Source organism: Macadamia integrifolia, chromosome 11 (assembly GCF_013358625.1).
Source record: "Macadamia integrifolia cultivar HAES 741 chromosome 11, SCU_Mint_v3, whole genome shotgun sequence".
Classification (NCBI taxonomy): Eukaryota; Viridiplantae; Streptophyta; class Magnoliopsida; order Proteales; family Proteaceae; genus Macadamia; species Macadamia integrifolia.
This window is the reverse complement of record NC_056567.1, coordinates 27,683,303-27,753,352: the sequence shown is the minus strand read 5'-3', so window position 1 is coordinate 27,753,352 and position 70,050 is coordinate 27,683,303. Positions and strand designations below refer to the sequence as shown.

Below are 70,050 nucleotides of genomic sequence, written 5' to 3'. Positions count from 1 at the left end.
GGACACCTAGAGAAAAGCTTCTTTCATGTTCTAGGATGTGTGGAAATTTTTAGCAACCCCACGACAGTCATGAGCATGGAGGGGGTTCGGGTTTTCTATTTAAGTTAGGAAAATCTAGTTATAGTAAATGGTAAGAGAAATACCATAAAACACAAGAATACAATATTTCACACTCCAAGGAGGTAACAATAATACAATATTTCATATTCCAAGGACGCAACAATCAATGATCAAAGTAATCAGAGTGGCAACAAACCCCAACCAATTCTCCTTCCTTACTGGGATTGCTAGCTTCATACAACCACCCAAATTGTAACCATATCAAATGTTCCAAAGAGGAAAAGAGGCGTTACTATCAATTTTGGAATGATACCTATATTCCCATTTCCAGATTAAAGATAAACCCTTTCTCTCCTCAACAATGGAGATGTCTCCTCAAATTCCCATGTAAGTGATGAAAACATATTTCTAAAAATAGATGCAATTTCCATAATCTCAAATAATAATATTTTAGTAAGGATTCCCTGAAGTTCTATGATACATAATGACAATAGCACAATCTGAAACAAAGTACCCAGACATGAAGACCTTGAAGGATTAGTAGAAATGGATTGCTATGTCCTACTATTTTTGCTCAACGCATTAGTTACATGCATCAAATGAGAAACTTGGCTCCCTTGCAAACTGATCATTCCCCATGGTCCACCGAATACAGCAGACCATAGCAATAGTGAGACAAAAGAAAAAGGCATAAAAGGAAGCACCGGCCCAAAAAAGTACAAAGTGCTAACCTATTAGTTGATGGAAACTCTTTAAAGGGTTGAATACAGCATCTCAAAAGAACAGGAATCAGATCGATTCGAATCAGAAGAATCGGCTGAGCCTAATCATGATTCCTTCTGATCCAAATCGGATGATTCATAATGAATGTCTAGGGTTCAGGTCCATTCCAGCCAATATCTAACCCAAAATCAGAATCAGCTTCAGCTGATCTTGTCGCCAATTTCACTTGAGAATCTTGGTCATTAGTTGCAGGTTGATCTCCTTCAAAATCCACTTCCATAATATATATTTGAAACTTCTCAACATTACTTTTCTTTCTCTTTTTCAATTAAATAACCAGAATGTGAAAATATGAATGCCAAATTAATCTCATTAAAAAAAAAAAAAAATTAATGTCATTTAACAGTTCAGAGAGAAGAGGTACAATGTATTCGTCTTCTGCATGAAATTCAATCTTTAAGCACCTCAAAAGCATACCCAACAGATCAAGGATTTTTGCCGGGAAAATGTCAAAGTTCCAAGGAATAATATATATATTTTGAGAAAATGGAAACAAAGGTATAAGGAATATGCAAAGAAAAGGAAAAAAGAAAGGGAAACAGCATCGTTCAAAAAAGGAAGACAGAGGCTCGAAGAGGAGGCAATACACGAGGAACATACCTGAGAATCGAGTGGTCGAAACCCCTACGAAATGGCCTTCAAAGAGCTAGGAAAAAAAGTCGTAAACCCTAGAAATCACCAAGGATAGGAGGAATATTCAGGAAGCTCCAACAATAAATTGCTTCAAACTTCTTGATTCCTCCTTGGGATCTGCAATCATAATAACAAAGGCAAAGTGGGTAAAAATTCTGAAGAGAACCCTGTAAGCCAAGAAGACATACAAGAACGACCCAAGACACAAATCCAGTTAATACCAATGAAGCTCAACGGAAAGCGGCTTTTTAGCGTTCGAAGAGTAAATTTAGCCCTTTTTTGTTTGAATGTAGAGAGCCTGCACGTTGGTTAGGAAACAATGGCAGAAGAGTTGCAGAAAGGACGAAATGGGAGAGAAAGAGACAGAGATGGGTTCCTGAGGAGGACTGGTTTTGAAAGTTTAAAATTGGGTTCGGGGGAATTTTATATGAATGCAAAGGCTGGAAGAGAGAGAAACTGATAAGGGATGAGCCAGGTCAGGATTTCACACCGTTCCAAAAACAAACTTGTCGATTTGGGACGACAACGCCAGACAAGACACACAGAGATACAGAGAGAAAGAGAGGGAACAGATGTATAATGGCGTTGAGCGACTCAAATAATCTCTCTCTTCTCTTTCTCTCTCTGGAGTCTGGATTCAAAACGAAACAAACAACCTCTCTCTCTCTCTCTCTCTAATCTCCAAACATTTTGAAACTTTGGTTGGCGTTTTGTACGGAAAGACAGGAAAGGACAACCAGACATATTCTCTTGAAATTATACAAATACCCTCAAACCGAGAAGGGAAGAGGCCAATAGGGAGGAGGGATTTTTTTTTTTTCACAGTTATCTCTCTGTAAATTGGATAAGATACAATGCTGGTTTCCCATGGAGGTAGAGTTGGCAATGGGGGCAGCTAAACTCAAGACCCATGTTGACCCAGTCCTCAAATGATCAGGATTTAATCTAATTGATAAAAAAGATGTACCCGGTACACGAGACTCTCGCATGTGTCAAGGAAGAAATACTAGAAAGGAATACTTAGTTTTAAGTATTGACATCGAATCGGGTAAAATATATTGTTCTTTAAATTTGCAGTCCATTCAGACCGATATTATCCGATATATATCAGTATCAGCCATCACCAATACCAGATCTGATAAACTATGAGAGAGAGAGAGAAATAGAGAGAGAGAATGGACACATATTACCTCACCTTCTGCGCCTGTCCTGTTTGATAGGGGCATGAAAGAGGTTGGGGGGGGTCATCTAATGAAACCATTCTGTTTCTTGCAATGCATGCTTATTGCTTAGACAAGATACTGATTTGGGTTTGTGAAGAGAAAAATGCTTGGCTGAGAGTGAGTGTGGGCTCACTGTTCAATCAAATACAGTATCTAATTTGGGTAGCTCTGATAAGAAAATTTTGTCAAATGTAGATCAGATGTGATCCAAATTTTATGTATAGGTAGATATGAAGATCCCTTGCTCATATTTAAAATTTTATTTTAAAACGGAATTTGCCAAGTGAAAAATAGGGTTTGAAAATTTATAGCTTTTGAGAATGGACCACTTTGATAGGTTTATCAAATAAATAGGTTTATAATACCTTAGGATTCCTGGAGATCGAAAAATCATTTTTGCACTTTTTTGGATCATGCCTAATTCAAATAATTCCAAAAAATGTGAGGCCTACCATTATCCCTTTAAATCCTCGTATCGTCATAGATTTATATTTTGTCAAGAGTATGTGCTTAGATTTATATTTTAAAAGGCAACGAAATGACTCAGTGCATGAGGCTCTCGCCACTGCATGGTTTGGGGAGGGTCATAATGACCACAATCTTACCCCGCTTTGCTGAGATGTTATTTCTTGATTCGAATCCATGACCAAGTGAAACTTTAATGTTGCACCAAGGTCAACTTTCTCTCCACTCCTTATTTGATGACATGAACCTTTTGTATACAAATCAACATCAATTGATCCTCTCCTTTCTACACATGTATGATGCCAATACGAGGCAGCATATGGATCCCTCTATCTCTTAAGTAATTTATCTTTCTTCATGTAGGATTTAAAACAATTTGGTTTACCGTTTACAAAATTACCAATTCAGTGTATGACATATTTACTACGGTATATTGGTAATTTTTTGGGTACTTGTAGTATTTGTTTTGTATTAAAAATTGACTTAAAATATATCATGTACCACCACAATCCATCCGTTTTTGCTGTTATGGCAAGTTGTGATAGATATCAATAGTTAAAAATTGATGAGGGAAAGAATGCCACCAAACAACATTGCGTTCACCCTGAAACATGGGGAAGTGTAATCAAGATTATGGGCATCTTTTTACAACCTGATTCTACTTCCCATGTGTCATGTACACAACTATTCCATAGCATTATTTTCCCCAAATTAATGTTACATCTATTTGATCCAAATAAAAAGGTGCTAATTTTAGATAAAATATTAGCAAGCACTAGAAAACTTGTGACGGCAACATAATGTCAGAAAGTTTCTTTTCAATCGGGGTGAAAGAGAATCAAGGGTCTAACCCCCTCCCCCCAACCCCCAAACAAAATCCCGAAAGAGACGAGGAATCTCTTTACCATGGGTGAAAATAACTCGATCCAAAATTGCGTTGCATCCAAATGCAAACGGGAGAGGAGAGAGATGGAGAGGTGGAAACAAGCTTCGTGAGGGTAGGACTTGATCGCAAGAGCTGAGTAGAACAGCTCTACATCCTTACCAGCTGCAACAGTTGGGCACCTTACATATTCCGATAAGAAATAATAATGGTCAGTCATTCCTCCAAGTAACTAGTTCTGTAAATCTACCTTTATTTACTAACCAAAGAGGTTGCATATTGTCAAATGTTATCTCACATTGAAATGGAGTTTATCCGATACAGAAAATGGATAGAAATTGTGAAATCATCAACCAAAATTTGAAGAAACAAAATAAAACAAAACTTTTCTAATTCGATGAGCCTAATATAGGGAAGCAGAACTGCCACTACATGATTAGCCAGATGCTGATGTTTACCAAGAGGTGGAACAATTTAATGCAGGTGAATTAAGAATCTCTCCCTGGACATGCATGCTAAAATCACATTGCCATAGCATAATTAATTGCTCTGCTGTCTTTCCATCCCAAATGTACCTCCCTGGAATTGAATTACCAAGCCAATGTCATACTGCCACGCATTCTCCACAGACTTGCATTCCACCAACCCATGCTTCATATGCTAGATTTTCATTGAGTGACCCCTTCAGATTTTTATTGAGCTTTATTTTTCCTAGCTTTCCTCCTCTTCTCTTCTCTGCAAGGGGTTCAAAAGATACAAATTCAAAAATGACTTGCAACAAAACAATAAAAAGATACCATTACAATGTCCCCTTTATCCATCAATGACGCCTAGCGTGATAATCAAACTACCGCACCAACACACTTCAACCTAAATAAGCAAGGGTCTGAATATATACAATAGCTAGCACACTAGAACAAGCAAGCAAGGGATGAGCCCAATGGAGAGTCAGGCGTGCACCAAATCCAAGCAATGATAAGTACAATAGAGAGTAGGCTGATCGTAAACATGCAACACGTTTGGTTAACAAGTCCTGTTTAGTATTTATTTTTACCCTCCCAAAACCAAATGATGAGATACTTGCTACCAGTAATATCATAGTTTACAGGGTATATGTGATGTAGATAAGTCACCTAAAGGCTTATTTTATTGGAAATAAGCATTGGATTGTGTTATGTAGGTGTTGGGCCTATGATCCCATATATTTTCTTTGTATTGGGCTACAATATGGGTAGAAAGTAGGAAAACGGGATTTACTTTATTAGTTTAATCAGTCCTTTTTTGAGTCAGTTTCTTATATTATTTAGTTTCTTAAATCAGTTTATGTTACCATATTAGTTAAGGATTGGGTTAAGACCTTTCCTTCTTAGTGTTTGAGTCTGTTTTCAAGTCTTTTATATAGCTTTGTAAGGGGCTACACCTTTGTACATGAATTTGATTGATGAGAATTTTGCTGTTGCCTTTTGCAGCTGTGAGACACAGTGAGAAGTGAGAAGCTCTGGGATTGGAGACATTCCAACCAAACACCTTGTGGTGAGAAGCCCAGGTACCTACTCTCTATTCTCTCTTCTTAAGGTACTATTCTGTTACTTTGGTTTCTGCAATTCTGCCAATGTTGCTGCCTGCAATTTGACAACCCTATCACTACAAGTATTGCTGAGCTGAAGGTGAATCTCTGTTCCAATTCAAGTTCTGATTTCAGATTCATCTTCTCCATACTGTCGACTGTAAACTATTTTTTAATTTAACTTCTGATTCTGTTGACTAAATAGAGAAAACCTATTCATGCTATGATTATTTGATTTGGGGAATTCTATATTGCTGATCTCCAATCTGTTCACAGAACTGTCCAATCGATTCTGTCAGGATTCAGAATCTGCTTCCAGAATTGAGATCTACCGGCTGGCTAATGAAGTCCTATCTCAAGTACGATTACCCTTGAAGCCCTAACCCCCTGAGCTCAATCCCTGTTAATATCTATTCTGTTGGCTCTGATATTAACATTAGTCAATAATTTTCTTGTTGGGTTAATTGAGTGTACAATCTGTTCTTTAGTGAGTTTAATCTGAGCTCATAATTGACTGGTTTGCCCTTCTCGAAGTCCAACTAGGATTCCTAATTATATTCAGATCTAACCACTGGATCTTGCTGAAACATCCAGCAAATATTTCCTTCACTAATAGAACTCGACCTGAATTACCGGTCCATCTGATTACTGGATCTCTATTATATTTCGTTAAAAAACTACTTAAGTATTCCTCTGTTTGGTACTATTTTAGTCCTTTAAATCAAAACTAAATCAATATGATGCAGTTGTCGACATAAATAAAACAAGGTACGAGTGAATGCAAAGGCTGCTTACCTAGATCTTGAGATTTCTTCTCTAGAGGGGAACTTCCTTTTTTTATATTGTTTGGGCCTACCACGTGGTTCTTGATTCCCATTGGTTGATAAACCTTTTCTGAAGCCACCATAGCCTTTTGCCTTCTTAAGATCAGCAACTTGGGGCCGTCGAGGTTCTCCTTCTGTGTTGTTCTTTTCATTGATTTGGGAATTATTGGGCCCACCATTGCCTTCTGCCTTCTTAAGATCAGCAACTTGGGGCCGTTGAGGTTCTCCTTCTGTGTTGTTCTTTTCATTGATTTGGGCATTATCGGGCCCAGGTGCCTGTTCTACAGTTCCCGATTCCTCAGATCGATTCAGTGTTGGCTTGGAATTGCTCAATTTCTTCAACTGCAAAAGCAACAGAATAACATAAGTAAATTCCATTTGTGCAGAACATTGAAATGCTACATGCTAAAATAGGAACGTAGCATTATTTTAGATCTAGATCACGAACTAAGAACCTATAAACATAGTCCAAATGTTGCCCAATAAAGTTGCTCAAAACAAGATTTGAGCCGAGCACCCCAATCACACACAATTAAAAATAAAAAAGGAGGAATCAAGGCGTGACTTAGGCTGCGTTTGGTAACGTTCCAAAAAAACATTTCTAGAGTTTTTTCATTCTATAGGAACAAAAAAACCGGAATAAAGTGTTTGGTGCATTTATGGTGTGTTTCGTTTTTTTTTTTTACAAGAAAAAGTGGGGGGGAGGAAGGCTAGAAACAAGAATGACGGACGACAACGGTCGTTCCAGTTGTTCCAAAAAAAAAAAAAAGGCATTTTGATACAGAAACTGAAATTTCCGTTTTTGACACAAACCTTGTTTCTAGAAACCGTCAATTCTCTTTTCTAGCATTTTTATTTTTTTTCACTTTTTATTAAAAAAAAAAAAAAAAATACGAAACACACCATAAATGCACCAAACGCTTTATTCCGCTTTTTCGTTCCTATAGAACAAAAAAACTCCAGAAATGGTTTTTAGGAACGTTACCAAACGCAGCCTTAGTTTCGTGGAGTAAAACCAAAGTTGAGGCAAAAATCTTCTTCCACAGCCATTTAAGAACACACTAAGTTTTGCCACAGAAGAGCGGCATCTAAGGAATGATCTGAAGATGGCACATGTCATTTCATACTTAAATTCAATCATATACCCTCCAAATAATGGCGTACTAATGCAATACTATTCTCGAACAGTAGCAATTGTGACAGGATCATAGTTGTCACAGTGTCTAGGTGACCTAAGGCATTGGAGGGGGCCTGGACGCAAGGCAACATCAATAAGGCACCTAGGCTCCCACCTGGACACCTAGGCCACCAGTTCGCGACAGGATTGCAGGAAAAAGGACGGACCAAATTTCCAAGAAAAAACCAATAAAAAGTAGGGACAATTGTGCTTCCTCGTCTAGGGAATGGTCTGAAGATGGGACATGCTATTTCATACTCAAATTCAATCATATACCCTCCCATATAATGGCAGACTAACGCAGTGCTATTCTCAAACATTGAGATCCAGTGAGAGATTGCAACCGGATCATAGAGAGAAGATACAGAGCAACCTTAACCACACAAGCCTTATAGTTCAAAATTTTAAATTAAGACAGATGAAACTATGTTAGAGAAACAAGAAAAAAAACATGTCAAAATATAGCTTTTCTTGTGAGAAATACAATTTTAAGTGAACTGATACCTTTGCCACAAAAAACCCATCCATGTTTTGAACATGGGGGTAAAACCGCCTAGTCTTTTCAAGCGTGGGGTGAAACCGGTGCTCTCTAAAGCGTGTAAACCTGAGGAAAATACAATGATCAGAGGAGCAAAAAATTTACAGGATTCAATTAAGGAAGCTAATATGAGAAACTATAGTTACCCTGGACGGCCAAAGTCTAGCCCACATGGGACCAACTGCACATTCCTTTTTTTCAGCGCATAGTCTATAACTGCTTCATTCTGAAATCGCAAGTTTGATGTTTAGAAAAATAGACTGGCAGTGCTGGTTCTGCAAAGAGGCATACTCATATACAAACCTCAGGAATCATTATTGAGCAAGTGGAGTAGACAATGTATCCCCCAGATTTGGAATTAGCATCCACCATGTCAATTGCTGCAAGTATCAATTGCTGCAGACGAAACATCGAAGCCCTTCAAATAAGTTCTAAACTGAAGATTGATTAACCATATGACAGAACTAACCACCTTTCATATAGTTAGAAAACTGCTTAATGAATCAAAACAAAAACTATATGCCTTCAGAAAAGCAGACCATCCAGAGAGGTGGCAACCAAGGTAAAAACATCTTTGAAATTTCTTTTGAGGAAAACATGAGTAAAGAAGATATTTAAATGGACATTTTTATCATAAGAAAATTCAAGATCTCAAAGATATGGTAACAGCATCCATGTAAACCCCACATCTGAGATCTAACCAACCAACTTCCCCTCCAGAGAGAGAAAACAAGCATACCTTCTGCAGAAAAGCACAATTTTGTACATCTTCAGAACTTTTAGAGGCTTTAACAGACTCATCCTTAGATATAACCTGCAAATCAACAACGTTTTAATAATTTTCTATCTAACATCCAATGATGACAATAAAATCTTCCAGGACAGCAAGTAAGTAATGAGATCAATCCTCAAAAAACTTACTCCAGTTCCACTACAGGGGGCATCCAACAACACTCGATCAACAGTGTTTAGTCCCAAAACCTTTGGCAGCTGTATATTCAAAACAATTTCCTTAGACCACTCGTCTAAAATTCACTAGATCGTAAGTGAAGGCTAACCACAGGAGGAAAATAGCATACATGCATTACTTATGTCATTAATAAAAATAAAAAATAAAATAAAAAACTCTTACAAGAAAGAATATGAACTGAATAAGGGTATAATAAAATATCACCGCAAATGGCATTCTAGAATAAAAAATTAATGCACTTTGCATGCTTTGCCACCATTATGGTACGGATATGCATCTATTATATATGACTAGTCACATATTTGTAAATGGGAGATTTCCACCCAACTGACCTGAAACTGGGTGAAATCTGACAACTGAGAATGTAAACTACATTCACGATGAGGGTGTTCTTGAAGTGTTTGACATGGACACGATCTCTCTAAGTCAAAAATAGCGCAGGTTTGTAAAATCCAATATTTTATGAAAACTCTCACTCTATAACCAACTAGAAAGGCACTTGGTTTGGTTAGTTTCCTTCAGCAGCCGTGAACTTCTGTCAGAGATGATTAGTCTCCTTTCTTAAGATATCTAAATGAAGGATTTATCAATTGGAGCCTTTCATTTCAAAATCTCATGTGATCAAAGGTGCTTCTGTTATGGAGATGAATTACTGGGCTATAAGGCATGAACCAATAGATACTGCTCATGCAAGTTATTGCTCATTTCAAGTGCTAGTGTTGAGTGACTTAAGAAGCCAAGCACACCAAAGAACCAGAGTTATTGAGAACATATTTGGCTAACCCTCTCGAGGTTGCTTCTGCAGACATGGGGACCATTTCTAAAATCTCACATTCTGGTGGAAAGTATTCAAGAGGCAGCTTCTCATCAGAATGTATTTTTGGAGCTCCTCATCAGAAAAAGCTGGATTCTCAGAAACTGAGAAGCATAAATCTGAAAAGCTTAGCTAAACATGCACAAGTCCAATGAGTAAGATTTTTTAAGCTTCTCATCTGAAGGGTTCTTTCGGTACAACATAGATGACAGGACTAACAATTGTATGAGCAACAAGGTGTCATACTTTCTAGTTCCACATGAACCTGGTGGGATGATGTCTTGAGCAGTTACATATACAGGACCCTTGATGCAAATAGATATGTTGCGAGTTCCATACAAATTACTTCTCAACACAATTTCTTTCGAATTCATTAAAATTTAATGTATTGGTTTTTTACTACCTAGTTCAAATGAGGATCTCAAGTTCATCCTTGCCAGTAGAATGGCAAACCTTTCTTATATTTTACCCAAAGTACCACTATACATATTTCCATTAGCATAACAACCATGTTAGCAACGAGAAAAAAAGGTTCAATTTTCTCCAACACAAAGTAACATTAATAAAGTAGAAAATTTTCTCGAAACCATATAATTGGCAAGTACTTCACCAGGTGCACAAAAGTGATAAAAGTGAAAACTAACCTCCTTCCCATCATAATTACAAACTATGGTGTTTGTTACACCCATACGGTGCAAGTTTGCAGTGAGTGACTTGAGTCTAGGCTCCTTCATCTCATTTGCATAAATTATTCCTGAAGAAGATTGTATTAATGAACTATAGAAGATGGAATTGAACAGAGAATTAATGCTAAATGAAAGGAAATATAAGTACTAAATGCTTCATCAGAAGATTTTGAAAATGAATGCCAACTATGATTCATCAGAAAGATATTAGTATTATAGTAGGGGGGTAATATGATGAGTTCACTGCAAAGTAACTTAAAGTTGCAACATTATTATTGTATTTCACTGCCTTCATTTTCTCTATAAGCAACCAACATCGAGGAACAAATGAATCTCCAAAAATTATACATGGAAAGAAAGATGGAAAAGTTTAATAATAATAATAATAATAATAATAATGCAATGTTTCATGAATAACACTTCAACTTAATAATGGGCAGAAAGAATAGAATAGTGTAAGAGCTAGCCGAAAATCAGAAAATAAAAAGAAAATAAAGATGATGATAACATGCAGTTACTGGACATGGCATGCTCTTTACTTGGAAGAAATGAGATATTGCTTTTAAATTTTTCTAAACAATTAAAAAGGAAGATAAAAAATGAATAATCGCTTCCCCCACACCCCCCCCCCTAAAACAAGGAAAAAGCTAGATTTATGCATATAAATTTGCTAGACCAATTTATCCAAAAAAAAAAATTGCTGGACCGTAACATTTGTGCTTTCTCAAAATTTTCATGTGGTTAAAACTTTGTCCACAGGCAACAGCCACAATACTACAATCCAAACTAGTCTTACAACAAAATTATTTTAATTTTCTTTCCCTACATCATTTCCAAACTTAATATTAAAATAGAGGGGAGGGGAGGAAGAATTAGGAACAAAAAGACTTAAAATAATTAATTGATGCTAACAATGTGCATACCAGTGTTCTTCATAAGAGCTGCAATATAAGTTGTTTTACCACCAGGAGCCGCCCTGTGACAAGTATAGACCAATATCAGGAAAGACAACAAAAATGCTTAAATGAAGCAGTGAAAGTTACCATATGCAAATGTTAGAAAATGGTTACTTTGCCAAAACACTTTTGAAATATTTTTCCTTCTAAAAGAGAGAGAGAGAGAGAGAGAGAGGAAAAATAAACTTCCCCATTAAGATGATCAAAATATAATGGGTGGGGATTTTCCTTCTAAAAGAGAGAGAGAGAGAGAGAGAGAGAGAGAGAGAGAAAAATAAACTTCCCCATTAAGATGATCAAAATATAATGGGTGGGGAAGCACACTCATCTTTTGATTTTTTCCAGTGGAAAAAAGTATCAGATAGATAAAGGTTCGCATTTGAATTAATATATATATATATATATAGTTTAAGAGTTCTTCTACAGTCACAGACCCTGGCCTATTCAAATAATATAACCAAGGTTCAATACAGTTATACAGGGCAAAGCTTGATGTTCAGCATGAAATGAGTACAAGCCTGGCCTAGAACTGGAATTCCATTGAAATTTCAAGATTGCTGTTGACAATGCAAAAGGGAAGGAACTTAAATGAGAAAATCACAAATTCTTTGTTATCTTTTTTTTCTTTTGATTGAAAAAAATCCTAGGCTTTTAATTGTATCTGGATTCCTTCTAATTGTATCCGGATTTCTCTTCTTTTTCTTTTGTACCTCTTTCAAGTTAATATGCTTTGTTCTTGAATATTTACATTTGAACTCAAATTTTATCTTATTCTACTGAAAGATAGAATAAGATGCCTAAAAGTTCAGGGATTTCAACCAAACTCCCAACCATGAAAACCCACTTCATCCCCAGTTGGCTTCAATCTGATGACTCAGAAATGTTAAGGTTTGCAGCCCGGGGTATTCGTGCTTATTTTGCTGTGGTCTTTTTTCTGGTGCTTGATTTTAGATGAAAAATGCACTTTAACAGTTGCCAAATAAGCCAATACATTAAAGATTCAAAACTTGCAATTAGTCTTGTTAAACTGATAGAAACATGACACTTAGCATGAGCTAGTTTCAAACAAGGTTCAATAGCCTTACGCCATATCTACAATCCGCTCCCTCTCTTGAGGAGCAAGGGCCATTACGGGCAAAAATGAGCTTGCACTTTGTAGCTGTGAGCCAGAAAAGTACAAAAAAAATAAGGCCCAAGCAAAACAAGTGATAATAAAGCAAAAAACAGAGCATTGAGATATCATCAACGAGGACTAGAAAACAAGATCTACCATGTAGTAGCCAGCCATATATTCAGGAGTTGCACCAATTGGTACTTGAGAATCATACACAACCAGTCCAACCTGCCAAGATATTGTTGACATGGATTTTCAGATATCAGAACATTAAATGTAAACCTGGGTGAAATGATGGAAATCTTTACCTTCGACCACTTGCTTAAGGGATCCAGGTTTACCCCTCTATTTATCAACACATCAGCCAAATCCCGTCTCCGTGTCTGTATATAACAAAAAACTAATTTCATAAAGACGCAGCTGTTATTTAAATAAAAGTGAAAATTGGCGATAAGTTAGTGAAATACTACATAGATGATTAAAACCTAAAGAGCAATGAACTCATCAACCCACAACCCCCCACCCCCTCCACAGAGACACAGAGAGAGAGAAAGAGAGAGAGAGAGAACAGTGAATTTTACCTTTAAAGTATTAGTTCGTAGACAAATGGGTCTAGGCTTTTCAAAAGCTTCAATAAGTTCTATAAGCTCAACAACTGGAAACATCTGCAAACGCAAGAAAAGAAATCGAAATTTTGACATGGAAATTGGATGTCACAGTGGCAAAGCGCCAAAAGGATGTTGCCTTGGAAGTCGGAATAAACCTCGACCAAGACACCAATCAGGAAGTCATTGTAACCATAGTAAGAACCCAAATCCCCTTTAAGCTGCTCAACGTAATCCTTCCGCGTCACTCCTTCTTGCCTTAAAGACTTAAAATTTGAAAGCACTCGAACAACTGGTAGCATAGAACCAAAGCAGTGAACAGTTAACTAAATAGGTGGGAGAAAGAAAAAAGAATAAGCATCTGCAGTTCTGAAGGACCTGAAACTCACTCTCTTTCATCCTACGCTGAAGATTCGGAAGATCAGGGGGGCGATGTGCCTCTTCTTCAAGCTCCTAAATTTATTCAGTAAAAACACACCCATTCTTAGAACTCAAAAACGAGAACTGCAATTCACATAAACCGCAAGCGTACCCATATATACATAAAATTTAGACAACAGGTGGGGAGGGCGGAATAAGATAGTAAACCTCTTCGGTAGGCAAGCGGAACTCATCCGATACTTCTTTAATGTTGAGCTGCAATTCCTCCTCTGCTTCTTTTTCTTCCCTGGCCCTCTCTTCATCAATAGCTCTGGACTTATCTTCTATATCTGACTCTTCTGAATCAGAATCAGAAGCAGAATCCGAATCGGAGCCCTTCTCTTTAGCACAAAAAAACAACCAACACTCAGTAGTCAGTACAGTATTCAATATCCCAAAAGCACGAATACAAAAATAAACAAAGTTCTAAAAGAAATTAATTTGAGAATCAAAGAACCTCCTTCATCGCTCCCTTGAAGAAAATCATCGGCGAAGACATCGTCCCCGTCAGAAGAAATATCAGAAGCAGAGTCATCTCCTCCTACTTCATCTACTTCTGGTTCTTCAGTAGGGCTATCAGAATCCTCGAGAAGATCGAGCTTTTTCGGCGGTTTTTCGGAGAAGGAATCCGTCTTCTGCTTCTTCTTAGAAGGAAGTTTTTTCGCCTTCAGGCCCTTCTTCTTGTTAATGACGGCCGTCCCCATAGAAGCAGCTGGGATCTCAGCTGATGGTGCTTCAGAGTTAAGATGTTAGGGTCGATGAGATGGACGGCAGGAGCAAGTAAGTAAGCTTAAACAGAAGCAGAGTCAGAAACGAGAGAGTTCTCACCTCCAAAACCTCTCACCGTGCAAGTTTTTAACGATAGTCGAACAAAACCCTATAGGCGCCACACGGCCCACACCTCGATGGATATCCCACCTCGATAAAACAACCGGTCTGATCTGGACTGGTCTGGTCTATTACGAGTCGCTAAGGACCGTTATGTTAACGGACTAGGCACTGGACCAGGACCGGAAGTTCCAACTATTGTACCCATTATAAGATTTTACCAAGTAATGTCATAGAAAGTATATTATGTTTGCCTCAATTAGATAAACTAATCTTTATCAATCAAAAATCCAGCCACATGGTATGTGATATGATTCAAAACTGTGTGGAGCTAGACCTCTTGGTTCCCTGCTCACTTGTTAAATTTTAAACTTTGATGATATAGCATTATTCTGCTGACCAATGACATTTGTGGTCGGTACTTAATATATCGAGCACGTTTACGTCACATCTAAGGACAATCAACCCAAGCCTCAACCTATCTCAAGAAGGGACATCTCTAACCAGGTATGGTAATCCTTCATGGAACAGACCAGAAACTAGGGATCTTTGCCACCTCATTTATTAAACGATGGTCTCTGCCGACCAGATGCCCTATCCTGTAACTGGTATCCACTATCCACATATCACCCAGAGCTACTACCTAATCATGAGATAATGACACCCCCGCTTCATCGGAAATTCCCTCTGCCCTTACTGCACTCCAACTTGGTAGTTTCCACCGCCTATCATGGGTTGAGCCCTAGGATTTTACGGTGGACTTGAAAAGCCACCTATAGACGTTTTACACCATTGTTTCCAAACTCAACCAATGCTAACAAACCTGACCATGTTTAGGCTAGACGCTTATCCAACCTAAGGGTGACCAAAGTTGAGTTAATCGTTGTAGTCAAGTTAACCGTTATGAGATCTACCACCTCAACTTGGATGGTGATTGGCGCACCAATAGTTCACTAATCTACATTAGCAAGGAAAGCAACCCTACAGACCAATGAGAGGAACCATCGACCACTATATAAAGAGGACTTAGCGAAATTAAGGGTAAGATACGCATAACACACAGAACTCTGTCTGTTCTCCTTCCCACTTATACTGAAATACTAACTTAGGCACCAAAGCCTCCTTCCCAGGGTCACCCTCGGGTCAGTTTTCTAATTTGTGGTATGCAAATCCTGGCTGACCGGGAAATTGTAGCAACATTTGAAAATCCAAGGCTACAACAAGAGTGCACAATAGTGGGAGGATTGCTGTATGCATGCATACACACGCTTGGGGTTGGGGACATAAATGGAAATGTATGTGAATATATGGTAGAATTTGAGTTTAAAAATTGATGAGTAATCCATCAAGACCATCAAGCATCTATTCAGCACTTAGAATTTCCTCAACATTTTGTCATGGGACATAATTTATGGATGGATCATCAAGGAGAGCTTTATCTTGATGAGGACGTGAAGTAGCATTTTTACTATTATAAAATTAAAAAGTAATTAATTTATAGCAAAAAAATATAATCTCTCACCAATAGAGAAGGAATAATTATTCTTTCACCATAGGTGATGCGTGTGTACTTATGACTGGACTTCGGATTCATCATTAACTCTCACGCCTTATTATTCATAATCACAAATACTCTTTGTAAAACGATCATAGGGTTTAGATGCATATAGGGAAGGGACTCCATGAAGAAGAAGAAAAAAAATTAAACCTTGATGGCTTGAGTCAAGGGTTCTTAGTACAACATTGCTGTTGTAAAAAAATGTTTACTAAAAAAATATATATATATATTTGTGAGGAAAATCCGATGCGAAGTTATCTCCAAAAACTAAATACAACGGAAGACTTGTTACCTCGTAATTCACAAGCACAAACTCTTTTGGATTATTAGTTCTTCACTAAGGAATCGTCCCACTTTCATTGCTGCTAATTGACTACTTTTTCACACTCTTGACTGTGTGTCTTCACGAAACCCTCTTACACTCTATCACACTCTAAAGTGTGCATTTTCACAAAACCCCTCCCTCTCTCTCTCTCTCTCTCTCTCTCTCTCTCTCTCTCTCTCATATTTTTTCACAGGATTGAGTTTCATGTCCGATTTGCATAGTGTACACTAGCGCCAACGTGTGTCTTCCACTCTTCCTCCTATGTCTCCATAATAGGGGCATATATTTCATAGGAACAAGTACGCGTTATCGCTCAAGCTAAACATGTCTGAGGCTTTGAAGACCTCTTCTACTGCTGGATCAAAAGCCGGCATTTTGTTTTCCTCTCTATGCTATTAGCTTCTTCAAACTTAACGGTAAAGGAGGAGGAGGAAGAGGAGGAAGAGGAGGAGAAAGGCTTATCTACTTCGATTTAGAGGAAAGAGGGCGAAGGAGTCTCCCGGCCGTCCACATTGTGGAATGCTACCTAGGCAGTAAGTGTCTCTCATCTTTGTTCACGACGGGAGTTTTGTGCCGACACAACTACCCATTTTGGGTATTCGTTCGATTGTGTTATACAGTTGCAAGATTTTCGATTATCTGTAGATGATAAAAGGAAGCCATTACTTTATTCTCGTCCTCAACTCTCCATCGATATAAAGCTTCGAATTTTTTGGTTTAGTTCTCAAATCTTACTATAAGGTTCTTGTAATTCGATATGGATGTCGAATTGGTTGGACATGTGTATCCATTAAACCCAATCTATTAATAAGACTATTTATTTCATTTATACATGACATTTATTTATTGAGCTTCAACGGTTAAATTGCACCATTGCAATATGTTGGTCATAGGTTCAAAACTTACAAATAGCCTCTTTTGCGAAACATGTTGGTCATAGGTTTAAAATATTTTTTCGATGTCCGATTATGCTCGTAGAATCTCTGAAACAGACATGTACAATAAGTTGGGGTTAAACAATATTAAATTACATACCATATAAACTCATTATAGGATATTGAAAATTTTGAAGATTTTATGTGCAAATTAAAGTGTTAATATTACATGGCAATATATTTGGGAATATTAAATGGTTGATTATTTTTTTTATTTGTGGAATCATCATTAACTCTCACGCCTTATTATTAATGATCACAATACTCTTTGTAGGTTTGATCATAGGGTTTAGATGCATATAGGGAAGGGACTCCGTGAAGAAGAAGAAAAAAAATCAAACCTTGATGGCTTGAGTCAAGGGTTCTTAGTACAACATTGTTGTTGTAAAAAAATGTTTACTAAAAAATAAAAAAATATTATTGTGAGGAAAATCCGATGCGAAGTTATCTCCAAAAACTAAATACAACGGATGACTTGTTACCTCGTAATTCACAAGCACAAACTCTTTTGGATTATTAGCTCTTCACTGAGGAATCGTCCCACTTTCATTGCTGCTAATTGACTACTTTTTCACTCTTAACTGTGTCTTCACAAAACCCTCTTACACTCTATCACACTCTATGTGTGCATTTTCACAAAACCCCTCTCTCTCTCTCTCTCTCTCTCTCTCTCTCTCTCTCTCATATTTTTTCACAGGATTGAGTTCCATGTCCGATTTGCATAGTGTACACTAGCGCCAACGTGTGTCTTCCACTCTTCCTCCTATGTCTCCATAATAGGGGCATATATTTCATAGGAACAAGTACGCGCTATCGCTCAAGCTAAACATGTTTGAGGCTTTGAAGACCTCTTCTACTGCTGGATCAAAAGCCGGCATTTTGTTTTCCTCTCTATGCTATTAGCTTCTTCACACTTAACAGTAAAGGAGGAGGAGGAAGAGGAGGAGAAAGGCTTATCTGCTTCGATTTAGAGGAAAGAGGGCGAAGGAGTCTCCCGGCCATCCACATTGTGGAATGCTACCTAGGTGTAAGTGTCTCTCATTTTTGTTCACGACGGGAGTTTTGTGCCGACACAACTACCCATTTTGGGTATTCGTTCAATTGAGTTATACAGTTGCAAGATTTTCGAGTATCTGTAGATGATAAAAGGAAGCCATTACTTTATTCTCGTCCTCAACTCTCCATCGATGTAAAGCTTCGAATTTTTTGGTTTAGTTCTCAAATCTTACTATAAGGTTCTTGTAATTCGATATGGATGTCGAATCGGTTGGATATGTGTATCCATTAAACCCAATCTATTAATAAGACTATTTTATTTCATTTATACATGACATTTATTTATTGAGCTTCAACGGTTAAATTGCACCATTGCAATATGTTGGTCATAGGTTCAAAACTTAGAAATAGCTTCTTTTGCGAAAAATGTTGGTCATAGGTTTAAAATATTTTTTCGATGTCCGATCATGCTCGCAGAATCTCTGAAACAGACATGTACAATAAGTTGGGGTTAGACAATATTAAATTACATGCCATATAAACTCATTATAGGATATTGAAAAATTAGAAGACTTTATGTGCAAATTAAAGTGTTAAAATTACATGGCAATATATTTGGGAATATTAAATGGTTGATTATTTTTTTTATTTGTGGAAGTGAATAAAATATAATTTGACTATATTATCTCCCATGATAAGAAATATAGCAATCCCTTTTAAACTCTACCCATTCCCACTTTATAAGCAAAATAGTTGTTCAACTTTGAAAACTGTTATCTAACACCAAGATTTGGTCTTCTATGTTTAGGAAACAAAGAGTGGACTAAAAGAGGAAATCCTAAAAGAGGTTTTATTATATAAGGGATAAGGGAGAGAGACATAACTTTTTGGAACCTCCTTCTCCTCTCTAACGTTTTCTCTCTCCCTCCCTTCTTTTATTTGTGAGTGTGGGTTTGTGTGAAAAAGAAAAATAGGGTTTATGAAACCTTAAACCTTAATGATGGATTGCTATCTTCCAATTGAACGTGGAAAGTAGTTTCTGTTGGCGTATGATGTCTTGTATTCCGTCGCAGTTTAATCCAGGGAGTACTGGTGCAGCACCTAGACAGACAGGACAGCGGTCCCGCTAGTAGATTAGCGGAGGCCCCCCTGCATAGCAGAGGGTGTAGGGGGGCGCAGCCCCCCGCTCGAATTTTTTATTTGAAGGCAATTGTGTACTTTCCGGATTAGGGTTTTTTTCGCTATATATTTGTAACGAGGGTTTCTTTCTCTATAATGCAAGCAATACTGAGAGGTGTGAGGATGAGCGCTATAACCCTATTCTCCATTGATAGCGAAGCAGGATCTCATCTCACCAAGGACGTAAGCAACCTTGCTGAACCTTGTAAAAATCCATGTGCATTGTTTGTTTTGTTTTTCCATTATCTTCTACATCGTTTTAGGATTGCGTTTTACAGTTTCGAAGTGTTAAGAGGATTCGATCTCCAGGGTTTTTCAATTGTGGAAGAACTATCATCTAGAAGAGGAACTTCAATGCGATCCTAATGAAAACCGTTTCATTCCCACGTACTTAAATTTTTTTTTTTGTACAATGATTTCGAATGCAAGAGATCCCAATCTGATCCCTTCTGCTATGCGATTAGGTTTCCACCAATATAATTTGCAATTAATTTATCTTCTAAATGTAATTCAAACCTGTACTTGAGAATGCCGTATAAGGGGGGGGAGTGTCTCTGAACATGAACGTGAGGTGTAGGAAACGGCTAGACAAATTTGTTTTTGCCAAGAGATCGCCACTTGGGCGTGTAGCCCTTGCACTAGCGTAGGGTTAATGAGAGGAGATTACATGCCATATAAACTCATTATAGGATATTGAAAAATTAGAAGATTTTATGTGCAAATTAAAATGTTAATATTACATGGCAATATATTTGGGAATATTAAATGGTTGATTTTTTTTATTTGTGGAAGTGAATAAAATATAATTTGACTATATTATCCCCCATGATAAGAAAGATAGCAATCCCTTTTAAATTATACCCATTCCCACTTTATAAGTAAAATAGTTATTCAACTTTGAAAACTGTTATCTAACACCAAGATTTGGTCTTCTATGTTTAGGAAACAAAGAGTGGACTAAAAGAGGAAATCCTAAAAGAGGTTTTATTATATAAGGGATAAGGGAGAGAGACATAACTTTTTGGGACCTCCTCTCTCCTCTCTAACGTTTTCTCTCTCCCTCCCTTATTTCATTTGTTAGTGTGGGTTTGTGTGAAAAAGAAAAATAGGGTTTATGAAACCTTAAACCTTAATGGTGGATTGCTATCTTCCAATTGAACGTGGAACGTAGTTTCTGTTGGTGTATGATGTCTTGTATTCCGTCGCAGTTTAATCCAGGGAGTACTGGTCCAGCACCTAGACAGGCAGGACAGTGGTCCTGCTAGTCGGTTAGCGGAGGCCCCCTGCATAGCAAGGGCTGTAGGGGGGCGTAGCCCCCCGCTCGAATTTTTTATTTGAGGGCAATTGTGTACTTTTCGGATTACGATTTTTTTCGCTATATATTTGTAGTGAAGGTTTCTTTATCTATAATGCAAGCAATACTGAGAGGTGTGAGGACGAGCGTTGTAACCCTATTCTCCATTGATAGTGAAGCAGGATCTCATCTCACCGAGGACGTAGGCAACCTTGTCAAACCTCATAAAAATCCGTGTGTATTGTTTGTTTTGTTTTTTCATTATCTTCTACATCGTTTTAGGGTTGCGTTTCTACAGTTTCGAAGTGTTAAAAGGATTTGATCTCTAGGGTTTTTCAAGTGTGGAAGAACTATCATCTAGAAGAGGAACTTCAATGTGGTCCTAATGTAATCCGTTTCATTCCCACGTACTTAATTTTTTTTTTGTACAATGATTTCAAATGCAAGAGATCCCAATCTGATCCCTTTCGCTATGCGATTAGGTTTCCGCCAATATAATTTGCAATTGATTTATCTTCTAAATGTAATTCAAACCTGGACTTGAGAATGCCGGATAAGGGGGGGGGGGAGTGTCTCTGAACATGAACGTGAGGTGTAGGAAACGGCTAGACAAATTTGTTTTTGCCAAGAGATCGCCACTTGGGCGTGTAGCCCTTGCACTAGCATGGGGTTAATGAGAGGAGAGTGTGCAGTAGCGATAAACAAATATTGAGTTTTGTGATTTTATGAAGGTGGGGAGGTAACTTCACATCCTTTTGTGTTTGGACGAGTCCACATTACCTGGTAGCATTCTTTTTTTTTTTTTAGGTTCACTTCCAAAATATAAATAAAAATTTGGGGAAAAAGAGTCTAAAAGGCAACATGGCTTTGCACCTAGACACAAAGAGAGGTGAAATGACTACTTTAAAAAAAAAAAAGAAAAAAAGAGCAACCCAATGCATGAGGCTCCTGCTACTGCAAGGTCTGGGTGGGGCAAATATGCACGTAGCCTTACCCCCTGCTTCTCAGAAGAAGCTATTTCCAAGTTTTGAACTTGTGACCAATAGGTGAAATGACTACTTTGTCCCCATGAAAAACAAAAATCCCACCATTGTTGGTGCGTCTGTGTGTGCTCCCATTGGTCCTTGCCTTGGTGCAAGGGCCATCCTGCTATTTAAGGAACCATCTCCCTAAACAATTATAGGGGAAAAGAACCGTGGTTGCACCCCATTACACCCAAACATAAAGGTTGCACAAATACCACCCTCCCCCTGGTTGGATGTTTGTGCATCTCCCATGGCCGGTCGTCCCAACACTAGTGCAGTGGCCACGAGATTATGTAGTGACCTCCAACCTGAAATTTTATGTCTGGACGCCTCTCATGCTTTAAGAATCCTTTCCCCCCCCCTTCGAGGAGAAAAACGTAAATGGTTTTTTCTGGTTTTAACTTAGGCCTTCATTTGTGAGGACTGAAAAGTAAAAGAAACATATAAAAAAAACTGAAATTTTAATCGAGAGGAGAAGAAAGCTACCTGATCATGTGACTTTTGTATCGAGATAGATGGGGTGAAATGACATCTCCACCTTGATGAAATACAAAAATCCAACCTTTTTTATATCAGGCAACAGTGCCGGTGGGGTCCCTTATTTGGCCTCGCTGATGCAGAGGCCACGCGACCAGGTAGCTTCTTCTTCCCTTTGAACATACTCCTTCATTGATCGCAGGGTATAATAGACCTTGTCGACTTAAACAGATGGCCTCCGTCTCCTCCAAGCGCGGGTTCCATTCGATTCTCCATCTTCTCTGAAATCTGAGCAGAATGCGTACTTCTCCAGCCTCTGAGATGTCTCCTTTCAGCGCCTTTACTTGCAATTTGCAAACGAATCGCAGTGGCGCTACAATGCGTACTTCTCCAACCTTTGAGAATTACGAACATCAATCGAAGTCGAAGCGAAATTGGATATGGAATTATGGATTATGGACCGAAAGCAAGCGACGATTTCAGTTCAGAGGCGCCGGAACACTTTCGTATTCTCTCCAATGACAGGTCATGTAATGTACCCAACTTGTTCAATCTTATTTCTTGAAGAAAAATAGCTACAGATTTGTTTTAAGTTCGAGTATCTGATTCTGAAACTTTTGTATTGCGCAGAAATTGCATTCATATTCCCTCTCTGATTTTGGATGGTGTAAATGGAAAACTAGCTACCTTTTTCCGAGATTGCTTCGTCTCGATCGACAATTCCAAGAGTTCTAACCAGTGGGTTGAAAATTGAAACAGAGAAGTCAGATCTTCGAAATGATCTGTTGGATTGTTCAATCAAACCTCAGAGGAGATGCCTCCCCTTCTAACAAATGCGAACAGAATATCGATGAAGCTTCAGATGAAATCGCTACTAGGATCGATTCCTCAAGCCTCAAGGTGATGCTTGTATTCTCATAAAATATTGAAAGCCGTTAACATTCCGTGATGAAATCATTGAAGCTTCCCCTTCCGCGATGAAATCTCTGAAATCGCTGAAGCGGTTTTTTCTCCGATGATTATGGAGAATTCTCCAAAAAGATAGTGATTTTAGTGATTTTCCATCTCTGAACATTGTTTCAGTCCAAAGTCCAAACTACCAATTTAACCCTAAAATTAAAAAACCATGTGAATTATAACTTTGATTATAACTGATTTTGTCACCTAATTGTGACAAATCAAACGGACCCAAATTTGAAAAACTCCTCCAAGGAAGGATTTATCCATTTCGACCTCATCAATTAAAGTAAGCCAGGGTGGCATAAGTATCTGTCGTTAACCGTCTTGACCGCTGGGGCTCTCGTTGTTTCCGAATTTTCCATGTAGTAGAAACCCTGGTAAGAGCGAAGAAAAAATTCAGGAAAAAATAGGAAATTCGTCAAAGGAAACAGAAAATTTGTCACCACCAGACTCAACCGACCAACCGCTCTGGCCTCCCTGTGTTTGTCAGTCATCGTCTCTCTTACCTGAATACGTTATCGTTATTCCTTCCACAATCGATCTCCAACCACCACCGCCACCACCACCACCTCCCTCCCTAGATTGGGTCGAACTGTCTCCTGCAGGCTTTGCAGGAACACAGATGATAGAAAGATATTACGAAACAAAACTAGAATTTCAATCAAGGAATCTAGGAGATTCTAATATTTTTATTTAGGATAGGATCCTTGACGTTACCCCTTCTCTGCAACAACTACTTCTCCATCGGTCCTCTCCTTCAGCAATAGCAGAACCCCATTGCAGCAGCAATGGCGGTTTCTGCTGAAAAGAAAGGTGCCTCTCTTCTCTCTGATATTCTTTCATTAATTTTAGGGGCAATTTGTTATGCATTTTAGTGGATTATTTGTTTGAAACAAAAAATTGGAGAGAAACTAAAATTTTATATATTTAAAAATTGTTATTTGTGAGTTGTGGAGAAACTGAAACATGTATAAATATGAAAATGTGGTATTTGTTTGAAACAAGGACTTGCATAGAAACTGAAAATGTGTTATTTATTTGAAACAAGTACCTGAAGAGAAACTACAACATGTATTAATTTGAAAATTTTGGTATTTGTTTGAAACAAAAATTTTCAGAGAAACAAAAACATGTATAAATCTCTCTCTCAACTGTACTTCGAATCCAGGAACAAAAACAAAAAAAATTGGAAAATCCATTTTAGTTTTGGGGTTTTTTTGTGGGTTCTGCTGTAAACACAGCACCTTCTAGGCAGAAAAAGTATGAATGTCATGATAGAAAAAAACCTAATCAATCTCAGTATTCCTTCGTCCTTGTCCAATTTTGTAGAACTAATTATAGCAGAAGAGGTGAATGATTGTCCAATCGAAGAAGTTCGGCTAACTGTTCCAATCAGTGACGACCCAACAATGCCGACTTTAACGTTTCGAACATGGGTGTTGGGGGTACTGTCTTGCATGTTGCTTTCCTTCATAAACCAGTTTTACCGGTTCAGGCAGAACCCAGTGAGCATCGGATCCATCTCTCTTCAACTGGCAATTCTTCCGGTGGGAAAGCTGATGGCTGCGGCGTTGCCAGTGAAAACTGTGAGGGTTCCAATGATGGGAGGCTGGTCATTCTCGTTGAACCCTGGGCCATTCAACATGAAGGAGCACGTCCTCATCACCATCTTTGCAAACGTTGGAAGCGGTGGTGTCTATGCAATCCATGTTGTCACCATCCTTAAAACTTTCTACAAGCAGGACATCAAACCCATCATTGCCATATTGCTAACCCTAACTACCCAGGTGCGTCACTCATCAAACGCCTTGCCATTTTTGTTCAATCATCTCTTTATTTTTCAGCCATCCTCTGGTTATTTTTTTTTCAGTACTTCTGTTTTTTAACTTGACCTACGACTTTGCAGTAACGTAACAGAACTGATAATAGTAACTCCTATTCAATTTGAAAATATAAAATGCAATTAAAGGAACATTTATGCTCTATACGTAATTTTGCAAATATTTTTCCACATCCTAGGGATTAAGGCCAGAGACGCTTTTTTTCCCTTGACAAACAGATACTTGGATATGGTTGGGCTGGTCTCTTTCGAAAGTTCCTGGTTGATTCACCCTACATGTGGTGGCCAGCCACCCTCGTTCAGGTGTCCCTGTTCAGGTCTCTCTCTCTCTCTCTCTCTCTCTCTCTCTCTCTCTGTGCGTGTGTGTGTGTGTGTGTGTTACTAACTTCTTGGGCATGGATCTTGCAGGGCTCTCCATGAGAAAGAAATAAGGTTAAAGGGTAGATTGTCAAGATTTCAATTCTTCATCATTGGCCTCGGCTCATGCTTTGCTTACTCAATTTTCCCAGCTTATCTCTTCCCTTCATTAACTGCTCTCTCAGTCGTATGTTGGATATGGCCTAAGTCAATCACAGCCCAACAACTTGGTGCAGGCGTACAAGGGCTTGGTCTTGGATCGATTGCGCTCGACTGGAATGTAGTAACTGCCTTTTTGGGTAGTCCACTGTCCTACCCACCATACTCCATTATATGCTCGCTTTTTGGTGCTTTCCTCGCACTTTATGTTTTAATCCCGTTTGCTTATTGGAGCAATTCCTTCGAGGCTAAGCGGTTTCCCATATTCTCCAGTGGGACATTTGATGAATATGGTAACAGCTACAATGTTACAAGGATCTTGAACTCAAAGACTTTCGATTTCAATCAACATGCTTATGATAACTACAGTAAGGTCTACGTCAGTGTTGCTTTTGCATTTACTTATGGTGCGAGCTTTGCAACATTAGCAGCAAGTCTCTCCCATGTAGCCCTTTTTGATGGAAGGTGAGTAACCATGTCTTGGATTATTTTATTGGGATATTTAGGCTTTTTTGGGTTGAGTTATAAATAATTATGTCTAGTACTTAAGTAAACAAAATAAAGATCATGGAAATATTGGGGGAAGGAAAAAGTTAGTTTTTATTTAACCTCTTGGAATTGGACAAAACGCTAATGCTTGTTTGGTTTGAACTTCTACAATTTTTTTTGTGGGGGTGCTGGTTGGATCTTAACACTTGTGGTCATATTGTCAACATTACTCTTGACTCTTGTGGTGAGTTTTAACCCAAAGGCATCACACTGTGTGCCATACTCGAAGGGTCGATCTAGGTTATGATTTGGTTGGTTAAAGTAAAAAATCCAACATATGGTGGGATATATAATTGATTACGGCCTTGGAATTTGACAGATGCCAGACAGTCTATCTATCCCATGGGTAGAATTGCTATATGAGCCATCTTCCCCATTCATTCCATCATTCCATCATTCCCTTCGCTACGGATTGATTGTCCCTACCTATAGTTGATTCGATCTAGATTTGATAACTTATAATGCAGGAGAGAAGAAGACTAGACTAGGTGCTGGACCATATAGTTGAACAAGCCATGGATGTAGACTATCCAATGGGTGCCCTATGTTGCCAATGGAATAAGTCATCAAGGTCAACCATCATTCTGGCTACAAAAAGATGAACAGTTTGGGGAAGCCTCTAAAAGGTTGCCCGTAGTAGAAGAGATTTTCTTTACAATGATGGTTGACCTTAAATAAGTGAATTAGTTAACTTCTAATTTTAGAAAATGTAATCCCATGGGTAGTGAGCTGTTATCTTAGAATTAGAGAAAACACTTGTGCTTATCTCGTTTTTGAGTTTTTACTAAGTTATTTTGATGTTTTAGAAATGCTTCCACTAGAAAATTTTTGCCATTTCACCCCCCCCCCTTTTGTTATATTTCCTTCTTATTTCAACCTTGAAGTTAAGACTTGGAGGAGCAGGCTAGGGCAATGCTTTCAACCTAGCCAATAAAGTCAATGTTATCAATCTTCAACATAATCTTTGCTCTATCACTTCACAGATCAATTTGGCGACAAATGAAGTCAGGCATAAAAGATAAGAGTGGAGATGTCTACAACAGGATAATGAAGAAGTATGATTCAGTCCCTCAATGGTGGTTTTGTGCAATCTTTGTATCAGTGCTTGGACTATCTATTTTCACATGCGAAGGTTTTGATAAAAAACTACAACTTCCTTTTTGGGGGATCCTACTAGCCATTGCTGTGGGTCTAGTTTTCACATTGCCTATTGGTATAATAACAGCAACTACAAACCAAGTAATCTCTCTCTCTCTCTCTCTCTCTCCCTCTTTCTTTGTACACACACACACACACATATGGAGAGTATAACATATCCCTAACTTCTTTTTTGTCTTTAAAACTGTGTACAGCAACCTGGTCTGAATGTCATCACAGAGCTAATTATTGGCTATCTTTATCCGGGAAGACCCATTGCCAATGTGGCTTTCAAGACCTACGGTTATATAAGTATGGTGCAAGCAATATTTTTCCTCTCAGATTTAAAGCTGGGACACTACATGAAGATCCCTCCTAGGTCCATGTTCCTAGTTCAGGTAATGTTCTGCAATTTTTGAAAAATTTGTCACTGTAAGAAGCTAGACCAATATTGTGATTTGTTTGTTGTAGATGGTCGGGACATTGATCAACAACATGACCCAGTTCGGCACAGCATGGTGGCTTCTACATCGTGTAGATAATATTTGTGATCCTAGTAACTTGCCAAAGGGAAGTCCATGGACATGCCCAGGTGACCATGTATTCTACAGTGCTTCCATTATATGGGGAGTGGTTGGTCCACTTCGCATGTTTGGGAAGCTTGGTGTGTATGTGAAGTTGAATTGGTTCTTCCTTATTGGTTTTTTTTCACCAGTGCCAGTTTGGTGGTTAAGTCGCAAGTTTCCACAATACAAATGGATTAGACTCATCCACATGCCCCTCATCTTCTACAATGCTTCCTCCTTTCCAGAGGCTAAGGCTGTTAACTATTGGACTTGGGGTGTAGTTGGCATCTTCTTCAATGTTTTCGTGTATCGGAGGTACAGAGGGTGGTGGGCTAGGCACAATTATGTTCTCTCAGCAGCCTTAGATGCAGGGGTTGCTTTCATGTCCATCCTTATCTATTTCGTTCTAGAAATGAATGGTATCTCTGGTCCAGATTGGTGGGGTTCAGATGAAGGTGATCATTGCCTTTTAGCATCTTGTCCTACACATCCAAGGATTAAGGTTGATGGATGCCCATCTGTAACATGAGATTTTTCTCTTTTTCTTTTTCCCTTTTTTCGAGAAAAGTTCGTCTAAGCGAGCAGCTCGGAAAGGAATCTCCAAGCAGCCGCTGCAATTTTGCCACGTGGAAGAGGATATGATAATTCTGACCGCGGGATGGGTATCTAGAGAGTGGTATCGATTGAAAGGTTACCAAATTTTCAGAACCTATTTCAATCAAATGCCCTCCTATATGTCAGCATCATCCCAATATTTTTCCATGCAAGACTACTGTTACTCTGACAATAACTGTGTACAGTTTGGATTTTTGGAAACCAGTATTTAGCCACCTGGAAAATCCCCATTGGGTTGAAACATTCAGATGTGAGCAACGGAATTAGGGTCTACTTGTCGATAAATTTTGAGGCCCACCTGTTTTCCCACTTGGCTGGTCTCTAGCTGCCTGCATAGAGAACCATCTCCTCCCCTTTTTTTCCCCCTCTTACTTGTATTTTTGTAAAGGATACAGTATACTTGATCTAGTTTTAGGCAAAATGTTCCTCAAATAGTTGATATCAATGGATAGGGATTGATATGAATCTTATGCAGGTACTGTTCTTGTTGTACTCTTACACTGTATGAAAAATTTGCAGTACAGGGAGGGAGAGAGAGTAGTGATTGGGTCAACAATGGGGGACCTAGTTAGGTCAGCCAGCCACACATCACAAGAGGGAAAAAAAAGAAGGCATCTAGGGCATAATGCCCCTTCCCTTGAGGGCATAACATTTACTAATCAGGGAAGGAGGGAAAACAAAACAAAGTGATCCTTGTTGACCGACTTAAAAGTGAGTGCCTTAGCAAAGCCAAACAGTGAATCAAAATAAAGAAATCGAAATTTCGCTCATGTAAATGTCATTTCATTTTGCTGTTTTGGGTATTTCTTGTTGTCATAAAAATGGTGAATTTATAAATTGTAATTTTCTTTTAATTGCCCTTTATGTTGTTCCCTAAAGTTCTTACAATTAAGGGTAAAAAGGAATTTTTGCTATTATGTTATCATCAAAACTCAAGAGTTGTCATTGTCTTGTATGCACTTTAAATTGATATGTGAAATATTCACATCAGAGAGGAAAAAATAGAAACATATTGTATGTGGGGAGAGTTTAGGCTCCACCAGTTTCCCCATGCCTTGCTCTCTCTCTCTTTCCTCCCCTATGACATGACATCTACCCTGGCCTTGATGAGAGAGATTGGACTCAAGGTGGTGCAGACGGAACTTATGCTAGAAATGCCAAAAAAAGTGAGGTTGTAGCTTCTTTTTCACCAAACTCGGTTACAATAAAATTATCTTTTATGTTTAATTATTGCCCTACACTAAAAATGCCAAAAGGTAAGGTTGTAGCTTCTTTTCACCAAACTTGGTTATAATGAATTTTTTTTTTATTTTTCACTATGCCTGGTGAAATTTACCTTCACAAAACCTTGGCACATGACATAAATAAGTAGGTAGGTCAAAGTTTGATTCAAAATTTCAAAAACTTAAGCCAAAACGTAATAATTCTGGAATCTTGGATTACAAATTGGTGGAATACTAAGGAATCTGAAACTTTTTTGAATGATAGTCAAGAAAATAACGTTCTAGAAAAAATTTATAAAATTAAGAGAACTATTCCTTTTGGACGAAATGACAAAGGAATACCCCGAGACCCATATACAAAAGCTTTGTATAGGAATTATGATATTTTTGTAATTTAAAACAATTATACTACTTGTTCGGGCTGAAACTTCACCATTGAGATGCTACATGGTCCTCTATCACATAGATTGTTTGTTTAGATTTTTCAATAAAATGAAAGTGCATTAAAACATTTAAAATCTCTTCCCTCTCTTAACATGTTTTCTTCTACCAAAAAAAAAAAAACATGTTTTCTAAAGTTTTTGTGCTTCTTTTGATTATTTGCATATAATGATCATTTAGGTGGACAAGGATAACCAAGAGGCTAGGCTAGGTATTGCTTAAATATTGAGGCTACCAATTAGGGGTGTCAAAACGGTGGGTCTCTATTGGTTTGGTTTCAGTCTTGCCTTTCAGCATGTCAGGGTAAGACTGAAACCGACCTACTAAAGTTTAAATCGATCTGCCAATCCAATTAATCAGTGGCGCTCCCAAGGGCATTTCTGTTCGATCTGGATCAAAATCGACTTAGTACCAACTTTGACCGATCCCACCCCGATTCCAAAAGGCAAAAAGTGTTGCCCAAAACAGTGGTCATACACCATTGTTGTTTCAGCCCTCAAATGATGGAGAGTGGGAAAGTGTATAATATCATTTCTGCCCTGTTGGACCATGTACACACACGACAGTGCACATAAGCCCAGGGGGAGCTTCTTAAGTTGGGTTCAACATTAGTTTTCTAACTCCAGAACATGGTTTTTTGGGAAGCCAACCAGAAGCTTGCCCATACATGAATGAATTCCTGAACATGGCATTTTAATACAGAATTTTTTTTTGGTAGAAGCATTTTAGTACATATCAAACTAGCAAAGCATAAAATTCAGGTACTGAGTTTTCCCCACTCACGATCAAAGGATCGGAGGGGTTTGAAAGGTCTCCACAGGATATTGGAAAATAGTATAAAGATATTATGACCCGGTGCTATAGGGAGACATTTATGACCATCAATAGGTCTACTTTTCCGTGGGTGGGTAGAAGGAAGCTTCCTAAAATTTAGGGAGGGGTTTGCTGCCCAATTGCTTGACCCCTACACAAATACAGGGACAAATGAGAGTGTGTGCAAGAACATACAACAAGAGGGAGAGAGAGAGGGCCATTTCACCTACCTTGTGTGTAGGCATCAGGAAACACGTGTTCTTTTTCTCCAAAATTTATCAGCTCCATGGATTAGGCAAAAATCCCCCTCATCTATTTTTTCATTTAACTGAAGAAAAAAAAAAAAAACTTAAGTATGGTACAACAATTTGCACCATGCAATAAGTTCGCTGTTGGGATAAGACATAAATAAAATTTCAGCACACAATTCAATGACGTGTCCTATAAATTGACACGCATCCTCGTGCATGTCCACACATGAATACTAAAATGTTAGTTAGTAGCAATGCACAAAACCTCAAATTTTGTTCTATTTTTGGAATTTGTAAATCTATTACTTATATTACTTAAACATTTTCCCCCTTATTTTGTGTAACCGAAATTTATATATCTTTTCTATCTTATTCATAGACTAGTTAAGTACCTACACAAACTTGGTCATTCAACTAGTCAAAGTTGTGATGGTACACATCATTACAGTACAGAAAACTGGGGGCTGATATACTCCACTAAATTCAAGTTGGAAATGGATTATCTAATCAAGCGAAAATATTGTTTTAACTAAGGTTGGTTGCAACAGGACCGTAATTTTACTTTTTTGCTTTTTGGTATAACATTATTATTATTATTATTTTTTCTTTAGTGAGGATAAATCCTATCATTTCACATAAAAATAATAGTAAATGACTTTCAATTTTTTGAAAACCCATTTTCACTCCTACATTAAATACAACATTAACTAACTTCTGGGACTAAGGTAAAGGACAATTACAAGATTACTACAAATTTTTAGTTCACCACTTTGGCAAGAACACATTGTTCCCATAATTCGTTTGAAAGAGAGAATTCAAGTTACCTTGCACTTTTTGGAACTCTTAACAATTCTTAACTGCAAAGTTCATGAAATTGTGGGGTTACATTTTCCCACCACCTTGTATTCCGGTAAAGTTTCATATGAAACAGAATTCGTTTGGAAGTTCTTTCTTGCCTTCTTGGTTGGCTGGTTTTTCATTTCTTGAACGTGCAAATAGGTCCTTCAACTTTGATGAAACATTCCCGTCTTTCACCGAATTTTTAGATTCATTCTGAATCCACTTTCTTATCCAGATCTTGTTTGATATTATCCCACATTAAGTAATGGGAGATACCGGAAAAAATCTCAACCCAATAACAAGATCTCAAACATGCATCCCATCCTCCAAGATGGTATGGAAATAATATTAGTGAATATGTTTTGTTGATCTGTGTGTATAACAAAGCTCCTCATATTAACCATTAACAATGGTACAGTAAGAGGCAAATGGCCACATACTCCTGTTCTGACCCTTATACAAAATATAGATGTTGCTAAATCAAGCAGATCTTTCTTTATTTTTTTTTGGGTGGGGGGGGGGGGTTGTGTGTGGTTCCAATCGGCAGCTAATTGGTGTAAAAGTATACCAAAGAGCTCTTACCAAAATTATGAAGGACCGATGTCACAATCATGGTCCCAATAGTTCAAGAAAGTCAGATAGTTTGCCTGTGTGATAATCTGGCTGAATGTTGTTTGTAGGATCTTTAAGGACAGGTAGGGTGGTCACACCTGCAATGACGAAGTTTTTCAAGAACATCATGAGTGAATATCAATGGTTTTCTCATTAACTTTTTTCGCATCCTTGCAGAAAGGAAACTAAATAAACGAGTAGAAATAGAAGACATGATTGTACCAGTAAGAACAAGGAGGGTCTTGCAGCCAGCATTTTGTCCAAATAAAATATCAGTGTCCAGTCTATCACCCACCATGCACAATTTGGAGGTATGTATTTGGAATCTGAAAAGCAGGATTTGACATAGTTAATGATCTATTCCTTGAACTATATAATTAATCACACAATATAATATAGGGAAATGATAAATCCCATAGACATTTTGCTGTTCCAATGAAATATTCTTTTTAAGGGACATTTTACTGTCCTAACTATCAAAATTCTAATGAAAACTATAACCTCCTTCAGTTAATCAAAAAAGATTGGATTCATCCTCTCCCTAATGCATATAACAATGTTATACAAGGGATCAAGGCCAATCGTCGTAAACAGATCTTACATGGCCACTCCATAATATACCTTACATGGCCACTCCATATCATACCTTGCATGTTCCATGAACTCATCATTTAAAACCTTCTGATCTGGATTTCAGATGTGACTATCCAAAAAATTTTCCATTAAATTAATGCTCCATAATTTTCTCTGTTATGCACCCATATGCACACAAAAAAAAAACATAAAACATATGCACACAAAAAAAAAAAAAAAAAAAAAAAAAAAAATTAGAATGGTATGCATACTTCTTCAGTAGAAAGTCCATCATAAACGTTGATGGTTTTCCAACAACAATAGGTTCCTTTTGAGTTGATCCACGCACTGCACCAACCGTACATCCGGCACCTGAAACTCGAACAGAGAACTTACATCTGAAATTATCACCTTGACATTGCTTGAAAGGTGAATTTCATTTGAAGAAATGTTCATAGTTAAGAAATACCTGGCCATTCTTGCAAATTAGTCATGTGGCCCACTGCATCACAATTGGTAGCAATGAAAAGGCAACCAGGATTCTCCCGGATGCATAGGGTTCCATACCTGCAAGCGCAAATGGTTACTGCTATATATATATAGATATATATATATATATATATGGAAATGTTGCATCTTCTCAAGATAGGTTTACAGGGAACATATGCCTGTATTATCTGGAATACTGTTGAAATTCAGATATTGTGTTGATTCCCCCCATATTTATGCATGTATTTTCTTCCTACAGGTTTCCAATGAAGTTTCAAAAAGCTTCCCAGTAATATCATTGACTTCTGGATACTCAGTTGGGGAATCCTTCCCTCCAATACCTTATGCATTCCAGACTTCAGACTAAAATTTCCATTATGTGTGGATAGGGATCCAGTAAAATCTTCTTTCAGGAAATGGGCTAGACTGGGTCATTTCTCAAGAACAACAGCGAAGAACTCAGAAAGTCAATCCATTTGAGTACCTCTCCTTAGCTTTTCCTTAGAAGCTATTGGAAGCAATTGCTGAAGCTGTGAATCTAGGTGGAAATTATAAAAAAAAACCGTATCCTTCTCACTGGCCATACCCTTAGAGGAGGACCTAAGAGTAGAGTGTTAAGCTCATCTTATCAAGTCCATTTCTTACCACAACACCCAGACAAAGTTTCAAACCACCCTTTTGTGATCTCAACAGAGCATGACTTGACCTACATCTTACTCCCTGTGCTAGTGGAGGATTCTTTAATCAATGATATGATGCTCTAAGATTGCTACCAAAAATAAGATATGAAGAAAGGGACAATTAAAATTTTCTTACTGAAGCTTGTAATAGTTGATATAGTGGTCAAGTCCAACTACAACTGCTCCAACCTGTGAGAAGAAACTGCTACATTATCATTGAGAAGATAATATCAAGTGGTGCATCTAGAAACCACGTGAAGTGAAATCGTTAATTTGTTTTTAACACATTCAAATTCATGAGTTCAGTAATAGTTTAAATACTATTAGAAATAGAAATAAATTCATATTCTCAAATCCTAAAGTGAAATACACTGTATCATTCCATTTTGGATGTTACACATTGCAAGCAAATGCTACATAGTGATTTCATCCCTTGTAATTCCAGATGCCCATAAATAAAATGCTTAAAAGAGATGGTTTTAATGTTAGATTACACTCTTATCATGTTCAAATAGGAAGTTGGATTCCAGCTCTACCCTCTTGTTCGCATCCTCCTGCAGTACGAAAAATCTCCAACACATTATGGAAACACAAAGTTGGAAGTATCTAACCATATGAAATTGAAGCTTCCAAACAGATTAATGCAGTATATCAGTTAGCCATGAAAAATTGAACACAAGATCAAGGATTGAGTGCAGTTGGAGCTCTTGAATTTTGAAAACCAAAGAGGGAAACCTTAGTTTGGAGTTTGTTTTCTTTCAGACAAAAAAGGCCAACAAAATTCCATTATAAGCATGGTAGGATACAATGAATTCAGAAAGAAGTTTCAATCCAACTACTGATTTGAGGCTGTCTTAATCGTTATTATCCATCATGCTAGTTTTTGGACAGAACTTGTTCTTTATTTGTAACTCGTATTTACAAAGGTTATGAGACTTTCATGCCTCTGTCCCTGATAACCCTCCTATCACACCCTATCTTCCTAATAATCTTTCCGGATGGAGGTTTTACAAAATGAAAAGGCAATGTTAGATGATTTATTTTAATCTCCAATCTATCTGAACATCCCCGCCACAATTATCGTCACAATTCATGAAGAATTTTCTGTCCCAAAATAACAATTATTATACAATTATAGTAATGAAGAATACTTAGTTGCACTGGAGTCTGAGATCATCAAGATCTCAGGTCCCAAGTATGTAAGTATATGTAATACCCCTGATTTTTCTTTGACTTAGTCCAGCCCTGACCTGAAGTGATGAATCAGCTGACAGTCAAAGTCAATGTTTGTAATGGATGAAGTGGCAGTCAAATGGAGACTTGTTGACCAAAGTCCAAGATTCTTTAGCCTTATCACCACCCTAGTTTTGGTAAGTTTTTAAATGTTTTTGAATTTGCAAATTTCCTTTTTTAAACTCATACCTTTTATGGTAATTATGTGGTGAGGCATAACTGCCTTTTTGGTTGTCGGTCACTTATAGAAACTTCTAATTTGCCTTACCATTACTCCATATCATAAACCATATTAAATCTTGTATTTTATCTCCCCACCTCACATTATTTCCTTATTTGGTTTATATATTTATAGTTGATTTTCAAACCACCTTACCTATTATGCTAATTATTCAAATTCATACAATTATGATTTAACACATAGATTATTTTAATTATACTAACTTAGTGATGTATTTTTCCCCTTCCTTGTGAGATTCAAATCAAGGGGGTAAAGTGATCATCATCTTTCCCTTCCTTATAAGATTCAAATCAAGGGGGACAAATTGTACAATCAAGGGGGCAAATGGGCAACACTTTTGGCATCTCTTCTTAGCCTTGCTAAGCAAATTGACAAGGGAGAATGCTGATTGGCCCTTAAAGATTTTATTCCTTTTGTGAATTAGGAAGAGAGCTTGGGAAATAAAAAAAGAAGAGGGTAGGTTAGAAGCCTCTCACAAGGCTGCAGATTTTGAAAAGAGAGAGAGTGGGACAACCTCATCTTTTTCCCTCTCTTGGTGATTCAAGAAGAAAGGTCCAACCTCTTCCCTTAGCTTCGTTCAATTAGGAGGGAGATGTTCGTTTCAAGACCTTACACCTAAAGGTTCTTTTTTTGGCCTTCTGTGAAAGTTGTAAGTGGTTTAATTCACTCTCTACACATGATTTTCTTTTTATATAATTATTAACATGTGGTATAAGAATTAATCTGTATGGTTATATATTAAATAATTTATTCTTTCTTTAGAATTGTAAATTTATTTTCTCATGAAATCTATACCTCTTTATTGGGTTTTGCATTTCACGTTTAATAAATGAAAGCATATTATAAATTTTGATTTATATGTATTTCATTTTTTTTTTTTTTTTTGAATTTGTGATTGTTACATTATGTCCTTATGTGGATTTTTGGATGATGTATGCTATCATTAAGTGCATTTTTTTTGTGCGAAAACCTCACTATCGATCAAGGTCACAATACAGTGTGAGCCGTAGTACGGTACGGGACGATAGAGTGTGTTTTATGCCTTACAAAAACCAATGGTGTGATTGTAATATCTTACATATGGGATGGATGTGGATCAAGATCACAGTACGGTGTGAGCCATAGTACTGTACGGGAGCACATTCCATTGTGAGCCGTAGTACGGTACGGGGGCACATTCCATTCCCATATGTTGGAACTATTATTGAGATTATGAATTATGTGAATGGGTTAACACACCGATCAAGATTACAGTACGGTGTGAGCCGTAGTACGGTACAGGACGGTGGTGTTAAATTTCATTGATCATGATTTATGATATCTATTATTGTTTGATTGACTTGTTAGATTTTTTTTATTTTAATAATAGTTCACATTTCATCTAAAAAACAAAACTTTATTTTTTTATTTTTTTTTTAAACTTGTGTAAATTGTGTTTTCTGCCATTTACTAAGCTTCCCCAAAAGCTTACCCTTACAATATTTCGGATGATGGGATTGAAAATCATGGAGAGAGAGAGAGATGAGGAGCCTATTGCATATCTATGGTCTAACAAGGATGAGGGTGGTTTTGACTAGGGTGGAGGCTATTTCTAGTTTTTTTTTATGATCCTATTTTTCTTTAGCTTTTCTTTAAACTCTTTAGTAAGACTGATGGACCTTTAATGTCATTTCCTTTTAAACCTTCCTATGGGGGAAGTGTCTTTTATTTTGTTATTTAATATTTAAGACTTCCGTTGTACTTTTCTATGAATTAATTGCATCTTTCTATTTATTTTATTTTGTTTATTCCCATGGTTTGTGGAAATCCATACCGGTTCATTCCCTAAAATGAAATCGATCTTGGATCACCAACGACCAAACTCCTAGACCGGATTTGGGGTCATTATAGTATAGTTTTTTGAAACTCATTTTCAAAAGCAATAAATGAGGACTTCCTGTTGTTTACAAACTCTGTTTAATGATAATCAATGTTTAAACAGCTTAATAAGCGGGATAAATTTAATCCACCTGCAGAAATTGAAGAGGCTGATGTTTTTCAAAGTATCTTTGTATTAATTGACAAAATGCTAGAAGATTTTGTGGTTCCGAAACTTTGCGCTATTTATTTGATCATTTCATATTTTAAATAAAAAAAGGGGGGAAATGGAGTTTCAAGTTTCAACAACTCAGGGCCTCAATTATTACACACATGAATTTGCTATGACATATCCTTTCCTTTACCTTAGTTTAGATGGCTGTGGCTCAGTTGAATTGAAATGGAGTACGGCTAGGGTTAAGTTGAGTAACAAGGGGAAGAATCGTATAAGGTGAACCAGCCAGGGTCTACTAAGTACATTTAGGTTCTTTCAGTGTTTTTGATTTGAGAGTTCAACTGGTTTTACACAGTGGGGGAAGAGAATAAGAGGAAAAGAAAATTACCTTCAGCAACATTATTTCACTGAAATGTTCTGACGTCACTGAAATTTTGTTCTTGGAGAACAAAAACAGAATAAATATACTAGTAAAACCATTAGCCAAATGCCGCTTCTCATTCAGTGGTGATACTCCTAGTCTAATCTCGTCTGTAGATTAAATAAAGACTTACAGGGCCACCAAGAGGAGTAAAACCAGCAAGCTCCAGCTCTTCCATTAAGCCTTCCTCACCTATCACATAAACCTGCAAAGGTACCGAAGAAATGTAATTCTAAAGATGCAGAAAGAGCGCACAGGCACCTACACCCCGCATCATCACCATCCACAAGTCAACGCAGAAACTGGTCAGTCCCTTACCAAGTATAAGAGAAACAAAAATTCTGAAAGCAACAAACTCTTAAGTGGCTAGGTAAAAAACCGTTCTACAATTAAAAAGGAAAGGGTGAGAGAAGGCCTGACCTTTTTCTCTTGAGGGAAATTCTTGGTTTTCAAGTACATGGCGGCCGCATACGACGACGAAAAAATTTCATCCTAGCAATAAATTCAAAGGTTTAAACAAACGAGGAAATGCGATTGAAACTATCTACGTTCTCGTTCTCTCACTACTAAAGCAGACCTCGCTTACTGCAAGTCCCAACTTATGGAACTTGTTTGCATATTGTTTTCTTGACTTGGTTGAGTTGTTCGTCACAAACACCAGCTTCTTCCCCTGAAATAGATTCGAAGATCAGATGAAAATTAGCTTATTCAAGAGGCAACAGATATTTTATGAAGAAAATACCATGGATCGAAGCATCTCTAATGTCTGCGCAACGCCTTCGATGAGCTTATCACCCTTCCAAATGACACCTGATATAAGATTTAAGATGAACACTTAAAAGATCAAAACCTGTGACGGAAGATTGGAAAACATAGAAAGTATAGACAGTAAGAAATGCTTTCTAACCATCGCAATCGAAGAGAAAAGCTTCAACAGAATCGACGAGTGCCTTGACGCTATCACGACAGAGGAGCTGAGCAGTTCCTACTTCCCCATCAACATTGCCAGAGTCTTCCATTGCTGGCGTCGCGTTTCAGCAGAAAGAAGCGATCCTGCGTCTGTGCGAGGAAGAGAAACTCAGAATCGGCTGCAAGATGCGTGCGAAAACGACGAGAAGATTAACGAACTAAAGCGTATGGCACGCACCTCCTGGACGGCTGTGACGCTTGAGGAGATTCTAGTTCTCTAGGAATAAACTAAGGGGGAAGGTTCCCTGCGCCGCCCATGTGCAATTTTAGCCCTTGGACTTTGGAGGGTGATATTATGAAAAGAGACTGAAGTAAAGGGGATATATAAGACATTTTACAGGGGTTACTCCAGTAACCTGAGTCTTAAAAGAAGCGTTTGCATGCCGTTTCAAATTCCATCCATTCATTTTCTCTTCACCAAGAACGTATATGATTCCAATGAAAACGAATATAAAACCGAATAAAACAAAACCAATTCGGTCAACATTGGCCATCGGTTTGAAGTTATGAAAATAATTTTTCAGTTTGAATTATAAAAATAAAGGCTAGATATACGGTCAAGGTGTCCAGCATGTGTCATTCTCTCTCGTCCCCTTTAGAAAAGACCCTCTTACCCTTTTGTGTTCAATCTTATGATTGATATATACCACTAGCTTGTCGAAAGCTAACAGAATACCCAACCCCTAGGGGTGTCAATGGGTCGGTCTGGCTCGATTTTGATCCAGGTTGAATCGATTTCGGTGTGAGAATGCTGAAATCGAAACCAAACCAATAAGAAAATTTCAATTTCGATGCAATTTGATTTCAATTTGTCTTCCACTTCTTATATCAATTTATAATCGGGTTGGTTTCAGTTATTGTTCCAGTTTGGTATATAAAACTATGCAAAATTTAATTTTTTTTAATGAATTATAGATTGGTTTCGATTTCAATCCAAGTTTTGAGCCGGTTTCAATTTAGTTTTGGGTTCATCCAATTTTCAATGCAATTCAATTTGGTTTGGGGTTTCAATACTCCAAACCGAAACTGACCCAACAAGACTTCAGTTTGATTTGATCTAAATTGTTATCAACTCAATCTGACCGATTTTACTAGTTCGGTTTAGGGTTTAACACCCCTACCAACCCCTCTCCCATATTTTATCTTGAACCAAACCAAACATAGCAAAAAAATGAAAGCAAACTAATTGACATCCTTACTTCCAAGCCACCTAAGCCCTTGCTCATACAACCCATGTATCAGAATGGGCTCTCTCATTTGTCCTAGATTTCCTGTCTTTTGTTTTAAGGTAAAGTTTTCCAGCACCGAGGGGTAAAGGAATCATAAAGCCATAAATGATGTCAATATCAACGTCCTATTTTTGAACCGTCAATAATACCCTCCCACCCCCTCCCACTGTTCCCGGATATCTATTGACGCCATCCTAAGGCCCCGACTGAGAGAAAACTCAGTCCTATAGTTTTACCACTTGACCGTAGTTCATCGAAACATGACATTTGAGTACCAAACCTTTGAATCTTCAGTTTGCAAAATTTCAACCACATCACACGATTAGTGATGTCTCTAATAATTACCCTACATTTCAGGTTGTCCTTAAATTTTTATTTGTGGATATTAAGTATGGTTGTAAGGGTGTCAAACCCCATCCTAAACAGATTAATCTGACCAAAACAAATCAATTGGAATGGGGCATCACAGAACACGGTTTTAGGATCATTTATGGGACCATGCGAGTGTATAACAGCTTTATGCAATGGAAGGGGGGGGGGAGAATCAAATCCGACATGAGAGAGATGCCGAGTCATTTATGTGTTCTGGCCAAAATTAATTTTCAGTTATTTTAGTGTTAAACATTAATAAACACATGCTTACAGTCTCAATATGAAGGTGTAAAATAAGTAACTAGAAATCCGAACCCCTTGCTCCCTTCTTCAGTCCAAAGTGGAGAAAGAGAGTAATAAAACATGTATTAAGGAAATCTCTTCACTCAACTCTTCAAAAAACCATTTTTGTCAAGTAGTTACCAAACCATTTTTTTGTTTTGATAAAAAATTGTTTTCATTAATGATTTTTGTTAATTAGGTAAAATCAAAAGGAAAAATGACACCAAAGAGGACCTTTGTTGCATTAGTTCCAAGAGAAATTAATTGATAAGAAAGTGAAGTAGAAAAAAGGTTTAAAATCATTAACAATCACACCACATGTTACGATATCATTAAGTCTAAACCACCTAATATTTAGTTATTAAATTTCAATTTACTTTACATCCAAATCTCAATAATAAAACTTGTAAAATACAAAATTACATGTAAAATGTATCACTACTAAATATGCGGAGATGATCGTGGTTTTTGCATATATTTACCATTTTTATTCTGCTAATTTGGTAAAGAAACATAGAGATGATATTGTATTAGCTCATATGGCTCGCAATCTACTGAAGCCAAACTCAATAATGTGATTGATTCATGACTATAATTGAGAATTTATTACCAAGAAACATGAAATGACAAGATAAATTGTCTGGAATGGGGAGGGGGAATGGCTCATTCGACCACACATACTCAAATGAAGGAATCGAAGCGTATAAATTTGATTGAAAGAAATGTTAAAACAAAAATCTACTATGATAAAACTAATAAAATACAATCATTACTAATGTTTGGCGCTTGGGGTCCCTTCTACCCAGCACTGCAAAACAAGAGTAGACTGACCACCTCGGGTTTCTTAAGACTTCTCTGAACATCACAAGAAAGCACCCCGCACACCCACCCCCACCCCCAAAAAAGAAAAACCACCCCAAAAAATAAATCATACCAAGATAAGAGCCAGACCTGACCGCACACGCAACCCACTCTGTGAAACCAACCTTACGGCTAACACACTATGGTGGTGAGTCTGGTGACCTTAAACATATCACATCTTTTCCAACCAGTTGAGATTATATTGAAGAATACAAGGTAAATTCTAGATCTGCCAATTAACAAACAAGAATTAACTCAATGCATTCGGAAGGTAGCCAAAAAGTCTAGGCCCCAAAAAAAATCCAAACACAGGTGGGACTCGACAACAGAACGAAACTAAAGCACATGCAGAAATGCAACTGTGGTGTTCAATGACACAATAACCCATGGCCATCTAGCTTTTCACCTATGACCTGAAAAAAAAAAGGACGACACTTGAAACATGACATACAATGCCACTCTAGTAACTCGACTAAACTCGCGCTCTTAACTGAAACATAATATCATGGGCCAATCAATAATTATCAAATCCCCTGTGGTAACCATCAGTCCTTTGCTTGAACATAGCACACGTTCAAGCTTACTAGGAAGAAAGTCAAGAAGTCCAGAAACAGTTCAACTGGAAACCACCTGTCTAGGATTCTAAAAGGAAACTGAACATCATAATCCTTTAGCAGCAAACTATTTCTTAAAGACGAAATGTCTATCTTAATATCAAACTAAAATTCAAGTGCAGAAAGCTCTATAATAAAGAGGCTTAAATCTACAACCAACTAAATTGAATATCAACCTAATGTCTAACGATGACATACAAACACTAAATGGATCATCTATAGTTTATCTAGGCCATACAGATATCCAAGAAACGAAAATAACTAACAACAATCTCCTTGATCTTCTAGAAAGTTTCCTCTGGTATAAAGCTTCTAGCACCTGCAAGCCAGTATCTATCCTGCCACAAGATGTAATACACAAAAAACTAGAGGCACGCATGTAGAACTGCTAGAAGGAAGCTTAAGCAACTGCAAGACGATTCATCTTTTCTACCTGGCATAAGGATGGTACCGGCTACTGCCACTATAACCTGCTCTACTTCCATACAATCCACCTGCCCCACCATAACTGGCACCAGGGCCAGAATCATAACCACCACCATATCCTGACCCACCATAGCCTCCATAGCCTTCACCTCCTCTGCCATAGCCACCTAAGCCACTTCCACCATAACCCCCTCCAAATCCCCCACCATATGGTCCCAGGCGACTAGAATAACCAAGGGAGGACTCTCCTCTGTACCCACCTAGGCCACTGCTGCCAAACGCCCCATAACCACTGCCAAAATCTCCACCTCCACCAGCATACCCCCCATAACCACCAAGTCTACCACCAAAACCTCCAGGCGTCCTATAGGAAGCAGCACCAAAACCACTACTGCCAAATCCACTATATGTGTCGCCAAATCCACTGAGAGGGTCACCAACAGAACGAGCCCTAGTATCACTACCAAATGCAGAAGGAGGTGGTGGTGGGTTTGAGGCTTTCTTTGGTTCAGCCTTCTTGATCTCCACCTACAACAAAGCAAGCAAGTTAACCTACATTCCACAAACTTCCAATTATCTTGACATCCCTGGCATTGAAATGTCTAAAACAATCTGTACTGATATCTTGCTAAAAAAATTATAAAAAAAAAAAAAAAAAAAAAAAAAAAAAAAAAAAAAAAAAAAAAAAAAAAAACGGAATACAACTGTAATGAATACCAAATAAAGAAAACTCAACACTCATTATCAAGTGTAAAATTGAAAATCTTCGAGAGTTTAACGTGTGACATGGAGCAAATATATATCCATCTACGTGTTTTCTGGCGAACCACCATTCCACTGAACTCACCTGGTTACCCGCCAGATCAATCATATTACCCGTTGCCAGAATATCATCTACAACTTGTTCGCTGTCAAATATAATGAATCCAAATCCTCGAGAGCGATTGGTTGCATGATCACGAATTATCTGGTGGTCCACCACCTTCCCATACTTGGAAAAGAAATTTTTGAATTCATCTGTTCAGGAACATAAGAGAATTAAAGTATTAATTGATACATTGAAATTAAATGATACTAATATAAATTAAAAAAAAAAAAAAAAAAAAAACTGTTGACAACCCACCTTCAGTGACACTTGTTGGCACCCCACCCACAAATATTTTCTTTGTTTTAAAATCCTTAGATTGCATAGAGCCTTTTGGGATGGTTCTTTTTATCTCCACCTGTCAGCTCAAGAATAATTTCAAAAATAAAAATTTGATGCTTTTCAAGGATAAGGTAAACATATCCTATCAATATATTATTAGTTCACAGGACTAAGCAAGAACTATGATGGGGTAGCCTTAGGGCAGAGAGGGAAAATCGCATAAAGAGGGGGGGAAGGGTAATCAGACACAGCCCTAAGGCTCTCAGACAAAAACTTAATTCATCATTTTTCAAATCTGTCCAATTAGAGTACATTAGCTCCTCTATATAAAGAGGGCAGACTAGCAGTCATAACCTAACTAGGAGTTCGACTCCAAGTAGGACTAGACATTATACAATAGGAGTTGGATTCCAAATAGGACTAGACTTAAACTCCAACATGGAATAGTTAACTAACTAGTCATTTACTAATAGAGAAACCAAAACTTACTCAAACTGAAATAACAAAGGAAATAGACTCAAAGGACTCTAACTAAACTAATGAATTCAATCTCGTTTTCCTACTTTCTACCAATTAAAGTGGCCAATTACAAAGAAAACCCATTGAATCAAAGGCCCAACACATATATAACCCAACCCAAGGCTTATTTGCAATAAAATAAGCTCATTAAGTGACTTATCTACATCAAACTACCATAGCATAATTAATTTGTTCAATAATGTCAAGGGTCAAAGGAGCCATATTGAACATATTATCAGTAGACATCAGAATAAAAAGGCAAATATTTAAGAAAATCTCATAATTTCTGGAGACTGGACTATATTAATTTCAAATGGTAAATAAACATCATGATGCAGATGTAACAGTATAAGCCAAGCAACTATATTAGTTTAGTATTTTTAGTTGCTGACATATTTTCAATATCTCAAACAAAGTCATAAGTGCTTGCAATTATAAAATTCTTTTGTTAAAATTTCATCAGCACTTAAAAGGTAGGAGTTAAGAAACAATGTAGGACTTGGATATATGTTACTTGTGGAGTTCCATCCAAACAATAAAAGTTTAATTAACAAAACGTTGTATGTGAATTCATTTCTAGTATTACATTTCGGCTTCAAAAAAGGGCGCATACCGAGTACACAAGGGCTCCCGCCACTGTGGAGTCTAGGGAAGGTCTTAATGTAAGCAACCTCCCCCCCACCCAAAAAAAAAAAAAAAAAAAAATTTTCAAAGAAACTGTTTACAAACGAAAACCTCTGACTGCTAAGTCGCAATGGAGCAACCTTCCATTTTGGCTTCAAAGCTTTTGTAATAGGAATTTGCTATGTGGATTCACCAGTGTAGCCACCTACTTGACCAGGCACTCTGTGGAGGTCCAGGAAAGGTGAGCCAAGCACAAAAGCAAGGAACTTGCCAAGATTACCAGGCGCACCTAGACAACGACTTAGTAAGAGTTGTCTAGTTGTGTATATTATTGAATAGAGATGCCTTCTACTTCTTTGTCATTGGTTTTGATTTGTGTGGAACACATTTTTTTTATATTCTGTCATCATCATGATGTAAGGTTAAGATTCCATTTAGTTGCTTTCGGTAAAGCAGTGGTATAGGTATACTCGGTATATGTATACTCATTGGTCTTGTCTTGGTCTCCGGCTTTCAGTAGGGGCAGGTCTCTACTTTAGTAGCTAAAGCATATATAGGGAAGCATAGGTGGAGGTAGCAACACCAATAGCATAGCTAAGGTAGTACCATTGGTGAAATCGGGATGGAAGCTTGAGAATGCATCCGATGCCCCCGGTTACACTACTGATCCAACAAAGTGATTTAGTCAATCTAGAGCTCTTCAGTCTCAGCTATCCATGTCTACGGAAGTGGTGGACTATAGGGAGAAGGAAGGAAGTTTTTACTTTAAGTAGTTCTTAGACGACCAGCTTTGTTGGCACAAAAAAAAAGGGGGGGGGGGAAGGAACACATCAAAGCTTCCTGATCCTTTAGTGGGTGGGCTGCTGGCTGGAGCTAGCGGTGGGGCCAGGGGCCAGATAGATTATATCTGATTTGTTGACCAGGCATCATTATGGGCCCGTTTGTTTATAGGGGAGTTGGGGGTGGGATTGTTGTCAGAGTGAGACACACATGTTAATGGGGTGAAGAACAACGAAAGTAAAGTGGAGATAAAGTGAGAAGTTCCCACCCACCAGCGTTTGGTTGAAAATGAGAGATGGAGAGAAGGAAAGTGAAAGAGGGAAAGAACAAAAGAATGGGCTGACTGGAGTTCTAAAACCCAAATGCTTCGACAATGGTTGCTGAAACCCCAGCTCGCATGATTGAGTACCTCTGTTTAATTAAAAATAATAAACAAAATCAATAAACTAAATAAACGAGAGCAAGAACTCCATAGGGCCATCGCTGCGATTGCGGAAACCTTCCTTGTTTTTCAAGGAATGGAACTCTTTGAGACTCGATTAGTCAGCCCTGCTTCAGATTTTGGGTTCGTTTGGGCTGTAGCTTCAGCCTTCGGGTGCTGTTATCAAATAGAGGAAGAAGCGAAGGACGAGACGAGGAGACAGAAGAATGAGACAAAGGAAGAATTGCTAACCCAAAAATAAATAAATAAACAAATAAAAAGAATAAGAAGACAGGGGAAGACGCGAAAGAGGAGAAGGAGACAGAAGAAGGAGACAAAAGAAGAACACAGAAGGAGACAGAGAAAGAGGCGAAGGAGAAGGAGACAGAAGAGATGCTGCTTCCATCGCTTCCGCTGCTACTGCCACTGCCACTGCCACTGCCACTGCCAATGCTGCTGCTGCTGTTGCTGCTGCAGTCGCTGTCGCCGGGGACATGTTGCTGATTGCTGATAATGGTGGTTGCAGCGGCTAGTGGGACTTTGGTGGGGACTTTGGTGGGAGAATTTGATGTCTGCGTGGGCAGACAAGAACTGTGGACATGTTTCCCTAGAATCCCACCACGGCCAAACAAACAACTTAAATATTGATGGGGTGGTATAGTTCGTACAACTATCCCACCCAAGCAAAACCCCTCTAAACAAACGAGCCCTATACCCAAGCAAAACCCCTCTAAACAAACAAGCCCTATATGTCTGATGATTCATTTGGGATTATTTTGATTACAGAAGGTCTAGATAGCTAAAGTTTTAAATCTCATGATGCAAAGAAAAAAGGATCAAAGTTTTGGCCTATGAAATTCCTAGGCAATGCGTAGGCAGGTAACCAGAGTGTTCCAGATAAATCAGGATTTGTGGTGAAGGTTTTCTTAAAGAACAATAAGCAGATTCATGGGAATCCACAGGTAGATTCTGATAGAGGCTTTTATTCCATTGCAATTCCTTTACTTTCTTTTTGTCAACTTACTAAGTTACAGGAGATACTGGACTGACTAGTTTCACTCAATGCCCAAAGGTGCTCTCTGTAGAAACACCCAAACCACCAGATGACCACACCTAATCTCCCTGTCACTCAAAATAATCAGTATTGATCCTAAGCCCTATTGGATAACTATCACAATCCAACTAGCCACCTTCAGACCCACCAACAAACATCACTCTTCAAACAACAGAAAACTGAAACCTTCCACTTCCTTCCTAGAAGCAAATAGCTTTCTAAATACTACAAAGTAAAATTCTTAATTATTAAGATGAACAACCTGGCATCCACAAACCTAGTTCTCTGATCCCAACATATTCAATCCCTTGTGACTTCAATTTTCTAATGAGCACACATCGAATGGGTGGTATCTGCTGACCCAGATCTGCAAGCAATGACCTTCCAGGGGTTCAAACCAAGAGCCAACCATTTGCTTATGCTAGTACTTGAGTGTTCAAATCCATTTCATTACTTGGAATCAGTAGCATCCAACATGAAATAGACCACATTGTACCAAAAATCATTGCAATCACTCTATCCATTCAGATTATGAAAGTGTGGCAAACACCGAGCCAATCTTTATATCTGTGGTGTGTGTGTGTGTGTGTGTGTTTTGAGAGGGGTGGTGAATGGGTTTTCAGAATTCAGATTCTTCTTATGTCATATCAAAGTTAATGATTTTCATCCTTCTCAGTTTTTATTCAGGGAACCAATTCATTGTGGGGGGAGGTTGAACTACTGAGGAATTCCACAATAACCTGCCAATAACTCGCATTTTCTGCAATTAATCCATATCGACAACTCCCAAAAATTGTTTCAAAATCAGCAAGACGGATAAGTTATAAGTACATCCCCACCAGAAAGGGGAGGGGGGGGGGGGGGGAAGCAAATATAATTTCAAAGAGTTTCTGTAAACAATTTCAATTGCACAAAAACAAAAAACACAAGCTCAATGAAAGAGAACAACAATTTCAAAAAGACATGGCAGAAATGTGCTTACCTGTTTTCCGTTAATAACATGGGTTTCTTCAATAACCTTGTCAACAACCGATGGCTCAGCATAAGTAATAAAACCAAAACCTCTTGGTTGCCCCGTGTATCGATCTTTCATTATAACTGAATCAGTTATCTCTCCATATTTTCCAAAATGTTTGGTGAATGTCGCTGATTGCATCACAATGGGGTGAGCCAAAAAATCCCACAAACAAAACAAAGCCAGAAAACTATCAACCATACACTATATCCCTAGTTAACTCCCTTGAGCTAATGGGGAAAATCTTTCTCTTCTTTTTTTTTTTTTTTGGGGGGGGGGGGTTGGTAAGGGACAACCCTATTAGATAAATATCAATAAATCCAAAACTTCAATCCAGATGCACCAAAAGAAAATGAATCTCATATCCATCAGGGGAAAAAATGACATGTGAGGTATTTATTTCAATCAAACCGAATTTGGAGACATAATGCAGAAAATAACGCTAAGTATTAGACAACAACTGAAGGCGTACCTAGGCTCGTATCTTTATGTAATCCTCCGATAAAGATCTTCCTACAGTCAACAAAAGAATAAAAACCAGAATTAGTGAAGCTCAAAAATAAATGTATGAACAACCAACGAGATGGATATAAGAGAAGAATACGAACCCGGGGCTCGCTCCATCTCCTGTGTTTCTCTCTGATGACTTCAAATCGCTCTCTGAAGAAGCACCCTTAAAATTCACCATATCTTTAAAAAACCAGAGATCCGAAGAAGAGAGAATAAGCTGGTAATAGAGGTGGCAAGGGTTAGGGTTTTGGCTTCCACGACTACTCGGCGATAGAGGGAACAAAAGGGCTGAGAGCTATGAATCGTTTCGAACAGACCAGGCGCTTCGGTCTTAAGCTGGATATTTATAGAAAGACGAAAAAATGTCACGTGCGTCTCATAGTCCGGTTTAGGGGTTCAATCAGGCCGGGTACAACAGGTTCTTTAAAATTTCAGCCCTGGCCCAGCCCAGTCCTAACTCTTATGTCGGGCTGAGCTACTGTAACCTTGGCTTAGACGTACTGGGCTCAACCCAATCCAACCCTGTTTGGCCCTGATTGACACCTGCTAATCCTTATTTATTGTCATTTGAAGGCTACGCTAGCTCGGGTTAGCATTTTTTTATTTGGGTTAAAGTCAGCTATGATTATATATGTTACATATTTACATAGACAGGGGGTCATGCTCTACCCTAAGCCTCAGCAAGGCCCAGCCCGGCCTACCTTAGGCCTAGAAATCTCAACCCTAGCCTAACCCACAAGTTGAAAAACCTAGCAAGGGCTTGGGCTTGGGCATGTTCAGCCAAACTTAAACCCCTATGCTACACCAATGGCAATGCAGATCGGGAGAGGGTTCCCCATGATGCCACATGTACAACTAAAATGGTGGGGGAGGAGAGAGAGAATCATTGGTGTTAGGGGTATCAATTGGTCGGTTCAGTTCGGTTTGGTTCGATTTGGTCTAGGAAAGAGGGAGACCAAAACCAATCTGTTAAGGAACTTCAGTTTTCGATAGGTTTTTGTTTCGGTTTATTTCGGTTTTTCAATATCGGTTTAGATCGTTTATTATTAGGCTTGAACCATAATTAAATCTTACATTCATAACTTATAGTGACAATATTTGACGGAAAAAAAAAAAACTTTAAATTTATGAGTAAATCATGGTTTATCGTTGTATGGGAAATATAACTAATATTGAAACCAATGGATAACAAATTACTATGGAGATAACAAATATTGAAATCACAAAATGAACCCTATTATCCAACAATTCGTTTAACTATCCAACTAGTTTTGTATAGTGAACAAGGAAATCAATTAAAACATTATTATAATTTACAAATCAATTTATCTATTTATAACCTAATATTCAATGATTTGTAAAAATTCCCCTTCCAATAAAAAAATTTCTCACTAATATTGTGAAAAATGGATAATCTTGTAATCATTTACTTTCTTATTGGTTTCGATCTGGTTATTGGTTGGTTCGGTTTTGACCAATTTTCAGTTGGTCCCAACATACCTCGGTCCAAAACCAATACACTAAGGATCGATTTGATTCGGTTTAGGTTTGATCAGTCGATTTCAATCATTTTATCAGTTCGGACTAAGTTTTGACACCCCTAATTGGCCTAGTCCATGCACCCAAACATAAAACATTCTCCCATAAATGAAGGAAGAGGGCTTCCCACACCACCAATGTGGAAAGACTTCCTGATTCACCAATCATGACATTAGATAATTGGCTCCACATTATCAAGGAGAATAGAGAATGTCGATGTGGATCCAACATGGGTAGGATGTGAGAATGCATGAGAAAGAAAGCCCACATTGTAGGTGTGGTAAATTTTGTGCTCAAATAAACATCATTTCATTTACTTGGAAGAAAACCATGCTGTAATTAGGTCCAAGCATAGCTAGCAAATTCATATAAAATTTTAAGGGAAGAGGATGTTGTTTGTTTAACATTTCCCACGTGGAGACATAACCCCTGTTTTCAAGGGGGGTGAAGGCATCTTTTCACAATTCCATTAAAAGATGGTTATGTCTAGACTTTGGATATAAGAAACATTAGACAAACAACGTCATTTCTCCTTAATTTTAATTAAATCTCATACTAAATTCAAACTAGTTGAAATTACTATAACATAATTCTCCAAATTTCAAGAAACAGATAAGACTCCAACTATTGTGCATCATTGTTGATATATGGTTCCAGCCACTATTCTGAGTCTCTGACAACTCATATCCCATCTTAATGGATTTAATTGGTGAAAGAATATGAATATCTTAAATCATTTATCATAAGAAATGCAGAACTTATAACACTTTTCCAAAAGCCCCAAGCAAAGTTCTAAAATCGAGAAAGTTCATGGCAATGGTGAAGGCTGATCCTATTTCGATACCATTTCGGAATTGATTGGATCGTGGACTGATTTACCTTTTTTTTATTTAATTTTATTATAATTTTACCTTGTAACCATGCATGTGGGACGAGATTGGAAATGTCAAGATTGAAGATCGGTCAAGGCCAATGCTATTATGATTTGTCCGATACTAACCATTCCATTTTCAAGAACCATGGCCCCAGCCATATTACTCATGTAGCAAATCATTGTATATGGTTTTAGCTTTTGTCATCTTAGGGATTGCAAAGTGAAGAGGTTGACTTCTTTGTATGGACAAGTCTATCTCATTTTCCACAATAGAGTGGCAAATATATCTTTTCATATGGGAGAAAAGAGTGATGGATTCACTTTTTTTGTTTTTTTAGTTGCAAAGATGGACTCACTTTCAATTTGTATTACAATTTATTTTATCTTAAATAATAATAATAATAATAATAATAATAATAATAATAATAATAATAATAATAATAAAACTATATAAAAAAATCACCATGAATTAATAACTGGGGCTATGTTTGGTAGCCAAGAGAATAAAATAAAAGAAAAAATAATCTATAAAAGATAAGAAAAGAGAAGAAATGGTGAGAAAATAAAAATAGTATGTATGTTTGGTCATCAAAAGAAGAAAATAAAATAAAATAAATAAATAAATATTGAATTTTAAGATAAAGATAGACACATAGAAAATCATTGTATAATCATTTATTTTTTGTCTTATTAACTTTTCACATTTTCTCATGTTTTTTTTGTTTTTTGTAAAAAAAAAAATTTGGGGGAACAAAATAAAATTTCACAATTCCCAAGAGGAATTTTGAATTTGAAAAGGGGAATCTTCTCTTGGGTGAAGACATACAAAGTACAAAGAAAAATTCTTAAACCAAGGAAAAAAAAAATAAAAAAAATATACTTTTTCCTTTTATTTTATTTTCTTCTCTTGGCTACCAAACACATCCCGGAGTTTTGATCAACCTAGATCAAACATGGATATATAGAAAACAATGAAGTGGTTTGCAATACTTTTGAATTGAATTTCATCAAATACAACTAACTTTAAGATAATGATTTTCTACACAAGTTACCCTGGCTAGAGAGGCGCCATCTTAACATAACATAGAGGGAGAGAGACGAACGAGAAATAGGGTTTCTAAAGGGTTAGGGTAAGAGCTACCAAATTACCTTTTGTGCCTCTTATGTTTTAATGGACGCTGAATGTGGCACATTGAGGCGCATTTATGTGTTAATATAAAAAAAAAAAAAGTTGTCCTTTTCTTGGGGTGGGGTGTCTCAAGTTGAAAACTTTTGATTTTAAATAATTCTGTCAATTATGTTTAACCATTTTACCTTGAATTACTTTGCCACTTATGTTTATTGGTATCAATGGATTGAAGATGACACCAGTGATTAACACATTAGATTAGGGTTGTGATAATGTGTTTGTCCTAAGAAATGGAATTTTCAAAAAGAAAGAGAGACAAAGATCAAAACTTTATCAAATTTTTTCTTTTTTAATATTTGAAGTACGTAAAAAACAAGGAAAAAATTGTTATATGAGCCACCAACAAGGTACGTTATAGTAATTATGTGTCTGTTTATATCTTTTCTCATATGAAATGATATTGTTGCCTTCCTATGTATTATGCTAGTTATCGCACCTCATTCATGTTGTTGCCTGTGCCATTTCCTCATAGCACCCTCTTGCCTCAAAATTAAATAAAATGCAAATCAATCTCTATTAACCAATATTGCTTCAATAACATAACTTTCTCTCAAGTAATAGACTTGGGAAAAGGTTATTGAGCCGCCAAGGGAGGTTACACTATCATCCTCCCTAATTATATTTATAATCCTCCCAATAAACGACCTTGCAACCCTTCCATTAATGAAACCGTTCCATGTCTCCTCTATGCCACTAGTTCAGATAACCATTTCCTTTAATTTCCGTAGAAGAACTGCAATATATAATCAACAAAGTAGTGTAATCACAATGCTAATATATTTTCCTATTTTCGGATGCTTGGTAAATTGTTTTTATACCATAGTGTGTATCAAGCGCATATTTGAGTTGAAATTGAGACAATGAAGCAAGTTCTTCCTTTATAAATTGGATAGATTCATATATGAATAAAACCCTCATTTTATGGTTGCAGGTTGAGGGCTCGTTGCCCTTCAAACTCTGAGACGCTCATGACCTCCCCTTATATGTAGTGGCAATGAATCGTCTAGCATTATAACCTTTACATGTTGTCTAGACATGTTTGAAGTGCTAGTTCACAACATAAAGGATGTGTCTCAAGGGTAAGGGTGTTAAAATCCAACACGAATCCCTTGGCCTGACCAAATGCAACCAGTTCAGCCTGAACCGAACCAACCATACATTGATTCTGTTTCAAATAGGGTGTGATGAAATTGATAGAAACCGAAATCAAATTGAACCAAACCAATGCAACAAGCGAAAGCTAAAACGGGAACAAACCCAATAACAAATGACATTGGACAAATACTAACCCAATGAGGAACCGAAAAACCTTAAAATAACATATTTTTTTTTTGTTTGTTTATTCATTTCCTTACGTATATATACAAACTTGAAACCGGACCATATCGTATGCTATAGTACCCAATTACATTGTAATAATAGGAAAAAAAAAAGAAAAGAAAAAACAGTAAAAAAACCAAATAAAAAAAAATCCTTAATAGTTTGGTTTCGGATTCGCCAAGTGAATACCAAAATCGATTAAGTTTGACCAAAACTGGGCTAAACCTAACAAATCAAATCGATGGATCGACACCTCTACTCAAATGTAAAAATGTAATTTGATGAGGACATAATTCACTAGAAAATGGAAGGAAATACAGAGTATAGAAAGGACTTCACTTTTTCTACACGGTGAGATCATTAGTTTAAATGTTCTCAATCATCAGATGTTCACCCCATCTCTCCGCTATCTGCAGAGGATGTGGATTATAGAATGGATATCCTGAAAATAAAAAAGTTCACAAACGCGCCTACTCTCAAAACAGTGGCCACAGTCTGAGGGGTTATGTCAATTCGCCATTTTCTCAAGTCAAAATTTTAATTATTCTTTTATTATTTTGGTTTATTCTGTTCTCTCTCTCTCATTCATACTTCGTCTAGAAACCAATTCGAAAACCCCCAAAATCACCTCTTCCTTTTTTTCTTATTTCTCCAAGACCCATCTTCTCCCCCCCCCCCTCTCTCTCTCTCTCTCTCTCAGTTGTTTTGTTACGATTACTTTCCTTATTTTCCCTACCTTTTTTCTCGGTCTCTGTGGTTCTGTCTCGCTGTCTCCTTGTAAACATGAGTGGCAATTCTAGGGTTCCAATCCCTAACAATGTCCGTAAAACGATCCAAAACATCAAAGAGATCGCCGGCAACCACAGCGATGAGGAGATATATGCAATGCTCAGGGAGTGTTCAATGGATCCCAATGAAACCGCTCAGAAGCTATTGCTTCAAGGTATTTTTTCTTTGATTTACTTTAATCTTTTTTGGGCTTCGGTTAGTTTGGTTGGTCTTGATTTCACTTCTTCTGGGTTGAGATCCATGTGGTTCTTTTGAGTTCGTTCATTGATTTGGGGGATGTTTTGCGATTGGGTTGCGAAATTTTGAGTTGAGTACCTGGAGATTTTATTGCTCTACAGTGTCTGATGTAAGCTATGTTTAGGATGGCTTAGCTTTTTTTTTTTTTTTGTTTGGTTGGGTCTTTCCTTTTCCCTTCCTTTCTCCACTTCGGTACTGTTTGCGTTTATTGGACCTCAAAATGGGACTTTGTCCACCTAAGATTTTCTGGTCCAGGGCTTCCATTTAGTCTTAAAATTTCAATTCAAATATGCTTCATTGTCTGTGAGTTGGGGACATTGGCACCCTGGATGTGAAATTAAAGTTGTCATCGTTTTTTTTGGGAGCCCCTCCTTTTTTCCCCCCTGTTTTTTTCTTCCTTGTTGTTGTTGTTGTATTTTTTTTTTAGGAATTTGGTTTATTTGAAATATCTGCGGTTTCTTCTTTTCTCTTCCAATGCTCATCCCACTGATGAATCATGGGAAATGACAGCGTGTTTATCTCTCAAAATTATCAGTGATTCTCTTCCCTCCCACTAGATTCACAGAACTGGGGTCAAAGTCAGTGGTCTGGAGATTATACCCCGGTAGAACTCATGGTGCTGCTTCATGAACTGGGGTTTTTTATGGGCATTAGAAGCACGGTGAAGATTTGTTTACAATCAATTGTTGGATCAGCAGGTGCTGAGGAGTTTCTTAAAGGACACTTGTATTTTCTGGAAAAGGACTGGATGTTGGCATCCAGACTGAATATCAAGTTCCTGGCACAATAGAAGAAAGACTTCGAGGAAGTTATGTACAGTTTGTGGTCCGACGCCATGTATGATTATCACACTGGTGTTTTGTTCGTTGTTTTCCTTAGGCATGGAATCAGGGGAAGGAAAAATATCACCAAAAGAGTTGGATTTGGGTGGAGGTTGTCTCATAGAAATGGTGGACATGAACAATTGATATTGGGTTTCCTGTGATTTTTCTGATGATAATCTGGATTTATTTGTAGACCTTGTTAATGGGTTATCATGTTATTACTTACTTAATTGGGGTCCATTTGAATTTTGTATGTTGACTTGTATGAGGAGTATCCCAACCACCATGATGCCTGTATTTGCGTTAATACTTGATTTTGGTAGGTTTTTATGGTGGATTTCTTGTGTCTTCCTATTTACATGTTATTTGGTCAGTTAACCACCTCCTTATATTGTTATAAGTAGCTTAGGATTTATATTTTCTTGTTATTTTTTAATCTGATGAAAAACCCACAGTATGTTTAGTACTGATTTGCTACAAATTAGATTCGGAGAAAAAGATTTGGTTGGAGATACAATAAAAGGATTAGTGTAGTTTTGTTTTTATTCATGATGGAAAACCCTTCTTCATTTTTAATTTATTGTTAATTCATCTGTGGTCAAGTTATTGGCTGAATTAAGGGCTCTCCTAATGTGATTTTAATGATGATTTAAGTTGTCGATAGACACAAACGAGCTTTGAGTAAGGGCTTTCTTAAGGCACATTTCTAGCAGCTGTAAATAGATGCAAACAAGTGAATAACTGGATTTAAGGCTTCAAGTAGAAATGCTAGGATACTTGTCAGCATCTTTGTTCCATAGGCTGCATAACATGCTTTCATCGTCTTGTTATATGTGTTCAATGAATTCACAAACAGAACCTCTTTGTTGCTTTATATGATTTCCTCACATTGTGCTCTCATTGTCTCTATTTGCCTTTCTATTTTTATGAATATAAAAAATAAAGTTATAAATACCTGGGAAAGTGGGAGTCATTTCTATGTTTAATATGTTTAGTAACTTCCAAACTTGTTTGCTTTGGTTTAACAGATACATTTCACGAGGTCAGAAGGAAACGTGACAGGAGAAAGGAGGTGAGTTTTTCTTTGAGGTGATAAAACCCATTTCATTTTTAATTTATTTTCGCAGTTTCATTCATTGAATAAAACACAAAACCTATAATATACTTAAGGAGTTATGCCATATATCATGGTGTTGCTTTTGATTAGTCTTTCGGAATATAAATTTCGTGCATTCAAGGTCTCACTGTTTGTATATAATTAAATTTGTAAAGATGAGGTGGAAGTAAGAAATTTTGGGAAAAGAAGTGAGATGTAGGATTGTTTTGAAGTTGACAAATCTAAAGGAATTCAGTTGTAATCATGATTATCTGATACAAATATTGCTTTTTTACATTTCATGGTTCACTCTTATCTGAGTCATGTGGAATTTTTCGTAAGTTTTCCTTTCAAACATTATTTGCTGTGATTTTTTGTGTAACATTCTCCCCTCCCCCCGGAAGAACTGTCTTTGTACTTTTCTTTTCTTTTCGTTTTGTTCACTTGATTGACAATACTATATATCTTTATTTTCTTGCAGAATCTGAACAACAGAGAGCCTGCAGATCCTAGATGGAAATCAGGCGTGCAGGGGAGAGGGGGCAGGGGTGGTCGTGGAAATTATTCTCCTCGTTACGTCTCTCATGGTATAAATTTCACTTCAACTTTATAGCAATTGCAGCTCTTTGTTACTGCTGATATGTAATCTATCTTTTCACCTTTTGTCTTGCAATAGGCTTCAAGTCCATTCTTCTGATGTTTTCTTTTGTTTTTGTTTTTGATTTTTTTGCAACTTTGTTGAAACTGCCAGTTTATGTTATGCTTTATATATATGGTGCTTCTAAAACGCTATATTGAGGGCTTGGGTTTAAAGCTTACACAGGCGGCAGGAAAATAAGTACATGTTTGTTGCACCATCCTCTATCCAGAGGAGTGCCTTTTTAGTTGGTGTCTTACCATTAATCTGAGTGCTGGTTCAGTTGGTGGTCTTTATATTAATCTGGACAAACTAGTTTGAAACAACCTTTGCCTTATCCGTGTGTGGTCACATGTTCTAATCTGATTCCACTCACAAAAGGAAATAGATTGGCGCCAGACTAAAGGGCTATCGAAGTATAGCAGCCAAGACTGAGGACGTAACCACAAGGAGTGGAAGCAGTCTTTTATTATGTTTCTGGTTGTTTCTACAATATTGTTATGTTCTTAAATGAGAGTGAAGCTTAAGCTTCAGGTCTTATGGCTTCTTTTTGTGCACCGAGAGATACCTTCCTCTTCTCATCATTGTTCCTTTGTCCTTCAAAGCACAGCAACTTTTATCCTAGAGCATCTCGATATTGATGTTGATGTTGCAAACCAGTCTTACCATGTCTTTAACAACAGATTGATTTTAGGTTGTGTCAGTGACTGTTATGTCTATATTGAGTTTTCAACTTTGTTTCTCTGACTTGCATCTTGTCAGATGCTGGTGGCGGGAGGAACCCTCTGTCTGGAAAAGAAAATGGAGTCAATCAAGGTGCTGAGAGAGGGGTTACACCTTCTTTGCCTGTATCTCAGAATACGGAAAATAAATCAACAACTCCTGCATCAAGGTGACTTGTTGTCAACATAATTATTATTGTTATTATTATTATTATTATTTTTTTTAAACTTATTCTCCAGTGATACTGTATTGTGTTGTATGACATTTACTTGGATATTTTTGTTTTGCAGCTCTGTTTCTGTTGTGGCTAATGGTCCCACAACTGTGGCTTCTGGGAGTTCCAGTCATGGACGTGTCTCCCAATTGCCCATTGGCAGTGACATGAACACATCTGAAGATAGTTCAGGTTTTGATACGAATAAGCGTGGAGCCCCTTCTTCACATGTCAATGCAAAAAGTGACATCCCTGCATCTGTGGTTGGAGCCTCAGATGGTCAGCCCACACCAAGGTCTGACCACTTCTTGACTTCGACGACTCCCGCATCTGTGTCTGGTGTATATTCCTCGGCTTTAGATCCTGTTCTGGTGCCTTCTCTGGATTCACGGCTTCCTGGTGCAGTGGGCACAATTAAACGTCAGGTGGGGAGCCAACGAATTAGTGTTGATCCAAATGCTACCATCTCTGCTGATAGAAAATCAGCTGCTCCTCAGGACTTAACCAATCATCTTCAGATGAACAAAACTATAGCTCATGATGCAATTGAATCTGAGTTGTCTTCAACCATGAATGAGAAAGCAGTTTTAGAAATTGGGAACGCCATGCACAGCAGGATGCTTGCCAAATCACAGGGGGCTGACAGGAATCATCTCTCTGAGCCATTGCAACCTACATCTTCTACTCATGGTAGCTCTACAGCTAGTAGGCCTTCATCTAATTACAGCAATCGATCGCAACAACTTATTGGTCCTCAGAAGGGTAATATACATGCTGGAGCCTGAAACCTCATTTTTTTTTCTTCCTTTTGACGGGACTTTTATGTTTATTTTTGGATTTGAATGTTAAGATATAGGGTTAATATGGGTGATTTGTGATTATTGGAATTATGATTTTTCTTGATGGATATTAGTGAACTTGAAAAAATGTGGTTAATGAAATGTGTAGTTGAAGTAAGTTTGGTATAATTCTGGTTTGATGCATTTTCCTTGGAATAAAAAGAAGGGAGAGGGAAAGATTCAATAAATTGGCTTGTAAAATTTTTGTTCCTTAAGTCCAACCTTGATATTAGTGCTTTGGAGTCCTTCTTAATGTACTCATGTATGTGAATCACATGCTTACATTCCATTTATTCTCAAGTAACCTTTTGAAACAAGTAGGAAAAAATGTTATAGTTTGGATATTGAACTGAAACATGCATATCGAATTAATTGAATTAGTCTTCTTTCTCTGTGTTGATGTTTAGGCCTGATTTGGTGCGACTCCTATTTTAATTTTGGATTATTTTCATAAAATAGTCAACAAATAGAGTTTTTGTCAAGAAATTGAAATTATTTGGTTTCATCAATCTAAAATATTTCAAGAATAAGAAATCTGTTAGGTAATTCAATTTCTGAGAACAGATTCTCTATATTTCTTTGGTAGAGGTGGTGGTGCTGGTGGTTGTGAGACCACTTGGAGCAGAAGGACAGCTTTATTTTTAACATGAAATTACTACTTTGCCCATCAAATTAACCATGTGCTCATTAAAGAGCAAGAGTGAATGCCATTTCGAAAATTGAAAGAGCATCTCAATTTTGCATACCCCTCTCCTGTGAAGCAGAAGGTAAGGCTGTGTACATTTGCCCCTCCCCAGACCTTGCAGTAGCGGGAGCCTCATGCATTGGTTTGGACTTTTTTCTTTTGAAAGAGCATCTTACCTATTTCAGAATTTCATTGAAATTTGATTTTTATTTCGCTGAAATAAGGTGTAAAAATCAAACCAAATAACTTCCCAAATATAAATTACCTCATGAAATTCAAATAGAATTCATACAAAATCAGGCCTTAGTGTTGATGTGGTTTTTTTCTTTTATTCATCTGACTATGCACATTCATTTGGCAAAGCAAGAGCATGGATTTGAGTGAGAGTATCATCAGGAAAGTGCAAGTATGGAATTTCCAAGGTTGTACAATATTTGTGTGCTATGCACTTTCTTCACTTTTTCCGCTGGGGGGTGGGGGGTTGTAGTTTGGACAAAATTAATTGCAACTGAGTTTGAGAGAATTTTCTTTCCATTCATTTTTTTTTTTTACAAATTTCATCTCTTGATATTTTTATCTCATTTTTTTAAAAATAATTGGAGAAAAAAAGGACCTATGTACCTGATCCCATTTAGTTGGGATAAGGTTGGGTTGAGTTGAGTTGAGTTGAGTTGAGCTGAGCTGTTTTCTAATCAGGCTATACATTTTTTTGCACAGCCTATATTGTTCAAACTCTTTTATCTTCTGTGGCATATATCATAGATATAATATGACAGTTTTTTCTATACTTTATTTCCTATATGCAAATTTTATTCATTGCAGTTCGATGGAAGAAATTAAGATCAAAAAAGTTTTGATTAGGGTTCCAAGTTGGTAGGTGGTTTGCATCTTTTATGCATTTAAATAATTGCGACTGCCTGGATTTATGTGTGTTCTGTGTCAACATTATTAATGGATATACAACTGGTGATTTTGTTTTTCCCACAGCAGTAGGCCCTGGCAAGGAGTGGAAACCAAAGCCTACAAACACTAATACTTCCCAAGCTAGTGGAGCCATTGGGATATCTGATGGTGCATCTATCACTGTGGAAGCTGGTGCTCGGTCACAACCTTCATTGAGTATCTCTGCTTCAGAAGAAACAAGTTTAAAGTTGCAGAAGAAGTTGGAAGATTTACGTTTCTCTGATGGTCAACATGTTATTATTCCTACCCATCTCCATGTCCCTGAAGCAGAAAGAACTGGATTGAGTTTTGGAAGCTTTGATGCTAGTTTTGGGGCCAGCACGAGCTATGCAAATGGTCCTGATAGTGAGAAGAGCTCTACACCTCTGTCTGAATCCTCACAGGGTTTTGAAGAAACTGCTGAGGAACCTTCCTCAAGGTTCGTATCAGAAAACACTTGTTTTTCTGTTGGGTGTATAACTAATATACCTAGTTCTATTAGAGACCATGTACACCCCTGTGGTTTCCATCCTCTCTTCCGGGAATGAAAATGATGCAAATTCCATTACCTGCTACATGATTATTCAGAAAGGGTATTCGATGCATAATGAAGAAGTCCAAGTATGGCTTGGCATTGTACAAGTTGTGGACATAAAGACATGCTGAGACTGTGAGCCTTCTAAAAAATCATTCCTGCAAAGGGGAGTTTTGTGCCAAAATCCAACCATGTTGGTGACGATAGACATTATATTGCACTCTGTTGATGCTTAATACTAAATCTGGCCAAGGGATCTGGATGAAAGGGATAGAGATGATATGGTTGTGGTTATTTTGTTGGTTTTGATCTTAGAAGAATTTCTGGTGGATTTTATAGTGGTACTTCAGCTCCTTTAAATGGTGCATCTTTACTGCTAGGCTGTTTGAGATGAGATTTTTTTTTAAAGTCTAGTCCACTGCATACATACATTAATTGTTCTGAATCTTATCATACTTTTCCAGCTGTTGTTGTACCTATTGCTATTACTCTCCACAATTCTGAAATTTTAACTTGTTTGACATTGTGTGCAGCAATCACAATGCATCTCCTGCTGCTCAGGAGGAAAGGTATCCTGATCATCCACAGTCACCTACGCAGATGCCAGAAAACCTGTCTTCTGGAGAGGCTGATGTCTCATCCAGTCAAGTCATAGAGTCCAAGCCTGAGACAGTTTTGCCATCTGGTGGTCCTCAGTACTCGGTTGTCCATAATGCCACAAATTACGGTTTTGGGTTCATGCCACCCATGGTAGGAGGTCAGCTGGCACCCTTTGAAAGCTCTGAGCCTCAGGCACGTGATGTCTCCCGCCTCCCAAGCTTTGTTGTAAGCCTTCAATTCTTTTGCGCTTTATGTCTTTTATCAATCAACTTTCCTACATTTAGGGTTGGCCCTCCACATATGCCAGTACACGGGTAGTGTCTTCAGTTCTGGGCCCCTGTATCTTGTCACATGGTTTGTAGTCTTAGGACCCATCAGTGTATTATTTGAGAGATTGACCTGGCAAAGAACCAGATTAAACCAAATTATTGCCACCGTCTATTTTTTCCTCTTTTCATTTCAAAGTTGGAAAGGGGCATCAAAGATTCAGAGTTTCAATTAATGCATGGGTCAGATGCTCAAATCATCTTTCCATGTTATTATTTGCATAGAGGATGTGTTAGCTTGAGCCCATTCATTTGTGGTCCTGATCATCTGAACATGAAACATATTGTAGTAATGGAGGCCTCACGATAATTTATGGGTTCAGACACGGCCCAGATACATAGCATGACATAAATTCCGTATGAAATTGCAAAGCAATTAAGCAATTCTCTTAGCGATATCTCTGGCTAGTTCAATCGGGTGTAGTTCAACCTTTTTACCAGTTGAACTTTCTTTTCTGAAAAACTGGCATGTCCTTCACTCTTTAATCATAAGACTGATGTTTATTTCTTTTTCACCTTACTGTTTTTGTGGTATACTTCCTAGACTGGGCTGGACCATTTAGTACTTTAAAGTTCAATCATGTTCTTAATGAAGTCTTCTCCTGGCAGCTCCCTTATCTCTCTTCTAAATATCTGGATTTTCATTTTTTTGGGGAGAGGGGGGGGGGAATAAGGTACTTAACTATTAGTATTATTATTTTTTTTTTTTTATAATTAGGTTCAGCAACCATTTGATCCCTCTGCAAGCTATTATACCCAGTTTTACCGGCCTGGTGTTGATGGTGATGGCCGCTTCTCTCCCTTTCTTGCTCCCGGAACTGCAACCAAGTACAACGGGAATATTGCAGTGCTGTCTTCGCAGACTGGCCAGTCTCCTCAAGAGGTTTGTTCATATTGATCAATTTAAATTTTTATTTTGTCCAGTATGTGAAAGATTTAAATGTTACTGGGTGTCTTAGATAATTTGAAATGCTTATATGGAAAAGAATATTAAAGGGTGTGTAAATGCCTTGTTCATTTATATGTGTACATATATGAGAAAAGGTACTGCAATGCGTGGTTTCCGGCACAAATGCTTATCAATTTCAATGATTCATGTAAGGCAGCCACTCAGATTGCTAATTTCCAAAACCTCTGTTCTTACTAGCATCTAGTTTTATCAATAACCATTTTTGTTAATAACTGTAGCAAAAGCTTAGACTTGTTTGGGTGATCCTAAGCATCCAAGTGGTTTTGCTTCTTGGGGCCAACTTACATGACCTAATAGGAAATGACAGTGCTCTGACAATTCAATGCTTAGAATTGAGTACATGTGTGTCATGTCTATGTCTCCATACCTCAATAAGGAGTCAATTTTGATGGAGATGCATAAGAAGGGCCATTACACTAGTCCTGCCTATGCAGGGTCTTGGGAGGGGTGAGTTTGGAGAAGGCCCTAATCTTCCGCATTTTTTTGCATGAAGTGGCTGCTGTCAAGACTCAAACCCAGGCATGAGCCCTGGCAGCATGAACCTTTGACCATTGTCCCAAGCAATGGTCCATTTTGATGGAGATGCATCCGCCATAGGAAAACACACTTGGGGAATTGTTTTCTGCCCCAATTTAATATATAAGGCTAGCTTTTCCAGGATGCTTTTACATGTAATGGCTAATGTGGCTTGCCCAAATGGTCAGTTAGAACAATTTTAAGATGGGATTCCCTGGCTGCTTGGTTGAGGTGGCGTATACTTGGCTGACAATAACAAAAAAAAAAGGGGGGGTTTGAGAGTGAAGGAGGGATTCAATCCCAGGTCTGTGCTGTGATAAAGAAGAGACTATAGCTGTAGGATGTGCCACCTTTTTATGGATTCTAAAAAGCTCAATTCCTAATAGGACTTTGACCAACTCCTACTCATATCTAGGTTCAAACTAAGTAATCAAGTTACGAATACCCCCATCTTTCAAAATAATTAAATTAAATCTCAAATTCCCGTAGCTGAATTTAATTATAATCCAACTGACTTCTGATTTTTATAGAAATTACTTTGTAAAGAAACAAAATTAATTTGTTAATAAACTGGCTCTTAGCCTCTGATTGAATTAGTTCAGCTTCCTTTTAACACTAACTGTGTGCTTCAGAGCAATGTGAGAACCAGAACCACCCCCCTTCTTTTTGTGGATCAAAATCCTCTGTTTTTCCCATCCACGTTTTTCCTTGTTTTGCTACCAGCAGAACGCGACACGTGGACAATAAGGAGACCAACGGTCAAGATTGGGTGAGGATTATTACATCCGGTGCGTTGGTCTTAAAGTTGTCCACGTGTCGCGTTCTGCAGGTAGCAAAACAAGGAAAAACAGGGATGAGAAAAACAGAGGATTATTTTCCTCTTTTTGTAGAATGAGAGTAGGAGCTGTTTGGTCCCACGTGTGGGCCCCACAAAACAAAAACTTATATTTAATAATAAAGAATAATCTGCAGCTTATGAAGAAAGTCAATTCTTGGAGTCCCTTCTACCACATTTGTTTCTCAAATCTGCTTCATTTACTCTAGGCTTTGGTGAAGGTGAATGTGAGTGCGAATGTGTGCCATGCTAATAATAGTCCTGGAACTTTCTTCGTCTTAGGAATTTTTGAATGTATCGAGAATTCTCAATGTTTGAACAAATGCTTCATGACAAGTGGCACTTAAATAATGAGTAAAACAAAGTTGACTGAAAATTTGACATTATAATGGTTATTCAGGGCTTATTACTGGTTAGTTTTTTCAATTAGTCCATGTAAAATTTCCGTTGGTTCACTATGTATTCGACAGTATTAGTTCTGGTTCCAGCAGCTCCAAGAACCTTTCTCTGTGTTAAATCACTCTATTCACCTTTTAGATTTTTGTTGAGTAAATGTGCATGTTTTCCTGGCCTTAAACTTTGGTGTTCAATTGCAGAGTGGCAACTCCTTGGTTCTGTCTACCACAGCTCCATCTCCACTGGTGACTCAAGCTGCGGGTGTGATGCAGAGCTCTCTAGCTGTAACTCAGCAACCGGTTCCTGTTTTCAGGCAGCCTGCTGGAGTACACATATCTCATTATCCTCCTAACTACATGCCATATAGCCAGTATTTCTCCCCATTCTATGTACCACCTCCAACTATTCACCATTTTCTAAGCAACACTGCATTCCCTCAGCAACCACCGACAGGCAATGTATATCCACCTCCTGCAGCAGCTGCTGCCACAGGTGTCAAATACTCTCTTTCTCAATACAAACCTGGAAATAATACCAGCAACTCAACCCATATAGGAATGGCAACCGGTTATGGACCCAGCTCCTCCCCTGCTGGTTACAGTCCCAGTCCTGCCGCAACCACGGGAAATGTTGCAGGAAATGAGGATGTTGGGGCCTCTCAGTTCAAGGAAAATAATGTCTACATCACCGGCCAGCAGGTTTGTCTTTCTCACTTTCTTTGCCTTATGCTCTAAGCTTTTCCATCCCTTCATGCGAGTTATTTTTCCTTGCACTCTGCTCCATGAATAGAGTGGAATTTCAGGCAACAACACAAAAAGGTTTCAGATTTGAACAGGGTAGGTCATTTTGACTTGTGTTGAGATCGAAATATTTCATCGAAATGGACAAAATCTGTCAAAGTGGGCGAAATCTGTGTAAATTTGGTAAATGAATGGCAATAAGTGGAAAGGAGGGAAATACTACACACAAATACACATATATGAATGATTAGGTGAAAGAAAAAAGTGCACTCGAAGTGGTAGTTTGCTTTCACACCTATTTTGCTAGTTTAAGTATTCAAATATTGCTCTAATCTAGTAAAAAAATTGGATCAAGATGATAGCATTTAGGGACATACCTCTTTCTTGAAGTTTCAACCTAAATATCTCTTTGCAAAATTGTTGTGGGATGGTGGGAGCCTGGATGAGTTTGGAAGAGGTTTGAGCTCTCGAAGATTTGTAATTTTTTTTTTCTTTTTTAACAAATTTGAGAAGTTTCAGCAATTTCGACTAATTTCCTTTATTTTGATTCAAGATTTGGTATTTAATACCAAGGAATGTGACATTTCAATTACTTCGACAAAAAAATTGAGTTTTCATGTACTCATTTTTTATGAAATATTGTGTTTGTATTTCATATGTGATTCATTTCGAAACAAAAAATATTTTGCCAAATTTTGATCGAAATTTTGAACATCGCAAATAAGTAGATGTTATTGGTTCAATCTAATCAAGCTGCTGATGGATCTGAAAATAATTGTCAATATTGTAGGATTCTTAGCTAAGGCATTATATTTTAAAAATGAAATTTATACGAACATTTGTTAATGTGGTTTTGTATCTTCTTGCTACGATTCTCAGCCTTTTCCTATATGTGGTTGGTTGTAGGGATCCTGTTCAGAGTAGAAGGGATGATGTTCTACCATTCTACTCTGATTGGAGCTATCAGTCCCTTAGTTTAACTCCTCTAATCTGCATGCATAATATCACCTCTCCTTACTCTGCACTGAATGACCTCCATTTCAGATGCCTATACCACATCTAGTGACAACCATTCAACTTATCTCCTATTGGAGGCTACTTGTAAATCACCTTCAATCTCTTCATTTCGTATTTGATCTTTCCAAGCTTTCGACTTTTCCACCTCAAAACTAGAAAGATACTGAGGAACATTTCAATATGTCAAAACAGTTGTATCAGATCAAGACACTTTTGGACTTCATATTGTATTTCTTTATTTTGCCACTGGATAAAAATGTCAGATATCTAACTGTTGACCGATTTATGCAGAGTGAAGGATCGGCAGTTTGGATTCCTGCACCAGGAAGAGACATCTCTGGTCTGCCGGCTAGCTCTTTCTACAACCTTCCTCCTCAGGGGCAGCATGTGGCATTTGCCCCCACACAGGCTGGCCATGGTGCATTTGCTGGAATCTATCACCCTTCACAGACAGTGGCTGCGGCAAGTGTCCATCCACTGCTACAACAGTCTCAGACAATGGCAGGAGCTGTTGAAATGGTGGGACCCCCAGCTGGTGTCTATCAGCAGCCTCAGCGTGCTCAGATGAATTGGACTAATAATTACTGAAAGGTGATTCTTTTGGAGAGTGAAACCAAGAAATAGAAATTGATCTTGGAATTCTTGGAGATGCATGGAGTTTGGGTGGAGGGGAACATAGGGAAAATTTTATGACATCGCCATGATCTGAGTGTAAATATATAGATGGATGGGAAATTGTGCCAGGGAGGGGAGGATGCTCGGGGATGGGGATGGAAGGTGAAATTCGCCTGTGACTGATATTGACCATTTTAAGTTAGTTGAGGAGCCATTTGCAGGGGTGTTGCTTGCTGCTGGTGCTGGTCCTTTTCTTTTTTCCCCATTTTATCCTTTTCTGTTCTGAATAGAAATTCTAGCCCTTTTATTTTTGAATTACTTTGGGTGGTGAATAGCTTTATGGGTTTTTTTTTTCTCCTTCCCTCATCTTTTAGGTCTATAGGGACTTTTGAAGGTAAGATGGAGTTGGTGGGGTTTTCCTTGTTTTTCTTCCACTGTCTTACCTGTAAATTAAATTTTGATAGTAAGAGATGATGTATGACAAACTGTTGTAATTGGTGTAAGAGAAGTAGAAATTTTTTTTGGTCATATGACGGATAGTTTGCTAACAGACCTGGCTTTCACATGGTCTGAGGAAGCTTCCAAAAACTTCTGGGAGTTGTGAAGGTTCCTTCCTGACTTCTAACTGTAGAGTCCTTTCTTAACTGCCCATGTGAATAAAATAAAATGCAAATTGTAACTGTAGTTAGTGTTCTGTTTTATACCTGTGTAGTGGCGACATATGAAATTGACTTGTGCTCAGGACCATTTTGGAACATCTTCGGTGACATTTTCAGATTTAATGTGGATGGTGTGGAACTGAATCTACAAGTTGTGTGATCTATTTCAAGGTACTGTAGGGTTTTTATTTTGGATATTAGCTCCCCCTGATGTGCCAGATTTTGCCATTTATTCAAGTCTTCTGCTTGGTGCTAAACTGAAAAAGCATGAAGCATTATTTTAGGATCTAGTTTCCTAGAGAAACGGTTAAGGGAAATCCCTTCACCGTGGCTATCAGGAGGGTATTTTGAAGAACATACTAAAACCCTTTAGGGGTTTGTGAACCCTAGGATGGTGTGGTGATTATAGTTGCATAGGACTCAGGAGGGGAGGTAAAATCATAGGAACGGAGAAGAGGATCCTGAGCTCCCCTTCTTCCATGACAAAGCTTGGAATCTTGGTGCTCTCTTCATATTTTCATTTTCGGCCCATCAGGAAGCAATTAATCTCTTTTCTATAAGAAAGCAAATTGACAACTAATAGAACTAGGACAAACAGAAAGGGAATTGTCTCCTTGACAGCAATGGTATGGCCCTTGATAAGATGACAGTTTGTTCTTTCAAGCTCGTATCAGCCCCAGCCAACAACAAAGCTCAGACTTAATCCATCACATTCATATCCAAACAGAGGTAGACTAATTTACTTCATAGTTTTGGCTCAGCATTGATATAAATCAAAGTCAATGGCTTCAAATTCAAATCCGATCTGAGGTGTTTATGCAATAGGAATTTTATGACTAATAGTAAAACAAAGGGGATTAGTGTAACCAAGCCTCATATATCTTTTGTAATTTTTGCTTTTTTTTTTTTCTTCTTTTTAGTGTGTGTGTGTGTGTGTGTGTGTGAATATACAAATTGGGCCTACTCTAAGTTCATAAACAAAAATAAAAAGCTCATATCCAAATACAAAGAATATGGGGATAGGGTTTTGCCCACGTTATTGGCGGTTTCTTCGGAAAATTAGACTCCATCTAAAATATAAAATCTTTTTCTAGAGGTTAGCGCATGGTAGAATCCCTACCAATATATCCTAGGAAAATAATGCATGTTGATCCAACTTGTGGATTATGTCAAAACTAGCAGGAATCTATTGATCATATTTTCCTCTCATGCGAATTTTTTGAAAGGATTTGGGCAGTTGGCCCATTGGGACTAAGAACTTAATTTTTTTTTGCACTTTCTTTTAACTTTTAAGCATTTATTATGTATTTCTTTTAACTCTGTCTTTGAGAACAATCTAAAATTTTTCTTTAATATATTTATTTGTCACATGCTAATTCATATAGTTACATAGGAATAAGGTTATTTACAACCAAGATAATCTAAACCCCATGTGATTCTTCGTCCTGTGATGCAATGGACTACACAAACTTGTCATCATATACCTCTCCAAGTGAATCCAACAAATGCTACTTTGCCAGTTATTTCTAATTTTCCTAATGTGGACCCATCAATCTTTATTTTTGTGGGAGTCACCGATGCAACTAATAACATTTCTGGATGGGCTACCTATATCATATATAAAGAAAATTGTGTCACATTAAGTGCTGATTATATGGTGACATGAAATATCATTGAAGCATGCACTCGGGACTTCTTATTGGCATGAAACAGGTGAGGGACAATGGATGTAGAATCGGAGAG

The 70,050-nt window shown here is 37.7% G+C and overlaps 6 protein-coding genes across 13 annotated transcripts in view; 2 read left to right on the top strand and 4 right to left on the bottom strand.

Moving 5' to 3' along the window:
• LOC122093180 (WEB family protein At5g55860-like) overlaps positions 1–2,142 on the bottom strand; it is a 5,524-nt gene extending 3,382 nt beyond the window's left edge. The window contains exons 1-2 of one of the 2 annotated variants that reach the window (XM_042663461.1): positions 1,698–2,142; positions 1,444–1,593 (exon numbers count right to left, since the gene is read on the bottom strand). The gene's annotated coding sequence lies outside the window, so the exon portion shown is untranslated. The remainder of the gene's footprint in view (positions 1–1,443; positions 1,594–1,697) is intronic. The other variant, XM_042663460.1, reaches the window with a different exon arrangement.
• Positions 2,143–4,283: 2,141 nt separating this feature from the next.
• On the bottom strand, positions 4,284–14,586 carry LOC122093968 (26S rRNA (cytosine-C(5))-methyltransferase NOP2B-like). The gene is made up of 17 exons (XM_042664535.1): positions 14,176–14,586; positions 13,887–14,059; positions 13,688–13,751; positions 13,457–13,590; positions 13,275–13,358; positions 13,002–13,076; positions 12,850–12,921; positions 12,665–12,738; positions 11,547–11,599; positions 10,582–10,691; positions 9,075–9,143; positions 8,893–8,967; positions 8,457–8,549; positions 8,300–8,379; positions 8,120–8,219; positions 6,410–6,780; positions 4,284–4,782 (listed from the first exon to the last, which is right to left on the bottom strand). The coding sequence occupies exons 1-17, from the start codon at positions 14,420–14,422 to the stop codon at positions 4,740–4,742; spliced, it is 1,917 nt and encodes a 638-aa protein (XP_042520469.1). The 5' UTR covers positions 14,423–14,586; the 3' UTR covers positions 4,284–4,739.
• A 7,995-nt stretch (positions 14,587–22,581) lies between these two features.
• LOC122092629 (oligopeptide transporter 1-like) lies at positions 22,582–28,992 on the top strand. Of its 4 annotated transcripts, none has more exons than XM_042662858.1 (8): positions 22,582–22,860; positions 22,966–23,235; positions 24,625–25,082; positions 25,355–25,452; positions 25,544–26,116; positions 27,184–27,439; positions 27,553–27,735; positions 27,809–28,992. In XM_042662858.1, the coding sequence occupies exons 3-8, from the start codon at positions 24,705–24,707 to the stop codon at positions 28,430–28,432; spliced, it is 2,112 nt and encodes a 703-aa protein (XP_042518792.1). In that variant the 5' UTR covers positions 22,582–22,860; positions 22,966–23,235; positions 24,625–24,704; the 3' UTR covers positions 28,433–28,992. The 4 variants fall into 4 exon arrangements, with proteins under 4 accessions (XP_042518792.1, XP_042518791.1, XP_042518789.1 ...); XM_042662857.1 differs by having other exon boundaries at positions 22,966–24,108; XM_042662855.1 differs by having other exon boundaries at positions 22,966–25,082.
• A 3,400-nt stretch (positions 28,993–32,392) lies between these two features.
• Positions 32,393–40,682, bottom strand: LOC122093327 (phosphoglycolate phosphatase 2). 2 transcript variants are annotated; one of them, XM_042663634.1, is made up of 12 exons: positions 39,515–40,682; positions 39,275–39,426; positions 39,110–39,177; positions 38,945–39,037; positions 38,788–38,859; positions 38,501–38,572; positions 34,935–34,994; positions 34,577–34,629; positions 33,741–33,838; positions 33,544–33,643; positions 32,921–33,024; positions 32,393–32,796 (listed from the first exon to the last, which is right to left on the bottom strand). In XM_042663634.1, the coding sequence occupies exons 2-12, from the start codon at positions 39,384–39,386 to the stop codon at positions 32,696–32,698; spliced, it is 933 nt and encodes a 310-aa protein (XP_042519568.1). In that variant the 5' UTR covers positions 39,387–39,426; positions 39,515–40,682; the 3' UTR covers positions 32,393–32,695. The 2 variants fall into 2 exon arrangements, with proteins under 2 accessions (XP_042519568.1, XP_042519567.1); XM_042663633.1 differs by having other exon boundaries at positions 39,275–40,681.
• Positions 40,683–42,749: 2,067 nt separating this feature from the next.
• LOC122093326 (heterogeneous nuclear ribonucleoprotein 1-like) lies at positions 42,750–49,507 on the bottom strand. Its single transcript, XM_042663631.1, has 6 exons — positions 49,289–49,507; positions 49,153–49,193; positions 48,648–48,811; positions 44,244–44,343; positions 43,968–44,137; positions 42,750–43,648 (listed from the first exon to the last, which is right to left on the bottom strand). Exons 1-6 carry the CDS (start codon positions 49,366–49,368, stop codon positions 43,124–43,126), a joined length of 1,080 nt encoding a protein of 359 aa, XP_042519565.1. The 5' UTR covers positions 49,369–49,507; the 3' UTR covers positions 42,750–43,123.
• Positions 49,508–54,512: 5,005 nt separating this feature from the next.
• LOC122093803 (GBF-interacting protein 1-like) lies at positions 54,513–68,176 on the top strand. Of its 3 annotated transcripts, none has more exons than XM_042664290.1 (10): positions 54,513–55,055; positions 56,991–57,034; positions 57,540–57,645; positions 58,458–58,587; positions 58,709–59,394; positions 61,144–61,537; positions 62,167–62,425; positions 63,278–63,442; positions 65,477–65,974; positions 67,325–68,176. In XM_042664290.1, exons 1-10 carry the CDS (start codon positions 54,896–54,898, stop codon positions 67,619–67,621), a joined length of 2,739 nt encoding a protein of 912 aa, XP_042520224.1. In that variant the 5' UTR covers positions 54,513–54,895; the 3' UTR covers positions 67,622–68,176. The 3 variants fall into 3 exon arrangements, with proteins under 3 accessions (XP_042520224.1, XP_042520223.1, XP_042520222.1); XM_042664289.1 differs by having other exon boundaries at positions 54,515–55,055; positions 61,147–61,537; positions 62,167–62,458; XM_042664288.1 differs by having other exon boundaries at positions 54,515–55,055; positions 62,167–62,458.
• Positions 68,177–70,050: the final 1,874 nt, after the last annotated feature.

Coding starts and splice junctions, on each gene's coding strand:
- LOC122093968 (XM_042664535.1), bottom strand. CDS start 14,422: ATGGGGACGGCCGTCATTAACAAGAAGAAGGGCCTGAAGGCGAAAAAA. Junction 10,692..11,546: donor AGCTCTTATGAAGAACACTG/GTATGCACATTG, acceptor AATCTTCTTCAG/GAATAATTTATGCAAATGAG. Junction 8,380..8,456: donor GCTCAATAATGATTCCTGAG/GTTTGTATATGA, acceptor TTGCGATTTCAG/AATGAAGCAGTTATAGACTA.
- LOC122092629 (XM_042662855.1), top strand. CDS start 24,558: ATGAATGTCATGATAGAAAAAAACCTAATCAATCTCAGTATTCCTTCG. Junction 25,083..25,354: donor TGCTAACCCTAACTACCCAG/GTGCGTCACTCA, acceptor CTTGACAAACAG/ATACTTGGATATGGTTGGGC. Junction 26,117..27,183: donor GTAGCCCTTTTTGATGGAAG/GTGAGTAACCAT, acceptor ATCACTTCACAG/ATCAATTTGGCGACAAATGA.
- LOC122093327 (XM_042663634.1), bottom strand. CDS start 39,386: ATGGAAGACTCTGGCAATGTTGATGGGGAAGTAGGAACTGCTCAGCTC. Junction 39,178..39,274: donor TTTTCTCTTCGATTGCGATG/GTTAGAAAGCAT, acceptor ATCTTATATCAG/GTGTCATTTGGAAGGGTGAT. Junction 34,995..38,500: donor TTACTCCTCTTGGTGGCCCT/GTAAGTCTTTAT, acceptor TTCGTACTGCAG/GAGGATGCGAACAAGAGGGT.
- LOC122093326 (XM_042663631.1), bottom strand. CDS start 49,368: ATGGTGAATTTTAAGGGTGCTTCTTCAGAGAGCGATTTGAAGTCATCA. Junction 48,812..49,152: donor ACATAAAGATACGAGCCTAG/GTACGCCTTCAG, acceptor TGATGCAATCAG/CGACATTCACCAAACATTTT. Junction 44,138..44,243: donor GCCAACAAGTGTCACTGAAG/GTGGGTTGTCAA, acceptor GTTCCTGAACAG/ATGAATTCAAAAATTTCTTT.
- LOC122093803 (XM_042664288.1), top strand. CDS start 54,896: ATGAGTGGCAATTCTAGGGTTCCAATCCCTAACAATGTCCGTAAAACG. Junction 55,056..56,990: donor TCAGAAGCTATTGCTTCAAG/GTATTTTTTCTT, acceptor TTGGTTTAACAG/ATACATTTCACGAGGTCAGA. Junction 58,588..58,708: donor TCAACAACTCCTGCATCAAG/GTGACTTGTTGT, acceptor TTTGTTTTGCAG/CTCTGTTTCTGTTGTGGCTA.